Source organism: Glossina fuscipes, unplaced genomic scaffold (genome assembly GCF_014805625.2).
Source record: "Glossina fuscipes isolate IAEA_lab_2018 unplaced genomic scaffold, Yale_Gfus_2 1, whole genome shotgun sequence".
Taxonomy (NCBI): Eukaryota; Metazoa; Arthropoda; class Insecta; order Diptera; family Glossinidae; genus Glossina; species Glossina fuscipes.
In genome coordinates, this window is record NW_023998415.1 from 25,685,136 (window position 1) to 25,757,224 (window position 72,089).

The 72,089-nt window shown below is 33.7% G+C and overlaps 3 non-coding genes across 3 annotated transcripts; all 3 read right to left on the minus strand.

Moving 5' to 3' along the window:
* Nucleotides 1-32,789: 32,789 nt before the first annotated feature.
* Nucleotides 32,790-32,863, minus strand: Trnat-agu. The gene has a single exon. It is a non-coding gene; the product is annotated as a tRNA-Thr (tRNA).
* A 16,873-nt stretch (nucleotides 32,864-49,736) lies between these two features.
* Nucleotides 49,737-49,810, minus strand: Trnat-agu. Its single transcript has one exon. It is a non-coding gene; the product is annotated as a tRNA-Thr (tRNA).
* Nucleotides 49,811-52,456: 2,646 nt separating this feature from the next.
* Nucleotides 52,457-52,530, minus strand: Trnat-agu. Its single transcript has one exon. It is a non-coding gene; the product is annotated as a tRNA-Thr (tRNA).
* Nucleotides 52,531-72,089: the final 19,559 nt, after the last annotated feature.

Below are 72,089 nucleotides of genomic sequence, written 5' to 3' on the forward strand. Positions count from 1 at the left end.
ATGCAATGCAATGGTAGCAAATCCAACTTGCTTGTCCAGCTATCTAGGTGTCTTATCTTATGTACGTTGCAATCGTTGGCCGGACACACAGGCATACAACGCAAAGAACGAATATTAAAAAATTTACTAATTAAAATCAATTCATAATGACAAATATGATTAAGTTATAAATTATATGCAAATGCGTTTGTTTGTTTTTTTCTTTTTTTTCAATCATTTTCTCCTGGACAAATTAATGGCTAAAAGTAAGCTGATCATCCAACCTGATCATGCTATGATATCAGTTCCGATTTTTGCGGCCATATAAATATCTAGCTATAGATAGATCAAGCGATAAGCGATACCCGATAATCGGATATTGACACTCCATACGGGATCCGCGAGGGATATTTCTTGGCCTTACGGACCGGAACACATATCTAATTCATCCGCAACTTTCGATTGCGGGCGTGAAACAAAAAGTTACAGCAATGTTATGATGATGATCTCACGCAACAGACGTCGTTCGCAGTTATGGGGTAATTCAAACTACTTTTGCTACCAAGTTAGAAATCAGCACTTAAAACAAATCAGTGAACGTATTGTAGTAGGAATGACACGAAAAAGTGTTTACATCATAGACGAACTTTAATTCGTCCAGAAAGGAAAAAAAGTTGCGGTTATAGCCGACCTATAGGTCGTTGCTCTTAACATTAGATACATAGCACGGTATGCCTCAATTACATTTCTCTCGTTTGCGAATTGAAAAACCATAGACACTAAGTTCTTCTTTCCAGCAACAAAGTAAACTTAAAAAAAAAGAAACAAAAACAAAAACAAAAAACAGAAAATTATGAAAATCCGTTTTATCGGTATCTTTGATTAAATCCTGTTTTAATTAACTTCGATACACCTATTTTCATATATGCGACGTAACTTTTTTTCAAAAATTTATTACCATTGCCATCATAAATCTCCTTCTAACGTCTGTGGCTGCGTTTTGTAATGCGATAATTTTTTTTTTTTTTTTTGTATTCACAATTTTTGTACATATTTTAAGAATTACTTAATATATACAGGCGTCCCCCAATCTAACACGGAAACCGTGTTATACGAAACACTTTTATTTACACTAAACTATCATACAGAATAAGACAATTTAAGCTGAGATATTATGTAAATGACAAAAAAAAAAAATGTATCGAAACCTTATGCGCGTTATAATAGTTGCAAATTATGTACCGCGTTGCATAGAAAGCGGGCTTTATGAGCACCGTGTTAAGCGGAGGACACCTGTTTATATTTAATGTATAATATACGCGATATATATGTATATATGCGCGCGCGCACGTATGTATGCGTGTAAGTTTTCCACTGCCTTTGTATGTGGCTTTAAGTTTCTATATTATGTATTGTATGTGCGCAAGTATTTGTTTGTAAAATATTAATAGCACATTAAATATTTCATATAAACACATTATAAAAATTACCAATAAACATGCAACACTACAAACTGTATAATATATCAGCAAATATAAGTAACAAGTATATATATATATATATACGTATACACAAGTTCGTAGACGTTTAACTTATAAAATAACATTTTAGCAGAAAAATCAAAATAAATAAATTAAAAATTTTTCCTATACATGTGCTATACACATGCACACTGAAATATTGAATATCGTTTACCAATGATTTTTTACGTATTTTGTGGCATATATGCTGAGTAGTAGACAATAAATATTGCTTACCCTCTAGGGGTGCATAGCATATAAAATGCTAAATGAGTTATATATATATATAAATATATATATATATATATTTATCGCACATAAGCGCTACGTATAGATAGGTGTGTAGTTAATGAACCAAAGATAACATTAATATGAAAATAGATAGTTATTGACTTATAATTTTTATAATAGAAAACTTAAAAAACCCACCATTTCAATATTAGAACATATCGCGAGTCTAATTAATTTTTTTTTTTCTTCTTTTTTGCATTCGAATGCTTTTCTTTAAATATTGGTCTTGACATTGCGATAATTATGTATTGACATCCCCACAACATAGATATTCTACCTAGAGATGTTTCAATAATCTAAGGATTTCTTGTTGTTGTTGTTGTTGTGCAAATATTTACAAAAATGAAAGCAAAAACTAAAGCGTAACTATACCATAGCCTAACAAGTTCTTCATCTAAGCACCTACCTAACCAATGTCACTTAATGCCCATACATAAATATATATATATATATATATGTATATATATGTATATCCGCCGTATGTACACTCTCCTGATGGTATTCTTGGAGTATGGATTTTATCGGCCTATATTTTAAAATTAAAACTTTTGGAGATAAAACTCGCCGTGATCTACCATCCGTTTGGAGGTGTTTCAGCAGCCAAACCGCAGTTATGCTTTAGATACAGAAACAAAAATTATTTATTAATTTCCACTTGAAATGAAACGATTTCGGCTAAAGTTTGACAAGTGCAGGGATTTTGCAAGACCTCACTTTTAAATCGTTTCACTGTGGATTTGAAATTCTTGCCGCAAACTTAATGCTTTACTGATTCAATTGTACGACAATTAGTCATACGCACAATAAGCGCTTCGGCGAATGTTTTTATATATATAGGTTAAAGTTAAAAGAAAGATCGCATAATCGTTCTCGCCAAAATAACTCACGAACTCAATTGTTCGCGAGACCTGTGGTGGAAAAGAGAAACAACAGTTTTCCACATTTAACATGCTGCCACTCCTAGTTATATTCCAAATGTCGTGACTGCCACTGACCGTCATTTCATGATCACAATAAGCGACCATAATCTCAAGATTGACTGAGCCCATATTTTGAGATTTTTACTAGAGCTTGTCATATGAATGTGTATTACACTTTTTTCACAATTTACCCGATTGTCATTACGGGCTGTTACAGACGCTTCATATCGGACTGAAATGTTCTGATGGAAGGTCTGTATAAGACTGGCGGGAAACTGCTCCCGCATTTTAAATAGAACGTATGAATTTGAAGATAATTGATATGTTCCTCCGTAACTGAGTGGTGGATAAACGCGTACATAAACTGCAAGATCTCATTATCGACGACTTTCTTGCAGACTGATATCTTTGGAAAGAAAATTGACAAGCCATCTTTAGCAGGACCAAATGAGTAACAAATGCGTTGCATTCTTCCTGCAACCCATACTAAATTGCTCTGCGCTCTGTACTCAAAGTGATCTTGTTATATCTTATGACCGGTACGCATTCTATCTGAATTTGGAATTGGCCTAAACTTATTAAAGGACACGCCTACAATGCCCGCATGCCTATCGCCGCGCCCATTTCATATCATAGAACATGAAAATTCAGTTCATTTGCTGTCTTTGTCCTTTTGTAGGATAACGGCGATGGGTACAAAAGATTCGGTCAATACCGAATATAGTTTTCTCACTTGTTGTAATTCGCGAAATTCATATAAAAATTTATAAAGAAATTATTTAAAATACTTTTTCAAATTCTCCATTCATTTTTCTCAACAGTTGTTTAGCTTACCACAGCTTAAGCAAGGCTGACCGGATGTTTAAACTTGGTTTAACCTTTCGCTCATTTGCGATATTGTGAAGACAAATAACTGGCTTTCCTCATTATCATTGACTAAATAAATTGTTTTTAGTTTATATCGAATAAAAATTAACGGCTTTTTTTTTATGTTTTCCATTTCTGTTTCTCTTGTTGATTTACTTGCCTTAAATATGCATATATATAATAATATGACTGAAACTGGGCATAATAATAATATAGCCTTTTGATTAACTCCTTTTTTTGGTTTATAAGTATTAAGACGTACCGAAAAGTAATTTAAGCACACTACCCACGCATACATGAATATTGTGTGCGCTTGAAAAAATATTGATATGTTTTCCGTGAACGTTGAACGCGTATACAAGTAAAATGTCTCTGTACTCTGAAGGCTTGTTTTTTCATCTTTCTTTCAAACAATTTAGTGCAAGGTGCGATCTCCACAAAAAATAAATGCTGTAATGAAGACATCAAAGTTAAGTGAGCCTACGTTAGGTTTGTCAAGGAATCGCCGCTCATTGAAATGTATATCGAAGATGTCGATCGATATCTGTATGGTGCATAAATATTTCACCAAAAACAGTAGAATTCAAAAAATTTGAATTTTCGTTGATTTCACGTTGATTTCATTCGACGGATTGGTTTACTTTGTCTTTATCAGCTCTTACTTCGCTCCTCGCAGAACGTGATGCAAGAGCGGCGAGACGAAATTTTTGACACTGGCGTTTTGATCAATAATCGCCTTCATAATTCCATGCAATAGTTTTCTTTTTTCTTTTTTTTTTTTGGCTTAAAGATCAATTTCAGCTTTTCACTAGTAATAGAAGTAAAGTACGCCGAAAATTCCGATTTCGAAATTCCGTACTTGATAATGCACTAAACGAATGCTTTTGCCCAGAGTTAATAGATCAAGGCAGAACGCCTTAAAAAAAAAAGGAATGAGTTTCCGAACAACGTAGCAGATCGATTCAAGGATTATTAGTAACCCTTTCGCTGAATACAGTTTTCCAACACATCTTTGGCCGTTTTTTTCCATTTTGTTAATTATCCTAAATACTGAAAATGGATTAACTTATTGTACGCTGAAGTAGAGCTCGGTAAGTTTTAGTAACATTTTCCTTGAGAGAAAAAAATTTGATTTCAAGTTCAAGCAATGCTCATCTAATACTTCTCAGCGAATATCATAGCTTAGATTTGACATAAGTCACAAATTCACAAAAATGTGCATCGGAAACTATAATACTTCAAATCTAAGATATTCCTGAATACCGCAATTAGTTTAGCCGTCGATATCTTTCTGTTCGTCGTCGGAAAAATTTGCGTTGAGAGGTTTTCAAAAAAAAAAGGAAAAGGAAAAAATAATTTACTTGTTCATCAATATCTCTTGGGTTTCATGCTAAGTAATCCTTCTAAAGTCATTTGCGCCAGCGCTTGCTCTCATTCTCGAAGCATTTCTGGTATGGGCTTTCTGCTTCCTTGAGCTCTTTCACCGAAAACGGCGCAGGAAGGTAAGTCCGGTGAACAAAATGGTTGAAGTATGCGACGGTTCTTTTGAAATAAATTTCGCTGACACCTACTTCATGCTCATGGTTAGCATAAGCCAACCGATAAGGCGATCTGCTTAGCAACTGCACAACAATTTTGTGCACAGCACTAGCATCGAAGGCTATCGGCTTTGTTCAAAACTCTACCGCACTTGAGAGTTGAACACACGACAATTGAATAGGCTAACGGAGAACCTTTGCCTACTCGGCCACTTAGGCGAATGCGATGTAGTAGTAAGCCGTTGATGTGGAAAAGAAAAGCCAAAAAGGTAAAATAAGTTTATTTTTCTAAAGAAAAGATTTCATATAGCTTTACAAGATCCCTGACGGCTATTTTTGCATGCTCTAGACATTTCACAAACCTAATTTATAATCGAATCTGGATGAATTGTATAATGATTTGCTTGACTTTCGAAAATTCCCATTTATTTTCTTCACTTAATTAGAGATTTTTTTAATATAATATATATAAAATCACCTCATTTTTTGATCACAATAGCGTGGCATGCGTAGCTTGGAGAGCTTTTCTAATTCTATTTATTTATTTATTTATTTATGTTAAATATTAACAACATTTTGTCCTTGATGTTAAACTTCTCTTAACAACTTGTTACCACTGATGTAATATTTATTATGCACATTTTTTTTATGCAATACACACTCGGACGGACTGCACAAATAAGTCATAAAATGTAGTTAATTTTTGTACAAATTTTAGCCTAAAGGTAATTCGCTGACCAACAACTGGTTATTAAATTATTTTTATAAAAATTAATTGCAAGCAAGGGTTTATTTGTTACGCACAAGTGCTTTCTTTTCTCTTTTACGTAAAGTATTCGCACTGGAATTTATGGCGGGGTCGTAGCATCAGGAAGATTATAAAGCTGATTAGGGCATAAGCCCCTCAGTCCTTCGCTTCAGCGGTTTTCCTTTGCTTTTTTACATTATTTTATTTACTTAGCTTTAGCTTTGCATATTGTGTAATGTTTCCTCTTATAGTTAGTTCTACATATTTCTAAGAGCCCGATGTATACATTATTTCAATTTAATGTTACATGTTGACTGTTGGGCGTAAGAAATATATATGGCAAAGGGAAGAGACATGACGTCTGGGATTTTTTGAGTACGGTAAAGTTTATCTCAATTGTTGTGAGTCTAAGAGCTTCAACATTTAATAGACGGAGACAGTTTGTTAAACCTTGTTCCGGTCACATACACAGACTCGTATATATACTTTCAGACACAGACTTCCCAGGGGAATAAGAAATTGTATTTATATTCTCTCAAATAACTCAAAAAAATTTGAATAATAGGGGAGAGATGTTTGCTCGCTCTTTCGGTGTCATCTTCTGTGGTCATTTTGCCCGAATACGAAGTAAAATCTTTATGCATTATAAGCGCATATGTAACGCAGCACTCAATAAGTCCCGGCCTGTAACATATATGGCAACAGTATTAACAGACCCATAGGATTTTAAGACAGTAGCAACCTTGAAAAAGTATGAGTTGAAATTTCATAACATTCTGAGGTTACAGTAACTTTCAAAACAATTTCATGGGGAGAAATACTGTTGAAGCCAAAGAGTGGCTTGTGATAAGTCTTACGAAGACTGCATCAAGGTAAATGTGGCCGCACAAACAATTATGATGCTGACCTCTCTTGGTAGCCCAAAACCGGTTGTGGTTTATTAAAGCCTAAAAGAAGACGCACAAAATGCATTGCGTGATATAGTTCAAACCTTAATGATATCAAACGGCAGTATTACTCATTGCGATCGAAGCGACTTGTCGACTGATTCGGAGGGCTTCTCGCCACTGTTTAGTTAAGATGCAAAGGATTTTTCCATACGATATGTGGCAATGAATGAAACACGGATTCATTAATGCACTCCAGAGTCAAATTAATCGTCAGCCGAATTGACAGCAAGCGATGATAGCCTTCCAAAAGAATCGAAAATGTAGTGTGACTAAAACACTTGTAACTTGTCACGAAATTTTCTCATTTATCGTTCGAAGGCTAGTAGTATGCAGAAACCGCGTGGGTCTGTCAACAATGTCTCAGACATTGAAAAGTTGATCAATGATAGAACAAGAGGCCACAATTAGTATTAAGAGACTAAATTATTAATAAATATTAGAAAATAGTTTCCCGATTAAGTAAATAATTTTAATAATAATGGTTGAGAGCGTGCATTAGCCTGTTCGTTAGCGGTAAGCTATTTAAAGAGACATTAATGTAGAAAAAAATTTCCTTATTTGACTTAAAGGTTATTTTTAACATGCTTAACATTTGCAAATATTTTAACTTGTCGTTGGTGTATATAAGAAAATTATGGTTTCTTGCATATTTTCTTGATGCTAGATGCAAAGCAAGCAAATATGGTCATTGAACACATGTAAATATTTATGATTGTGTCTTATGTTTCGTATCATTGTAGATATTGACATTTGCGTGCTATGGAATAATTGTTTAGAAAATATTTGAAAACTTCTCTGAAGTTCTTTAATATTATTGACATGAACAGTTTGTGTCTTAAGTCTATTTTAACTATTTTAACCTATCACAGGATGATGATTAAAGCTTATAAATAAGAAAAATTTTAAAAAAATTTAAAAAAACAAAAAGCATAAAACTTTAATACGTGCGAGGTGTTAATGCTATGAGATTTTTCTCATAGAATGCCAAGACTAGTGCATAATGTCTCTTCTGATCGCTCTGAGCGGAACTAAACAATCGATTACACAAGTTGTCTGAAAAGGTTTTCGACCTCAACATGGAAAAGGGCGCTGCTCTTGCGCAAAACTTACGGGATATATTTATGCATGCACTGATTCTTAAAAAACTTCACTTTGAACCCGCTATTGCTCTGTGAAAAGAGAGAGTATTGAGAAGCCGACGAGAGTGCCTTTGTGAAAATTGCAATAATTGAGTATCGAAATGAATTCAAGATGCCGCCTATGGCGACTCTGGACAATCATTGGACAAACAAGTAAAAATATTATAACGGTCTACAGCCCGTCATTCAATACCCTACAGTTATTTATATGAAGACTATTCAAGAGAAAACGTATCATGGGAAATAGTCGAGAAAGAGGTCCGATCTGAACCATTTCCTGTAGCATCCGTCCCTGGACAGAAACACACCAGTGTATTAAATTTCATCAATCAATATCTGGAAAATTGTGGCAAAGGAACAGACCAGCTTAGATGTGTTGATGAAATCACAAAACTAAACCTTAAACAAAACTAAACAGCAACTTAACAATACAACTACACTAAGCTATATATAAAGTATATACATATTACACCTTTATACACGAATGAAATTCTTCGATGAAATAAATCAATTGATTACTACAACAACTCCATTTTTAGTCGATTTAACTGTTCTTGTTGTTGTTTCTCTCATCAAAAAATTATATATATATTTTTTTTTTTTTTGATTATTTTCTGTTTTGAGTCGCGTTTTATTCTTTGTTTATACTTCATTGTTCGCCGTCATATGTCATAGTGACAAGAAAAAATATGATTTGTTTCTTTACCGGATTTAATTTGGAAAAAAAATTTTTTTAACTCTAAACGATCGCTAAGTAAAGCATTTAAAAATCGCAGGCCTAAAAAAAAAAAAAAGCAGAGAATTGAATTCTTACTCTGCTTTGACAACGATGCTAGCACGATAAGTACCCAAAATTATTTTCTTCATAGCCAGGGTCTCGATCCGTCGAACGATTAACGCCCCACCCGATTTTCGTTTTTGGTTAAAATGTAATGAATTTCTGTGTACCTCTTGGCTGGCTTATGCCATTCAACCTACGCTACACCGTACATCTGACAAATGTGCGAAGGGAAAAATGAACTATGCTAGAATTCTATCACAATTTTCACTGAGCATTCAGTCATTCATTAACCCAACACATTATTAAATTTTCAATTATATCTGAAAGGAGAAACCAATGCAGATGCTGGAGGGCCATGTTCTTTCGACGTTTATTTTACTCTTTAAATTTTCTTATCCGAAGTATCTTAATCTACTTGCAGTGTAAGTGCGTATGCAACATGATGGCCTACTCGTGAAACGCACTTTTACAAATATAAATTTTTATACCCACTGCCCAAGAAAAGGTAAACAAATTTTACCATTTTTTTCGTAGCTGCCAGCATCGGCCAAGTTTTCAAGTGTACACATTCATCATTAGCACAACATTTTTCATTGTTTAGCCAGCATTTTGCTTAGATGAAAAATAATATAAATTATGATCGAAAATAAATAAGAAAATTACAGTCGGGCAAGGCCAACCATTAAATACATTCCATCACATTATCTAACACAATTTTTATTTTTATTCTAGAGCACAAAAATTATATAACTTGTTTCTATATGAAGTAGGACAAGTTTCATATTTACTTGGGGCAGGATCCAAAAGTAGGCGTAGATGGTTCAAATTATGTAGAGTTCATTTTTGTATGAAATTACTATTACGGACGAAATTTCATCAGCACATATTGAAACTTAGGCTTTTCTGCTCTACAAACGATTAATTCTCGTGAAAATCCTTGTTAGAGTATGATGCCAAAAATAGGCCAAGATGCTTCAAATTTGGTACAATTAATTTTTTTATTATGATATAATTTTCATCCTGAAGCATTAAAAATTATACCTTTTTGCCGTATACCTTTAGTTCTCGTTATATGAGAAGGGATTCAAAAATTGCCCCGGTCAGCCCAAACGATCTTAATTGCTGGGCATGATTTTACTTTGATAGAGCCTTTCAATTTGTGTTCATCAAAGACGTGGAAGAGGAAAGTTGGGCTCTTTATATGTCTTATCGTGCTTGTATTAATAAAACGTATTATTCAACAAGTTCGTAGAATGGCATAAAAATGTCGCCACTATTGACTACTTTTGTTATTGTGAAACGTCTCATCTCATTTTGATACATTTCGTTTGCACTACCTCGTCGGTACTATCTGAGTTCCATGAATTCCATGGATTCGCCAATCATCAGTTTAGATTTGTTTGCCATCCTTCGAGCATATTGAGTGAATGAATGGTAATGAATAACGTGCATTTATTTCCTTTATGATCAAGAAATAAAGGTGAACTCGTTTATTCTTCCAAATCAGTTTCATTGTCTTTATCGCCTTCATAACGCTCAATGATATTATTAATCCTGGTCGGAGGAATTTATAATCAGCAATAACACGATAATCGAAGAAAACTATCAACATGACCTTGATTTTTGAGCGATTTTGGCACGGATTTTGGCTTTGATTCATGGTAAGAAGCGTATAGTACAGGGCAGGGCACAAATTATATTCGACCGGAACTGGTCATACTAACAAACACATCATCAAGTCATGTACAAGATATTTGGTTGCCCGAGAGAGCGAAGGACATATCAGTCATATATTTTCAATATATTCCCAGACATATACAACCGTATGTCATATTCATTTTCAATCAAAGCTTCGCATAATGGGAAAACACTTTATATAAAATTTTATTAATATTCATTATACAAGTGCATATCATATATATATACCTCATGATCTATTCAAAATGCAAGTGTTTAAGTAGTTACAGACGGATTCGTATTATAATTGCAAAACAAATCTATGTAATTTAATTCGCACAAATACCGTTACAGTTACGCGATGTATGAACATTTACATTAAACTGTTAATGCAAAAATAATAAAAATATAATGAACGAAAGCATATCCACGTAAGTCGGTCAGACGCACAAAATAATTAACGTTCTTACCAGCAACTAGTTTTTTATTCCCATTAATTTTGAAATTTCTCATCCTGTTATTTGCTGCTAACTGCTTACTCTAAAAACCTCTAACACAGTGACCTGTACACACAGAGACTCGCTCGCTCGCTTATAGTAGCTAGGCTATAAAGTGCATATTACCAAAGAGATGCTGAAAACTATATCTTAGATGTCTTATTTTTTGTATATTGCTTGCTGCTCACGACGACGTGGTGCACTTACAATAAATAGTCAGGCAATTTTCAATTTCATTTGAAAACGTGAGCTCACACTTTTACGAATCCGCACAGTATTATCTCCGTTTTTAATGAGAGATAAGTAAAGATATTCTATCCGCGGCTTGTGCTGAGTCTTGTAATGCCGATCTTGCGCTATCGCATGTCGATTGATCGCAAAATATATAATAGAGTTAAGATGCATGCTGCATAATGATCGTAAATTATATCAAATACACATTTCCTTTCTTGCATAAGCAATAATCACAGAATATATAACTTTTTTCAAATTTTCATTTTAAACGATTGGTGCCTCCCCCGACACCTTAAAATACTCTTCAGTTTACGCAAAGTGTTCATCAAATCAATTCATGCATTTTCACCATTGTGGCCGTCGATTTGTCAAAGAACGCCCCTGTGTCATTGTCAATAAACGCGGAGAGCAGCTGTCATAAGACCTTTCAAGTCAATGTCGATCTTAAACTATATTTTTTCCCCACTAAGGAGAAAAACATTTAATCAGCACAAAAAACTCGCCTTTTTCCATTCTTTTGAAAGTAACGAGTGAAGCGTCACTACGTCCTCGCAAACTTGTGAACAAACAATTGCAATGACTTGAATATTGATTGGAGAGGCTGGATTTTTTGCTACAGTCGAATATTAGTCCATATCGGTGCTATTCTAGATAACTGTTCTTATCCGTAGTTAATCGTTAGCCCAATTAGGCAGCTAGCTCCCGGAAAAACCAACCATCAAAACTTAAGAGTAAACTTTCGTGATTTTGATAAACGCGAACTTAATGCAATCTCAGGAAATGAAATTACTTCACGCCCAGATTCACGGTAAAAATTTTGTGTGACTTCTAAACTTATCCTCATGGAAATAAAAAAAAAAAAAAAAAAAAAAAGTTTAATATCAGATTAGGTGAAGCTCGTGCTTGCACAAAAAATGCACAGCTACGCAGGGTAATCTTAAAAAACTGCAACTCCCAACCTAACGGTCGGAATGACATATGAATTCGTCGCTCAATAGTGGTAAGATATATACAAATTTATCGATCGATTTGTTATATAAAATTTGATAATAATATCTCTCTAATCGATCCGAAAGGCCAGAGCGAAATTACGTTCGAAATGATCGACATAAGTGATCTGACCTAGTGGTGTATTATACCAGTTTACGACTTTTACGTTATTCAAATCATAATTTTTACAAACTACCGAAATTTAGAGAGAGAAAAAACAAAAAAAAAACAAAAAAAAAAAAATAGAGTAAACCGTTAGCAACTAAAATTGCCATTAGTATGTAGTTTACACACACATATATAGGCAGTTTGTGAAAGCACTTGAAATTCTTGTGAATGATCTTTAAAAGAGACGTATTCACGTGTTGCGCATGCTTATGCGATCATTTACGTGATTTTCCAAAACAAGTGCATTTCATTTAATTTTTATAATGCATCGATGTATGAATGTTTTTTGCTATGTTATTATTATTATGACTACTATCAACTTTATTATAGTTAATTGATGTTCGTTGGTAATGTTGCTGCCGTTATAGTAAGCGATTGCATTTTTCATTTGTTGTTACTTTTTTCTCTCTTTTTTTTATTATAATATTTGCTTTTTTCTTATATTCAAATAAAATTTTATTGGTACGTGTTTGTTGTAAAATATTCACTTGCTGTACATGCGTTGGCTGGTTGAATTGAAATTTATGTTTATTACTGATTTTTATTTATGTAAGCAATTGATATTTGTAATGAAGACTAAGGAAAGAAACGAAAAAAGAAGAAAAAAAAACAAAAAACAACATATTTTTATACGAGTTGCGAAAGTGCGTTCTCACACATATGCAGGTGTAGGTAGTTAAATAATTTTTAAATAATTGTTATTAGTTTACATATAATATAATTTTTATTTATATATTCAGTTTTGCTTTTCTTTATAAAACACTCAGAGCTTTACGATGCGAATAAGAAATTGAAATAAACCTCTTGTTTTGCGCACACACACACACACACACACACACACACACACACACACAGGGCTAAGCCCATGACTGGCTATGAATGCTTACGGAAATACCTGCACAGATTCGGAAAAGGCAGCTCGCCGGTGTGCCCGACCTGCGTCGAGGTAGAAGAGGACGCTCAACATGCAATATTTCGCTGTACAGGCTTCGAGCGAGAACGGCCCCAAAGTTTGGATGGATTAGCAGTAGGGAGATGTGAAGAGCCGTAAATGCTCTTGTAACAAAAGTGTTGCGAGAAAAGCGACGCGTAGCAAGGCAGCGGATGGAGAGGTAAGGTAGAGGAAACCAATAAGGGAATCCACTAACGCCACACCAAAAAAAGCGAAACAATGGCAACCATACTGTGGTGGAGTGCTTGAGGAAGTATATATTGGGGGATAGTTTTAAATTTCTGACTCACACACACATACATGTAGCGATAGACACATAGATCAACCTCAACTTTAATTTGTTAGGCTCTCCTCGCCTTTTGTAAAGACCTTCATCAAATCTTTTGTGAGCGACCTGTCTAGACGCTACCTTCTTCCCCTTTCTTCGCCGCTACATATAAGTTTCATCTCAAAAAAACAGAAACCTCTTTAAATACTACCACCAGAATTAGCCAGTTTTTCAATGAAACGAATTGCCCGGCTTGATAATCAGTCAGGAAGAAATTGGTAGGAGGAAAATACGACGAGCACGGTTGAGTTCATTTCTACATATCTAAAATTATGTTTTCATTTTTGTTTTTCTCCTTTTTTTACGATTTAGAAGCTCAAGCAATTGACCTAAAATTATGGATGGACAGGCTACTGGGAGGGCTAAATGCCTTTGAATGTGTATGCGTTTTCTGGTTTGTACTGCTAAGTTTATAATAAATGGCTTAAAAAGAAAGCCTCGTTAATATTTATCTTTCGGTAATGAATACAAAGACATCATAAAAATATGGTAAACACTTTGAAAAAACTTCGTCATGAAGTATTTTTAAAAGATTTTTTTTTTTTCTTTTCAAGTTTGTAGCGCAAATCTATTATAGAATGCATCTCTTAAACTAAACGACCGCAAAACACAAATATTAGTTATGCTCGAAGCATATATACACAAAAGAATACATGCAAATGAACATACGGCAGCCGCCAAGTGGAACTAAGTAAACAATTCTTCGCTGCGCTTGTTACATATACGTGAATATGTATTCGAATCTAGTAAAAATATCTTCATCTTGTATTACATCAACGATGGCTGCAGTATTGATGTTAAGCGATTTTCACTCTTTATTTGCAATCATATCTTGAAATGAATCATAGAAAATGGCAAAAAAAAAAAAAGAAAAAAACCTCCAATTGTTTGCATATACATATATATATATATATATATATATATATATACATATATATGCTTAAAAACAAATATAAATAAAATGTCAGTTCATTTTTCAAAGTCTCATTTTACATAAAGCTCTCCGACGGGAGTTTAAAAATGAATAAATAAAAATTTTGAAACATTTGTCTCGCATTTCTGTCGCATTTGTGACGCGAAATATTTGAAGAATGTCGTGCATTCATTAGACATGCGATGAGCTAGAATATGAAACTATATTCTTACATTTTGTCGACACTTCGAGTATCATAACACGAAGTGGTTCGCTCTAGTTGTTCTATATTGATGTATATATATAGCAAAGCTAAATCCTAAAGTCAGGAGGAAACTCGCGCGAGATGCCGTATGCTGTCAGCCGACGAAATAGTTAGTCGGCAGAAAAGTGCGAGTTAAGAATATTGTCAAAGTAAAAGTAAACTGTAAATAATTCTATCCTTAAAGAAATTGATTGTAAACGAAACCACGTTCTGGTAATACGAAGCTGAGAAATGAAATTACGTGAGATAGCTGACATCCTAATGCTATCAGAAGGGTATATATTTAACATTTCACCTGAATATTTGTCTATGAGAAAGCTCTGTTCGAGGCATGCGCCGCGTTTGCTTACCACTTTTGACGATACCTGTTGATGATGCAGAGCTGTGTTTGCTTTTACTTAGGCGAAATGAGAAGGATTTTCTAATTGTTGCAATAAGTGGAACATGGATGATGCTCCATTACATTCCAAAGTCAAATCGGAAACGAGCCGAATAGAAAAGCTAAAAATCGACTGAAAAGTATAAGGAATGCTCATGATATAATATTTATTCATCACAATATTCATTATTGTGAGAAGAAACAAAGAATCAATAGCAAATATGATGAAACATTATTGTTGCGCTTGAATGATGGAATTGTAATAAAAACGGCCCCAAATGAAGAATAGGAAAATGCTCGTTGAAAATGCAATGCCGGGTCGCCAGCCCACTTCAATAATGGGATAACTGCACGAATTGCATTTCGAATTCCTTCCACATACAACATATTTTCCACATTTAGCCTGCTGTGTCTATTAATTGCTTGTGGATCGCAAAAAAATTCTCCCCAATGAAGAGGTGACAGTCGATGTTCAAGCGTATTTCAAACAGTTAGATAAACCGCTCTACACGAAAGGTATGGCAATTTTGTAGAAGCCTCGAAAGTAGAAATTCCTCTTAAAGTTGTCATTTTATTAGCGATCCGTTAGCTGCTTAGCTCTATAGCGTTCCAGATAGCATTAAATATTCATAATAATATAATATGTATGTGCTTATGTCATAATAACTTCATTGGAGAATTGTTTTTGTAAATGAGTGCCATTACCAGCAACAATCTCCTATTTATCTTGAATGGGTTGTCTGTCTTTTTGGTATGCATAACTGCCTCTGTCCGCTAATTATGCACGTTGCAGTTAGTATACGCATTCGATTTTTTTTTTTTTTTCTTGTTTTCTTTTTATGGTTTTTTCTTTATTACCGACTTTTTTGTTACCAAAATTGGTATTTTAAGTTTGTCAGAAGTACTTCAAGTATCTATCGACCAAACCTGTATACAATCTGCTTGTACTAACGATATCACAGCTTCACAAGGTGAAGCGTTTGAAAGTATTTCGGATAACAAATTGCATTCACTGATAAGGCTTGTACAGATACTGACGATTGTTATAAAACTACCGCTCAATACCAATCTAGGAACCAAAAATAAGCTCATACGCTATGCACTATAGGCAGTACACACTATCCTCATCCTATCTATGAGTACTTTGGCCACAGAGACGGGGAAGGGGAAAGGGTAAAAGGAGAAAATTTGCCTTCAATCTCATGCATGTTATAATATTTTGCGATATGGAGCTTGTTGCAACCACAGTCGTGTAAACACCGACAGTTAATAGTAAATTTTGTACAATGGCTACGAATGCCAAAGAATATGCCCAACATCAAAAGGCAACTGCATGAAAATCTTGTTATGAATCTTAACAAGTTAAATACAAAAATGAATCTTTGTTTTAAAACTGATATTGCAAACAATACTATGCATGAGTTAGAGATTGAGTGGGCGTAATCGAACAAATATGATATCCAGATGACGTATCTCTATGTGGACTTTTACTTTTTCAAAGCAAAAATTTTCACCCGCGAGCAAAACACTTTAAGTCAACTAAGGACGTCAACGACAATTCACTGAAATAGCTCAGGGTCGTGTTTCAATCAATCTAAATTTTGTATGCACTGTAGTTGTATCACGGAACTCCATGCCTTGCTAGGGGACAATTGAATTTTGACAAATAAATTTGACTAGTGTTCGTCCTTAGGTCAAAACATGCCACTGCACCAAATCTCATCAAAACACCGCAAGAATTGTGAACTGCAGCTTGAACACAAGTCTACATGGACAGACATCAGACGGACAGACCCGCTTAGATCAATTCAAGCTGTGTCCGCCTTAAGCCCTTCTGCGTGTTGCATATGTCCGCACTAATTTATGATACCCTGTACCACAAGCAGGGTAAGGTATAAAGGCAAAAATTGTTAAGATTTTCTAATAAAATTCATAAGTGTAACGGGAAACAATCGTTAATTCTGGATATATGAAAGAATTAATGGACTCCGTTGTAGTGCGAATAAAACAAATAAACACTGAAGACATTGTTTAATAAAAAATATCTCTGTAAAAAATCGCATAAAATAAATTTAGTTTGGTTACAAATAGAAATTTAATATAACCATTAAAAAGAAGCAAGTTTCGAGAATAGAGACTAAGGAATTCAAATGTTCTCTCTATTCCTGCAAATTTTTACACATATATGGAGTGCTATGAAAAATACTTTCCATAAGACAAAAAAACAAAAAAAATGTTTTTCTGAATAACTGAACAATTAAAGTTTTTTACTTATGCAAATTTAGAAAAATCTCTTTTTATTACAACTGTCTAACAATAAATATTAAGCTAACGTATACCTGCGTTTGATTGTATATACGTCAGACAAAAAAATACAAAAAAATACAAACAAAAAGAAAAAAGTTCACCAGCAATCACCACCAGCAACAATTTGCATAACTAAAGCAATGACTGGATTTGTTTTTATGTTCTTCTACAATTCGGATAAACTTAAACGTTGACAGCATTATTGAGAATGCTTACCAGCACTACCACCATCACCACGAACAATAACAGAATTATGTGACTTGAACTGTGATATTTTTTAAAGCATGAATCATGCAAATAATATTATTGCCAGCTTAGAGAACACGTACACGTACTTATATGTAGATTTGCAAAAATAACATCAACATTGTCTACATTTATATATACATATACATACTTATATTCACATATATACATACCACATATACAGGTATAGTTAAGTGGCCGCCAAATCTATCTGTCGGTTTATCTGTCGTTGCATACGTTTAGTTAAGAAGTTGGCGTGTTGTTAACAATTAACATTTCTCTATGTACATACTCTAAATACATAGGTAAACATATACATACATCTAAACAGCTCAGATGTTTAACAAACAGCTTTTATACGCAACACTCATGAATAAATATATCTTAAATTTTTCATTACGTTTGTAACAGTCAAAATAAAAAAAATAAATAAATAAAAAAACAAACAACCAAGCAAAACTCGCACAGCATACATAGATGATGAGCTTGATTAAAATACAAATTAGTCAGACTTTAGCCTTGGCCGGCCTTTGCGCTTATTTTTTCAACTTTCAAAAATAGCAAAAACATTAAAAACTGTCACGTCGCAGTTTCAATATATTTTTATTAGCCATCAATAATAGCGATCAAGAATTGATCAAAGCGAAAACGATCTGCAGAGTGACAGATTATCTTAATGATGGGTATTCAGAATTCGATTTAAGCCGAACATTAATTCTTAAGTTGTCATGTCTTATGTTTTAAGTCCATTTTTCTTTAGTCCATGCAAAAGCATAAAATACTATGTGTGTGGCATTATTCTCAACATAAACATATTGTAGCTGTTATTCCAATGCCTATTCGCTTCACTTGTCTCTCATAATTCGTTATTACTAATAAAATATAATTAACGCCTTTTTACCTTCAGCTTTTGTTATCGCCCTCCAAAATCTTACAAAAGGAGCGAGTTTTACTTAACTGGAAAAATCACACATTACTCTAAATGTATGAAAAAAAGAAAAAAAACAAAAAAACAAATTCGTGTACATTGTACATTGTAAGATCTCTTTTCCTTTAATTTACATTCTGTGTAAAAAATATCCAGTGTTGTTAAGTAAAAAACCAAAAGGTAATAATTATTAATTCTCAAAATTATAACAAAATAAGTCCCAGCGCCTGATAGCGCCCAGGGCCTAACGCAGGCCATAATGGACTCTTCATATATATTGCCTGCATTGGGGAATTTTCTCTTATACTTTCTCTGCTCTAAAGTCTTACGTATCATGAAATCGGTTGCGGGAATAGACTTGATTTTGGCCGTAGTTACAGTGAGTGCCCAATCGATAGAGGCATAATAATTAACCTACTAGGCCGTGAACAATGCTTCCATACTTCTTTCTTTTCCTTCTCTTCGCTCTGATCGCCATCGTGACATTGATTTGCTCATATTACGAAAAAAGGAGAAAAAAAACTCAGTTCAGAATTTCATACCAAGATCAAGAATATATTTGCTTACTATGCGTACGAAACGGAAGCATACATTTTTCCAGATTGGACCTATCACAACGATTTGCGACAAGCATAATATAGGAATAGTATATAGGTACGCAAGGTTCACCATCAAAACGAAACAGGTTCTGAGTATTTTTTCATTTGCGATGATCAAGTATTATATCAATCTCGGTGGCATAATTTCATATCCTGTGCGACTGGTTTGGTTTTTATATATAAAAAAAAAAAGATTTTTTTTTTTTTTATTATTATCGTACTTTAATAAATAAAAAACAATGTATGGTTTATGCACATATTACAGCCGAAGAGGAAAAGAGTTCGTCAACTTACTTACAAATTTGTTGAATGACGTGCATTTAACAATTTATGTTGTTCGCCGTAATTATTATGTATTGTTTCAGTCAATGAAAACAAGTCATAAATTAACATACTTTGTAACTGCGTATAGTACGAGTTTTTATGCAAAAAGGTTCGCTTATGAAATTTTCGATATTCATACCTGAATCGAAAAGAAAGAATAATAAAAAATAGATTTTTTTTTTAATAGGCGTGTGGACAAGGTCAAAATGGCTTGTACCCAAGTACTTAAGAGAAGACAAGAAAATATATATAAGTCGATGAACCATGCCTTAGCATAAGCAAGTCCACCGCGGTCTTTATTGCACAAGTGCAGTAGCTAGTGGTAGTAGATCCATTTGTCGATTTAGTTAAATCAAGTTATCGCTATGGTTTGCAAATAAAGCTCCTCTGGTACCAACCGACTGAATTTTCATTATAATCAAAAACTTGATGGATTTTTGAAATCATCGGGACTTTCTTTTCCTTATTTATTTTGTTAAGGTTTCACATTGCCAATAACACTTGTCCTTTCCCGCGACAGATATACCCATTTACATTCAGTTTCACTTGTTGCCCCCTGTTCATCCAGACGATCCCTCAAATCCTGCTTTACATATTTCGCTAAATCCACACCATTATAAAAATAATCAGCATAAGTATTATGCCATTTGTTGTGACATGGATCCACTTATAATATTCTGCAAATTACCGGATTTTCCGGAATATAACTTGAAGTTAAGGATATAACCCGCCTTCGATTCTGTTTAGAATTCCATATTTAACCAGTTTCATGGGATTATATGCTTCGGCCGAGCGATAAAATCTTTGCCTGTGACGAAAGGAAAATTAATAGCTATCATCACACACAAGTCTATGCACAGTAGTATTGCGAGAAGTTGAACGAATTGAAAAAATATATACACGCGCGGTAGGTAATGTGTTAACGGAACTGCAGCTCCTAAAACATGCTACCGATCGGAGTCGTTCCGCCAATGTGAACGATGAAATTATAGTCGAAATGGACCCAATTAATAACAGATATATATAATCCACTCGAATTGAATTTTCTACAATCCCACGATAATCGCAGGGAAAAATCAAATTGTGTTTGTTCAATGAGTGCATTCTTACCTACGACAATTGAATCGAGAAGAGGCCATTTTTATATTAGCCCCTACGACAGGTATGCGTAAATACATATAAGATCTATATCAAAGAATTATTTGACAATAAAAAAATTTCAAGATACTTGAATGCTTCACGCTCCGCATTAGCTATGGACCCTTGGGAGCCTTTGAATTGCGGTTAGAACATCGCTAAATTTAAGAAAAGAAAAAACAAAAAATACTTTTGTATAGCAATCTAAACCAATGTATAAACCACTCCTTTTTTAATTGGTAAACAAACGGGATGAAGGTAGCGCGGCAGGAAAAACTCATATTACACTAACCAGTTTTCACGATTCATCGAGATAATAATACGGAATAAAAAATATTGAACTTCTTATGCTTTTTAAAAAATCGTAAGTGGCTGTAAGTGTTCACGTATTAGGAAAAATTTTGATCAGCGATTTCTCCAGGCAAAAATGATGAAGAAATGGGAAATGGCAGTGCATATAACGGTTTAATTCCATGGTTTTGATCTTCCTCTACATAAAATAACAATTTGCTATTTACCATGATGACTAGCCGACGCTAGTCATGGAGCGCTCAAAATTCTTCTTCTTCCAAATTCATTACTCTTCTCGTGTATTTCAAGAAACAGGCTGCCGAAGCCCATCAAGCACTTTCAGAGGCTTATGGTGATGCCGCTGCATCATACCCGAATTGTCGACTTTAAGTGCAACGGTTGTCATGCTATTTTTTGGCCACTTGTTGCGAGAGTTGTCCAAGATGCACTGTTGCAGTTCTGCTACATCCAGCGTACTCACCAGACAAGGAAACTCCTGGTTACCTCTTGTTTTTTTTTTTTATTTTTCTTATTCCATATTTATTTCAGCATCTAGCCAAATCTATCCAAACAGTCAATAAGTAAATGTGATGACAAGATGAGGTAGAATAAGAGAGGTTATTGTTTCTGGATGAGACATGAAGCTTAAATAAATAATGAGAAACTAAAAAAGTTTAGAAAATATTCTAAAATAGTTCAAGAAATTAGAAAAAATTAACTTGTAAATGAAAGATCCTGTATATGATGCTTCTTCAATCCTCTTATATATATATATATATAAATATATGTGTATATATATATGTTTCTGTCTAATTTAAAGGAATTCGTCTAGAAGAGGTAGTGTGAAAATCCGGGCCATCGTGAACAAGACACAAGGTATATTAACAATAAGATGAGCAGTCAATCTTGGATTGATATTTTTTAAGTATTTCCATACTAGAGTTATTGCCTGTTTCTTGTACTTACTCTAGAGGATAATTTTGTGAAAATAGCATTTATTTCTTAGATTAAGTTATGTTGATTCTAGACGAATCAGCTAATAGCGTCTGCTGCCTATTAAGTCAAATGGTTAGCATTCAACTTTTATATGATTTTTCCATATTAACCTTTGATCCCATATGTAAGCGAGGATATTATCCAAAATTGATGCTCGGGATGTCAACAACCATTATTTGACGTAAACGTAGCATGCTTATGTTTTTCAGCACTTATTTTAACATTACATTTGCTTAGTCAAAGCGAAATTCTATTGAGATAAATTTGTAACTCTTAGGATACATTCTTGGGATTACTAGAAGAGAATGTGGTCAGCGAATCGGAAAATCTAAAGTGAAAATTGTTAAGAGTATTGGACTTAAAACACCTCCCCGAGTCATTCCACTTTCAGTTCCATATATTGAATTGAAAGAAGTCTCTTTAGTTTGAAAATGGAAAGTCCATCATGTCCAGCAATGCACCAGGCCAGTAGTTTTTAAATTTCAACGCCTTCTTTGGTGTACGCAATGACTGTGCTTGTTCTTGTTCTAGATCATTAATTTGAGAAGCGAATTTAAAAAATTCTTTTTATATATAGTTTGTTTCTACGGCACTTACGTATTAACGCCACTGCAGCCAATATATTATTATTAAAATATTATTATTATTATTATTTTATTATATTATTATTATTATTATTATATTATCATTAAATTATTGTCATTTTTAGAAGCCAAAAAAGAATTTTTTTTAAAAGTTTTAAAGGTTGCTTTTTATTAGTTTTTTAATGGAACTTTTGCCGCGGCGGCGTTAATACGTAAGTACCGTTTGTACATTATCTATGCTTGAATGCCTTCGAACTCACAATTAAAAACCTAAGATGCCAGGTCGACGTTATTATTTATTCAATCGCCTGTCTTACTTACTTGTAGTTTTACTAATGACAATTCTCGATGAATGTGTGCGTGTTTGTGTGTATGTGTTTTTTTTTTTTTTTTTTTTTTTGTCTTCTTTGACCCAAAGAGTTTCTTAAACCCAGCAAATTTCTTGACCAGAATTCTTGCTGACTCATTATTTAACAGTTTCAAGAGCTCGACTTATATATAACTTTTTCTTATTTGTCTGCATACACTTTTAACGAACTTGTCCTTACTGTGTCACACAAACGATAACCGATGCTTTTTTTAAATGTTGTTCTGGCTTTTACTTGTTGGACAAGTAAAGTTTCTTTGTTTTTTTTTGTTTTTGTTCTTCATAATTAATGATCATGAAAATGCAAAAACTATGTAAAAACGAGAGAAAAAGAGAAAAACTATAGCCCTAAAAACATATACAACACGCAAAACTGTCTGCCTACGCAATTTAGCGACAGGAATAAATAAGGAGGGGTAGGAGGATTGAAGTATCCAACAGTAGGTAAAGCAACACGACTCTTAGTTGTTCTTTGTTACACCAGCAGCTGCCACTGCTAACTTGCCGACGACATTAACTTATGCTTTGTGTAACTATAAAAAGTAAAAAATGGTGTCTATCGTGTCTATGCAAAAACAAATCAATGCAACAACTGTTGCTGAAGAATTCTCATATGGTCTTCTCATTTCTATAAGGTCAAGATGTTTGACCGAAGATTTGCAACTAAATAGCTTAAGCAATAATAAACAGCGTCGTATATTAGTAAGATGGATGCCTACGTTGTTAAAAGGCAAGTGATAATTAAAATAAGACGTAAATTATTAAAAGCTCGAGAGAGAGAGAGAGAGAGAGAGACTGACTCTTGAAAGTTATTTATACGAAATTCATTGTATTATAGCGATCACCAATGCCGGCAGAGTCAATAACAAAGAAATCAATATTGAAATTTCCTCTTTTCGGCAAAGTTTTCATACCCAATGTGAAAAGTGTTGCATAAACACACAAATAAATATATAAATAAAGAATTCAAACAGATTTTGAATGGAATGAAAAGACAGTTAAGGTTAAATCGAAACTAAATTCGAACAGAATCATTACGATATAGAGAGAGAAAAGAAGCAAAGTCAACCACAGATTCCATCATCTCTATGGTTACAATTCCTTGCAGATGTCTCCATAAAAACCCTGTGGGTATTTAGAGAAAAATCGCATCTCTAATACGTTATGGGTCCCAAGCTTTTACTTACCGGATATGTACGTAGCAGGTATAAAGAGATAATGTCGGCAAATTATTGCTTGGAAATAATAAAAAAATAATTTATTCGAAATATTAGCCATCGTCCGCGAGACATTCTTCGCATATGAACGAAAAATTTTGGATGCCACGCCAAACTGGATGCCAAAAACCGATCAGCGCGCTCTTTTTCTACATTTACATCAGAAGTGAACCGCTACTCAGCTAGCTCCAGCGGTAACCGGTACCGCTGCTGTCAATGTTTACAACGAATCGAGAACTATGTTTTACTGAATATAGGAAGGGACGGGTGTCATGTGAATAAACGACCTTCCCTTGCCTTTTCCAATATTTCGCTTGTTTCTTGAAAACCAAACCATTGTTCCTTGGTATTGGCAGATTCAACGAACTTTGACAGTTAACAAGAGACCACACCCTTCTGATCCGACCAAACATAAAATAGCTGGCTCCTATCAAAGTGATTTGATCTCATAGTCGATTGAAATGGTACGCCTTGAACTATCCCCGTTAAAAACGCTGCACGCAAGACCACTTTTTGTATAGTTCGGGCGAACAAAGAATGATATCGCCAAAAATGATCGCGTAATATAAGTGTGTATAACAAAGTTATTTAAATGAAAATACATAGCAGTAGAATAGAATCACATAACAGTAAAACTACTGTATATAGAGCTACTACGAATCGAATGTAACTACTCAAGAATCAGAATTGAATCCAAGTAATAGAAAAAAGGAAAAAAAAAAAAAAATCAAAAATCGAAATAAGAAAAGAGTGAAATCCATATATTTCCGAACCGAAACAGTATCAGAATAGAATAAAAATCAAGCCGGATGGGAAAGAGAAGAAAATGCAAAACAAACGTAGAAAGAAACTATAAGTTTCCTAACCGCCATATAAATGAATTCAAAGGCTAAAAAGGTGTGATTTAATGCAAAACCGATTACCGTACGCATAAAAAAAAGACAAAAAACAATTCATTACAAAACAATAAAAGATATTTTTGCTTTCTTTCTCTGCCGTCATTAATATAACTATGGTCGTGACGTCTTTAACAGAATAATCAAGCATTCGTTACAATACGGAGAAGTCACTGGAGAGAGTAAAGAAAACAAAAAAGAGGGTAAGAGGGAAAGAACTCAATTAACGAATAAAATTAACAAAACGAAATTGAGCTCAATACTTGTTAGATTAATTTATATATTCCGAGGGAAAATTTATATCATATGGATATTGATAGACATTTTATTTTTCATTTTCCTTTGGAGGCAAATTTTTGCAAATTTTGCTTGATTGCTGATTTATCTGTGCTGTAGCGAAACTCAATATTTAGACGTACTAATGGAAGTTATTGCCCACTTCTTTGTGGGGAGCAATGAAAGAGGCGAAAACAAAATATAAAAGTATGTATTTATGTATGTATGTATGTATGTGGGTACCGTGCAAAAGATTTATTTATTCAGGAATTGAATTTCTTATCTAATTGTATCTAATTTGCTGTTTAATGTAATCATTTCAAAAACTTTTAGATTTTACAACAGCCGCTGTAGGCACGTAATTTTTCATTTTCTTGCTGTTGTTAAGTTTTCATTTTTTATTTTTATTTTTATTTTTATTTTTTGTCTTTTTGCTTATATCAAGATTGTCTATCACATTTCATATGTTAATGCTACCGGCAATAACAAGCCATTCGAGCATATATGCATAAATTCACTCCAAAGTTGCTTTAGCTTGACAACTTTTTTGTAATAGAGAGTTGATGAAAAGATTAATCTCTTAAATTGGGCCAATAAATTTAATTAGAATTCGCAGCGTGAAAACGCTAAAATAATATTTAAAAAAAAAAAAAAAAAAATTAGAAAAGAAAAACATGAGAAAATATGTTAAACTGTGTGGATGCATCTGGATGCATCAATTTTATTATCTCTTGCGGAGCCATTGAATGGAATAATTTTCTTCAATTTAAATCTACTAGAAATGCGAGGACGGTTCGAATGATGTTATCAGTTCTTTCATTCAAAGCTTTATCGGTTATTAGTTAAAGGAATCTACTCGATTAAGCCCGTAGTCGTACAATATCCTTTAAACAAGCTGCCGTTATTAGTGAACTGATCTCTCTAAGCATAAGAAGTGAAGAAGCATACAAAGTGTAGGAATAGTTATGTTACATTTAACAATTTATACACACTCAATGCCAGCAGTATTTTGTTCTTTTAACTTTAGCACCAAAATATCAAAGAAAGAGAAACAGATTTAAGTACACACATCTAAGAGGTGCTTGCATGTATTTTGATCGTCGAGATCTATTGGTGAAAATCATAAGGTATTAATGTACAAAACAGTAAAGCTGACCAGAAGCTCGAGCCTTCAAATGACTTTCAAACCGGTTAGAAGTTGATGAATCAAACCTTTCATGATCTCTACATGCAATGGGAAAGATCCAAAAGGAGGGACAATAGCTACCATTCGAACTGACTGCAAATGCCATTTCAAACCGTTTCAATATCGCCCTTTCATTGCTTGCCAGGCAAAAAAGGGAGAGTTCTCTGCGGCGAAAGTGAATCTATTACGACAATCCTAAGCGCAAAAAGTCTACGCTAGTCCAGGAAAGTCATCCACATCGACACTCAAGCAGAATATTCAGGCTTATAAAGTCCTGCTGCGCAAAGTGTAGTATATTACGAGCTGCTAAAACCGAATGAAACGTTTACTGCAGATGTCTAGCGACGTCAATTGATCATATTGAACAATGTATTATTTGCAAAAAAAAAAAAAAAAAACAGCAATAGCGGCTAACAGACGCAAAGTCATACCCTTACGTGACACCGCTCGGCTATACATTGCAGCAGGTTGAAACTCGAATGCAAAGGTCTCCCGCACCTAGCGCATATGACGCCCTCTAATTATCATTCGTTTAGATCGGTACGGCATCGCTTCGCTAGCAAGTGATTTCGAAATGCTGAGGAAATGCAAAAATGCCAATGCCAATGTCAATGATCAATGCTGTTCTTCCGACAGGGTATCGCCATTTTATCAAAAAAATAGGAAAAAGTTGTAGAAAGTTTTGGAAAATAAATTGATTAACATATAATGTACCAAGTTTTCACTATAAAGGCGTTTTTCAAATGGAAAAATCGATCAAAATACATGCAAGCACCCAATACTTAAGCCGAGCAAACGAAGAGTAAAGGCGATAGCAGACAATATAAATTTTAGATGTTTGAAAGAATAATGAATAAGTGATACGAAAGCAAACTTTCACAATCACATATTGCTCTATACAGATGTTGACGATTCGGGGAAAATAACAATGTAGTCGCATACAAAAATTTATAGTGAAGTTGAACTTTTCAATGTTGTAAATTAGATTTTCCCTTAGACGTGTGTGTGTTTGTCCAGCTTAGTATTCAACGGGGCTGATATATACACATTGTACACTTTCTCTTAAGAAACGAACATCTTACACAGTACCAATTGCCGACGATACGATTATCATAAGCGTTGGTGTGTCAGCGAGAATGCTGTAATGTAGAGAATACACTTTAGGCTAAAACGTCTATCTGCAGTTATCCTTAGGAAAAAAGATCAGCGACATGTAGTGTTTTTCGAGTACAGGTAAAAGAGATAATAATCACTTAAGTTCTATAGGTTAGTTGCTAACAAGCAACATGTTACCTTATTAAAATACGATCGAACAAATGAATATTTCTATTTTTATATGCATACATATACGTGTGTGTATACGTGTAGGCGAAAGTAAAAGGATATGAAATCGCCATCATCAATATCAGAAGCAATACCAATAAGAGCACAAAGTAAACAACAAACGAGCAGACATTGTCATCGTCATCGTCATCGTCATCGTTATCATCATCGACAAACCATCAAATATATGATTGTATGATAAAACTTTGAAATGGTTAATAATAAGAGAATCTCTCCACTTTAGAGTAAGAAGACTTTTTTCTGTTTACTTTTGCCTTTTCCCCCATTTGAGTGCATTCTTATCTGTTTCGGATTTACTTGAATTATATATATGTATGTACATATATATGTATTTATGTATATATATATATATATACATGCATGTACGCAAGCCTCTAGAAATGGATGGATATGCTATTAGGTGCATGGATTGTGGTATTATCGATAAAATAGTCATTGTCTCTATTATAGAGTTTTGTCTTCAATTTAAAGTGTATGTTCATCTAAGAATGTAGGTCTCCTTATGTGCGCGTAATTGTATTCACATTGAAGCATCGGAAAATTTGTGAATTGCATTAACGCTTATCAAAAGCAAACACTCTTGATTATTTATATATAAATTCAAAGAATTGAAAGGCAAGCATTATCGGAAAGCTTTGTTCAGCTCGAATACCCATTACTTGAAGCAAATATTTGAAAAACGCGCCATCCATTAATTAAGCATAAGTCAATGCAACTGATTGAAAATATATTTAGAGGAAATGTTTATTTATTTCGGATAAGTTTTCAGTGTGCATCTATTTTAGATATAAAAGACATAACTGCAAAATGAACGCATGGATAACCATATCACTGAGCTCCAATTGCCACTATTATATTGTATTTCATCAAACAGAAAGCTCAGCAAAGATACAAACTGGTAGAGTCTTGAGCAAAGTTAACTCGCAAAGGAACATTTCAACACAAAACAAATCTATTTTCAACTTTGTTTGCCCACCAGCATCAAACATTGTTGTTTCTTTCTTGCGAGTTAATTAGAAAGACCATTACGATCATTCTTCGGTACAGCTTTAAAATCTAATCTTATTAAGAATTGCAGGCAAATTTTAGATTATTACGTCATATATTTATCGTATAAATCTTTTCATACAATGTATTAAGCAAATTTCTATAAATATCTCTTAACTGCATGCGAATGAATATTGAGGTTATGTCGGATTCTTGCAGTTGTCGAATCCCTGTCGGAGAGGACGACAAAAGCCAACAATATCTCGAGAAGAAGAAATTTCAAGCGATACTATCGGCAACTCAACCCTAAAGTTTACAATTTCTCTGATAATTTATGGGCATTTTTAATCCTTAAAACAGACACTTAAGACTTGAAAAAGCCCATTTTCGGATTAATGTGACATGCATAAGCGTTTAAGGGAACGAAAATAGTGCGCTTTAACTGAGCTGCACCAATCTTCGATGCAGAGAGCCTTACATTCAATACAAAAGACTTGCTTCTATAATACGTGTATATGTATGTATATCTGTATATATATATATATATATATATATATATATATGTATTGTAATTAGACGTGCTGTTCGCCATCAAATTAATTGCTTAACAAATGCAATTTAAAATTAACTCGAATCAATGATGTTTCTCTTAATCGCAGACAAACAAACGCAAACGGCAAAAAGAGATAAAATATATGAAAATATAAAATTGTGTACCGTCGAAATGCACACATAAGAGCAACTATTGCTTAAAGCACAACCTACGCCTAATGGTCTTCTTAACTTATAAGATTTAATGTGTTATGGCTGCTAGTTTATTATTTGATTTTCTCGGTTGTTTAGTTGGCTGTTAAATGGCTATAAATGTTTGTCTTGTAAACTCCACTGACAGACGAGCAACCACCCACACATTTACATATAGAAGTTGTAAGTAGAGGAGAAAAATCGAACAACAAATGCATTACAACTTGCATTAAGTTGGATCGACGTTTATAAAAACAAAAAATTAACGAGAATACAAACGAAAATTATATTTACCTCAGACTAGTGAAGCTTCGACGCCCAATATACTTACAGTATATTGTATATGAAATGCTTATATAATTATTGATTTGATCTTGCAATAGCATGTCTTCGCAAGATCTTTTAAATCAAATTTTGATATTCAGCGGCTCCAAGCTTTTCTTACGTTTGCTCATTTGTCAGAGAAATGAAAATCACTTATGCGGGGCAGGGGGGAATAAAGGGATAACTTCACTGTTTTTTTCCACCTTTCGGAAAATATATGGAATATGTGGAAATAATATCAAATCAAAACAAGTTAAGAAATTTTTTGGTTGGAATTTCGGGTTTGCGTTCTCGTAATTCGAAAAGGATGTCGGTACTGCTTACGGCTTACTGCTTAACGTCCAATCAGCCAACAGATATATTTATGGTCTCTTAAAAGCATTTCCGAACCAAAATACATTAGTATAAGTTCGTTGCGATGGGCGCTGAGTAGATATTAGGCTGAGGCCGGTTCGAAAACTTTCGATGCTTCTCCGAATATATTAAAAGTTTAGGATGACGGTTTTGTTGTTAATCACAAAATTCGACTTGCTTGCCGCTTTCTCCTTAATTACTCCACATGGAAATTGCAAAACGTAGGAATCTGTCTGCGGCAACTACAACAAAGGCGGTGCTTTTGCGCACAAATATAACGTTCAAGAAAGAGCAGGAAGGATAATATTTGAAAGCAGAAGGACATTTTTATGGTCCCGTGTGTTTGTGTATATCAGTAAAACAGCCGATGCACCCATTGCTGGTATTTTTCCTTTTTTAATAAATTGATTTGCGACTTTATAAAGCCGGAAGCCAATGTACGTACTTGCATTAGTTATAAATCATGTGAAGAGAAAGAACTAAAGACTATTCGCTCTATCATTAAACATTGTAATCGTCAAGTGTCAGCATCGGGCGAACGAGACCTAATTTTTCTTAAAATTATTCAGGGAATCATGAAAGAATTGCAAAGTATGCAGTGGCGCACTCCAGCATCGAACTGAGCGGACAATAAATATGAAAGAGGTAAACACACGCGGTATAAATATAAAATTTTTTCCAAAATACTGAAGAAAAATAAATCTTGTACTTAACACAAGTAACACAATAACTTCCAAGAAACAACGATAAAAGAAAATGACAGGGTACTTAAATCCCAGGAATTTCATAAAAGCACGAACCAATTGAAGAAGACAATAAAACAAAAGATCTAGATAATCTCAGACATGATAGGGATATATGAGATTCTCTGGTAGCAGCCGAATGAATACGAAGAACTTGCAGACTGAAGGTAGTTTTAAGAGATATCGTGGGTTTTGATAAAAATTCTTAGGAGGGAACGGGATAGCAAGTGAAGTTAATTTAATGCTTGATCTATTGACCAAGGGATGAGTTAGTCTGAAAAAAACCAAAAAATAAATTAAAAAAAAAGCGAATCAATAATAATGTCTCTTAAAGAGCAGAAAATCGAGGCTTATTGCATTAAGAGAATTGTGATCGACATGTTATTGCATCATATGATCTCCTGACAATACTAGCCCTAGTCCTACGAGTCTCATTCAATATTTAATTCACAGCATCATATCTGTTTACTTATTTCCATTCTTTCCTAATATTACTTACTGTAAAGGATCGCTATTATTATTATGACCATAGAGAAGAATGCTTTTCTCCTGGTCGGTTTCCTCTCTTATTTTCGGCGGACGAAGGACGGCTTGATACCCTGCTTCTGCTTTCATCTTATCATTGTTAGATGTACAGTCTATACAAAATTGATTATCAGTTTTATTTGGTTAGTTACGGAGTCTATCAGTTTGCAGTTAGTGAGAGGACAACGAGATTTTTACATTTTTATGGTAAAAACTTTCTTAAAAAGGTTTTAATAGGGTTTATAAATTTTCTAAATGTGTGTGTGTGTGATATTAAATACATTTATTCTAAAGTTATTTTAGAAGAAATTTGTTTTGTGTAAACCATCTGTTACTTTTTAAGCAAACGCCATGTTAAAAAATGGTTGCATGTAAAACAAACGTTGAAAAAAGTAAAAAAAATTTAATTATCGATAACAACGCTTCTCTCATTACAAGAGGCAACAGAAAAAACAACAATGAAATAGAAAATAGGATAAAATCGAAAGAGATGAAAGTGGTTAACTGGGGCCTTAATTGAAGACAAACAAAACGACATGCATATGCCATAGGGAGAAACCTCCTTCGTTTCCCTGTGTTAGAAGCTCGCAAAGAATGTGTATGACACAATCGGGCAGAATGACCCATAAGTGAATGATTGATTTGATATGATCTCTAGTCTTTCTAGGTTGAATGTGAACTACAACGACAAGTGACATGAAGTGCGGTTTACCAACTTACGAAATTTCCTCATGAAATTTTCCTTCATGTTGTTCATATGGTGGTGGTCTTTATCATGTTATGTATTCTCTTTGAAACCTATTGAGAGTTAGCTGTCCTTGAAATTAATATAATTCCACATGAAATGGATTATCAGCCAACTACTAAGTGTGAAAAATTTATAGGAAAGCATTACTATCTACGATAAATTTAAATATTTGAAGTGAAATTTGCTTTTCATATATTTATAAGAACGAGAGAGTTGTGTTCTCTGAGAAGCCTTAGTCGTAAACAAAAAAAAAATATTGGCAGGAAAGTTATATTCGGCATAAATATCAGAAGTAAACCGAAGGGACATACATACAAATTATTACTTGTGTCGATCATAACTGAAACAAGACAATAAATAATACTTATTCTAAGACATTTCGAAGATAATAACTTATAGTATATATGTATGTTCATATGCACGAATCACTTCATTTTTTTACTAAATTTCAGAAAAAAGAAAAGTACAAAATAAATAAATTGCTCAAAAAAAAAAAAAAAAAAAGAAAAGGAAAGCAACGCATCGACTAAAGGCCCCGGCGAGATTCGAACTCACGATCTCCTGTTTACTAGACAGGCGCTTTAACCAACTAAGCCACGGCGCCCGATAACCTCTGACCTCCTTCATAGAATAAATACTTCAGATTTTATGCATTTATCAGTAAGAAGGAAAAGAAAAAAAAGTAATTTTCTTTTTCGAATAATCACACACACACACACGTAAACAAATATAGTAAAAATAACATTCTATTCGCCTAGAATTGATTTTTTGTACTTATCACTGTTATCAGAACAATAAAAAAAGAACAAGTAAGAAAATTAAATTCGGTCAGGACCGAATCTTTTATACCCAACACCGGTTAATCACAAAATAGACAAAAGAAGTAAAAAAACAACATTCTCATGGAGTGGACGCAGTTGATTTCCTCTATTTTCAGAATGAACGTTTTCGTTGTAAAGGCGTGTGGGAATTGTAGGCGTGTCCTTTAAAAAGTTTAGGTCAATTAGAAGGGATGTTTACTACAAATACTACACTATACTACTACTACAAAGTTGCGCAAATAGACAGATGGACAGACGAACAGACGGATATGAAGGTTTAAAAGCTTTTTGTAGCTTGTTTTTGCGCATTACAAAGGCATTGAAAACACATTAAAATTTTGATACACTATTATATAGAGTAGGCGTGGTCAATTTCGTCAATTCTTTTACACAAATGCTACAGCAACACCCATGGAATATACGATCAAATTTTTGTACATTTATTTGCTATTTGGTTTATGAGTAATGAGCGAATTTTCAATAGCAAGCTACCTGCAAGAACTTAGAACGTTTCCGTCAAATTTGAAGTCAATAGCTTCATTTTTGCGGCCAGAAGAATGTTTACACTAGGCATTACACAGACGGACAGAGGGACATACTTAAATCAATTGAAGATTTTATGCTGGTTAAGAATATACATAAACTTCGTGGGCGTTTTGCCCTTTCTTCATTGATGGGTACAATCAAAAATTTAGTGGGAAAATTTTGAAAAAAAAGGAGAAAAGCGATTACTGATGCGAATAAATTAATGTACTTTAGGTAGTACACACAATGCTAAACGGTCACAAGCACAAATAGACGTTTATTGATTTATTCAACTTATATGCTATATTATAAGTTTAGCGCGAAATATGCTTAACCCCCACACACGTACTGCAAGAGCGAACGCGCAAAAATAATCTCACACAATATATTAATAGACATTAATAAATTACTGAACAAATATAAAAATGTTTAAATTTTTCATTAACATTTATTTAATCAGGGGAACAATTCAAACAAACGGCTTAAGACACAAATCCACTGAGAGCATAAACTCTGTATTTAAACTGTAAGACCTTCCCGCGCAACTTTGCCAAAATTTTATATAAATCATGTGGTTAATTATTTTACATTATGAGTAATATTGTTGTTTTTGCCGCTGTTAGCGTTTTCTGGTTTCTGTTTTTTTCGGTTTTGTATTTTTAAAATCTATAAATATACAGTGAGGCGCATAAGTGTACATTTATCCCTTTGCCGGTATAAAAAGAAGAAAAAAAATCGTATTTACATAAAATTTCGCCTATTTATTAGAAAGCAAAACCCCTAGGCTCGAAAGAAAAAGGTTAAAAAAAGCTTAGAAAGCGAAAAGTAACGATTAACGTTTTGTGCATTACTTCTCAACGTCATGCGAGCATGTTGCAAATGCTTTCAGAAGAGTGAAGAGATTCCAAAAATCGAATTAGAAATTTAGGAATTCAACCAAGAAAGTCGCAATGTCAGACAGGGAAATATTAAAGTATTATTACTGAAACGATCCGTGGCTTAAAAGTATAACAAAAAATTCAAAAAAAAAAAAAAGCTAAAAGTAACAAAGATTAATTAGAGCCGTTAAGTTCACATTCCAGATCAAGTGAGGCATAGCATATTGCTTAAACAATCAATAGGTCTATTTATCGGAAGACCAGCCAAAAGGATTATTGTCTGCATGTATGTATATATATGTAATATATAGATTAATAGATGAGGATTTAAATGATTTTGCCATTTCACGTCGTCTTTTGCGTTATATTGAAAAGTTCATGAGTGTCTGTGAACTTCCATCTTTGACTGTACAACGACAAAAGCTCGTTAGCAGCGTTTCAATTATGCGCCGATTATAAAACCTTATTAGGCAAACTATCATAACTGTAGCCGAAACTTATGCAAGTAAGCCACACCATAAATTTTCACACTTCCTAACATCCAAACATAATGCAAAGCATAATTATATATACATATAAAACGTATATATATATATATTTGTATATATGCACATAAGTAAATAACTTGAAAAGCAGTCAGCATAACAATTATGCGTAGGTGTTGAAACATTTTAACGGTATATTCAATGTCTAATGTAAAATGTCTAATGCCGTAGTTTGTCGTAGACACCATTTTACGCTCGCACACATACAAACATACATCCCTCACCATCATCATCTTGCTGCCAAACAAATGCAATTGCACCTCTCAACCATGGAAATCTATTTAAGATTTATTTATGATTATTTTCAATAATGCTGCACAGACTATAAATAAAAAACTTAGCATTCATCATAACTCAGACTATGTACTGTTTTTATATTTATTTTTCTATCTCTCGCTCTCTCTCTCTCTCTCTCGCTATCACCTTCTATTCAACGTTTTCACACTAATATGGAAAACTATAATTATCAATTAGATTAGATTCCCACCATTATTGGCGCACAAAGAAATCACGTCTAACATGGCAGCACATTTGAAGGCAGAATTTGATGTTTTCTTGCTATTTATCGACAAAACAATCAAATAGTTGAAAACAATTGAATTCATTGTATTTTATAGATAAAGATTTATTGAATTGATTTATATTCAAAAGTCTTAAGACCAAAGCTTAAGTTATAACTATTAACAAAGTTATAGACGGTTTGCGTATTCAAAGTTTTCACACTTACGACAGCAAGTATTTTAGTTTAGATTAGATTAGATTAGATTACATATTCGGAATGCCTTGATCGAAGATCCGATAAGATACATTATATATATTCTTGACCGATATGAATAACGGAACAAATGCTTTCAGAATGCCTTCAAATCGTTTCTTATTACTTTAGACCTATTCGAACTAAATCGGCCGACACTTGAAAAATAACTGCATAGTTTTTTAGTTTACGAGCTTAAAGTTTGTGTTATTCTTAGTTTAGTGTTTTAACGCTGGCCTATACATTTTTTTGTAGTTAAAGTCAACATTTGAGTGAACAAGTCCAATGGCACATCAAACGAAACGTTTCCGAAATGAGAATAAAGGCCTGAGAGTTTAGAAAAATCAATGTATTTCACTCAAAGTAGTAGCCTGTCGGGCCTGTACAAGAATTGGCAGAGAGATTCTCAAGAAACACGTCGAAAGAGCGTTATTCACGCGTACAGAGGTATCGCCAATCTTTCAGGAGACTCACGGCTCACGGCAACATCACGTTTTTCCTTAGCCCGCTTACGTGTCAGTTGTCGTTGATCGTTGATCACTGATTGTAATTTTTTCAGGTTTTCACTTTTTCTTATCGTTGCATACACATCAGTGAAAAGGTGTGTCCGCACGAAGCTGCGCGAATTATAGGCGTTTATAAATCATCTGGTATTTGATTGCTTCAGACATGGAATTTAGTCGGCAATTTCACCAATCAACTATTTTCAAATTTTTCGAGCATTTTGAAATGTATTCACAGTTTAGTCGAGCTTTGAACCTAGAAACATTCAACCTACGACGATGATTTCCGAAATTTTTCCAACGAATGAAACTTGATGTCACGTATTTTCCATCTTTCATATTAGGATACGTGCAAAAAATGAGGAAAATCGGTAAATGGGTTCAAGTCCATCATCGCAAGAAAACTCAAAAAGTAAGTCCAAGGTCGAGAACAAACACATGTCATCTCGAACTATACAATACTGTACAATTGTCTGCAACATGCTGTAAAAATATGTGGAAAATTAAAAAAAGTCTACGGCGACAATATGTGAGAAACGATAGAAGATCGATATGTTGACTGCATGAATCGTCTTACATCTTGATATCAAGCAAAGCGTATAAAAATTGATGATAGCAATAGCTAGAGATTCCTTTAAGGCCAAATATAACGGTTATCTTGTGTTGTGTGCTTTGTATGTTGTCTTGTAAAGAAACGCTAGGGATGAGATATAATTTTATATTTAGACATAAGCTGTGTATATAATTTTTTTTTTGTTTTCTATTCAATACGTCTTTTTTCACTTTTTTTTCTCTATTTCAGCAATCGAAACTTAAAAAAGCAAATTCGTGTTAAACTGCTGTCAACAACATTCAGCCTTCAAAGATAATAAATTTATGTTTTTGTATTGTGTTTAACAAGAGTCAAGGTTATGCATTTTGATTTAATAATTCTATCATGCCTTAATGTAGGTGAAAACAATTTGCTGTATTTTTGGGGCCAGTAGCTGTTAATATTGTTTATATAACCTGCGGCAAGAGGCAAGAGGCAAGAGGCAAGAGAGGAGTTAATGGAATATGTAAACCCTCTTAACATAATACTCTGATGATTTTAATGTTTATTCTTTTCACTATGGCGATCATGACATCAAGTTAAACTTTGTTATTGTTGCTATTATTATATCATTTAATAAAATTTTAAATGCATGTATTTATGCCCCGTACAAAGATTATATAATAGAAAAATAAAACTTGATTTCATAAAAAATCGTGATGTCTATAGTACTTAATTAGATGTTTTTTTCTAACTAAATGAAACTTAATTTTTGATAAACCTGCAACTCTTGCGATTCAATCGAGTTCGATTTAATTAAAAACATTTGCTTAACATTGAGGTCGCACATAAACATTATAGATATTTATAGATATTGTTAATGACGTATAAACAAAAAATTGTTCAACTTTTCTTGTACAACGTTAAGTGAAAAGTTCCGGTACTCGCAACCCGAATTCAAATGGCCGCACACATGATGTTCCACATTCCACTCATTTCGTGTCGAAAATCATTGAATATTCTCGCTACTGAAGAGACAAACGAATCTAATTGAGGTAAGCCTAACAACAACAAGACAACGTTAATAGAGTCGACAGCACCTTCAATAGCGAATAGATCATCTGTCGAAACTCAGAAACTCTTCTTCTTGTCTGGAAGCATCCAACGGTTGACACGAAACACTTGTATATTATAAATAATACTAAGACGCTTGGGTTGATTAAACTGATTCTGCCTATATTCAGCTGAAGGAGGAACAATATTTTATGGATAGTTAGACTTTTGAGGGCGTCAAGCTGGTTGTTTTGTCCAATCCCCCCAATTCTCATTAAACGAAGAAAGTATCTTTGCTAAAACTTTTTCTTTTAAATTTACTTGCACTCTATTGCAGAACTGGCTACGAATTCTTTTACTATTTGCGACTCGTAGCATTGCCTCAGAATCTCTTTAAATTAATTAGGAAAACAATAGCAACAGCAAAAACAAAAAAGGCAAACAAAGATGCTTGCGTAGAGCTGCTTTCTTAAAATTCTTTTTACCATTTTTGGTCGATAGATTTAGAATTTTTTACAACTAAATTCACTCCATGTGAAAAATGATGCGTATTCTCTTGTTAAATTCGCGAACGCGTTATTCATCTACTCGTTACAAACTTCTCTATTTAAAATGCTCTTGTGATGGCATCCCCTTACTTTGGACTTGAGTCTTTTCGCTTCAACGCTACTTACGGTTTCGACTTATTTTTAATCTCTACAGTTGTCCGGTTCAACGCTTCAAGCTATCATAGTATTTCTTCCCCAAAGTTTATTTATTGAATTTTTTTTCATCTCTGCTTCATTTTAAATTCTCTCTAAACTCTCTCCGTTACCTTAAGAGCTTCTTTAAATATATATATATATATTTCTTCTTCAGATCTAATTTTTCCAATTTGTTGCACTCTACAAATAATCGCTACTTAAGTTTATGTTCTTTTTAACCGTCTCACCGTCTACGTAATTTTAAATCATGTCACTAAAAAAAGAAATGATATCACGCGAGCTATTAGTTATTAGCGAATCTTTTCTTCATTTCTCCTTTTCATTTCAGAGTTTCTTGTTTCTCTTTACTCTCTTTTTGCGCCCGTTAACATACTTCATTTAAACTTTTATTAAATTTCTTCGCTCTTCCTCATTCTTCTAGATAAAATCTGCTTCGGATCGTACGTAATAATAATTAGGATTGTCTATCCACGTTTTCTTAAGCTTTTCGATTTCTCCGTTGTTCTTTCTTCGATGGGCAGCTATCTTTGAGGACCTATTGTGTGTTTGAATAGAGCGCCTTCATTCAAAGATCAATTTACTCCATGCTGTTGAGATAATGCAGGGACGTGTTTGCGATTTCGAAAAAGGAGAAAACTGAATGATTCCCACTTTTTATTTTTGGTATCTCTGAATGACTACGCGCCAGCCACAATATTGAATTGTACGTGTTAATGGCCTGACCGTGAGATCTTCACTTCACCTCCACCTCACTCCAAGTCATAGAAACTTAAGTAAGTGTTCCTAATTATATTTCTAGAAAAGTATTCCTATAGCTCTAGAATTGTCATTTGATTTGTCTCAGACTATCTGGTGGGCGTTGGCGTCAGTTCAGTCTGCTGGACTAGCAGTATAGGCCAACAATCCTCATGAGTATCTCTGCCTCCGATGGAGAGTAAGCGGGGGTTTTGACTACGCGTCGATCTCCATTGGGGCATGGTATCCCAGTCCAAACCGCCATCAATTCCCCCAAGTATAATCTATGAAAATGGGCAGGCGATTATATCATCGCCAGTAAGCGTTAAAAATTGAAACCAACTTATGGATCTTGTTGCGCGGGTGAAAGCTAAATGCAGACTCTCGTTTTTGAATCTCAGAGAACTTCGGAAAGATGAAACGCAGCGGTAGCTTTAGCATGATGGAGATGGATTTCGATGTACCTGAAGGCGCCTATTGTCTTTGCTAAGATCTCTCAGAGGATCGAACCTAATCTTTCGACATTCGAGCACCGCTGGTTGCTACGGGATATCGCTTACATCGTTCGTGCTTGCTTTACCTCTCCCTGGGTGCCGTCACTCCCTGACTTTACGGGGCCATTAAGAATCCGGGCGTTCCTTGATGATTCGACCCGTCGCACCATATTCATTACACTTGAGACGGTATTAGAGTGCATCACAAATTGTTTCATTTTTTACCGTCCACAGTTAAGGAGAAACTAATCTTCGTCTATATGGAGCAATATATCCATATATTAATTAATTGTGAGGCAATAAGTCTAAGAGCAACAAATTCCCGTGACGAAATTTCACAAGAGCTTAGGAGTATGCAGCCACTGCCTGCAATTATTTATTGTCACTATATGTAAACTTTAATGTAATCTTATCAACGCAAAGAGACTTTACAGGTGAAGACCTTCAAGCTATTGAACCAGAGTTTTACTTGTGTTTCTCGGCTCATGTGCCGATCAATTGAAATGAATGTGTATAACGTATATACGAATAGAAGAAAAAGTTCTTAGTTCTTAGGCGAAAACTTTTTTTTTTTAATAGAACAAATGCAAGCAGATCCCGTTACTTTTCAACAAATCTATTATTATTAAAAATAAAAGGAAAACATTATGAGGAAATATCTTAAAATAATTCTATTGTATCTGGTCGTTTCATTTGTTAAATAATTTAAGATTATCGCTGCGGTAGAAATCTAACAATTACCGTAAAGCCCCAATAGTGGGAGAAGTAAAAGATGCCTGATGACAAAATGTGAACGCAATAAAAACAACAAGACAAAACAAAAAAAAACAATGAATTAAGCAAACTTTAATGATTCCTTTTCTTATTTTTGCTTAGCAGACTGCGAGAGATAAGATATCTTCCTAGAAAAAGAGTAGTGGTTGCTTTGTGTTTGTAGTTAAAAGGTTTACTTACATCATGCTCAGGGCATTTTAAATGAAACTGTATTATGACCATAACTAAAAGCTGCAATAACACGTCGTTTTCAAACGTTTTTAATAGTGAATGTGGAGGAGAATTTGTATACGAATGTGAAAATAAAACAAATATGGCAAAATTATCAGATATATATCAACTGAGCACATAACAAATTTTATTTACATCATGATCGCATGCACGGTGAACACAAACGAATAATTGGGAACGAATTGTGAACGTTATTAAGTTAAAAAAAAAAAAAAAAAAAACAGAAAAAGAAAGAAAAGCAAATGTCTCTTAATCGCTTTCATAATATGAAAGATTGGAAATAAGAGAAAATATTAAATGAAAAATTATATGCAAACAGAGTTAGAGTGAATTAATTACAGATGAGTGCAAGGATTTGCCACACATTTCCATTCAATATTCCGATTAGAAGAAGTTTAACCTTCTGTGGTAAGGGTTTTCATTAGGATTTACAATTTTCGTGGCCCACAGTAAGATTTAACTATTATAGGCTATATAAATATATATATATATATATATATATATATATATATATATATATATATAATATATAGATGAAATACATAAAAGATCGCGATATTTTCGTTGATAATCAAGTTAATACCGGCAAAAATTATATTCTTAATAACTATTATGTAGGAAAGAAGAAGAGAGCGCAATACTTGATAGCAATATATATATATATATATATAAACGAGCCACGAATAGCAAATACAAAAATACAGGTAAATAAATGCATTTATAAGTGCAGCTTAAAGTATACAAGAACGGCATCCCAATGTAATGACAAGAGTTGAAAGATACAGAAAAAGAAAGTAACTCGACTATAGAGGACTAAAGGAACGCATCACTAGAGTATAAGCGTATATTAGATTGGTCATCCCCTTTGTAACGCTCCGAGTTAATTATGCTTAAATCATTTTTCATTTCAAATAGAATGCGGACAAAGCTACTCTTATTAACTTGAATATGATATATGATATATCGTGCCTCAGATATATAGATAAATTTCTAACGAATATTGTAAACATAAAATATTTAACCAAATTTCACTTATATACAGTTACTGGCTGCATTTAAGATTACAGACGTCAGTTGAAACAACAACAGACAGTAAAAAATTGCTCCATTCGATGTAATTTCATAAGAAAAATTCAAAAGTTGACCTTACCCAAGGGGGGGGGGGGGGGGGTAAGAAACAAGAGTTTGCCACAAATGTGCAACAATAACTTCATAATTATGCAATGATAGGCGCAATTTTAAAGCAGACTGAGCAAGATGAGTATTCACGATTCGCCTTAAGACTATGTAACGATAATTGTTTTCCTGTTTTTATTATTATTCTTTCAAATGATTCAAGAGATTTCCAAGTATCTGATAAGAAAAGCTTAGTGAACATCGTTGACAGTAAATATAAAGGATTAACAATGTTCTTGGCACTAATAACAACCCACACAAGCGCACACACATCAAAAACACATTTATACATATGATCACCTCTTATTATAACGGATTATTTAAAACTTATCGAAATTTTCCTTTTAAATTCCTTTAATTGGGCATTGTTTGTCAATTAACTGACAGCTATTTAATTCCAATTTTTTCTTTGTTGCTTTGTGTCTTTTTTATTTTATTTTTATTTTTTTTTTTGTTGGTTTAAATATAACTTTTGGTTACTTCAGCGTAATAGGCTCTCTCTCTCTCTCTCTCTCTCTCTCTCTCTCTCTGTCTCTCTCTCTCTCTGTCTCTCTCTCTCTCTCTCTCTCTTATGGACACACATGTAAGTCGTTAATGTAATCTATGAAAGGAAGAAAAAAAAGCATTCGTGATAAATGTATTAATTAATTGGTTTCTGGATAAAAAAACAAAACCCATAAGATACGATATGAAGCGTTAAACTGCCATGATTTTCGCACGCATATAACATGTTTACATAACATGTTGAAGGCATGTGGGTCGGTAACAATAAAGAGTTTTTCGAGAAAAATTCCAAACAAATAGTTCACACTTCATTAGCGTAGTTGGACTTTGGTTGCTCTTTTCTTTTTCTTCTTTTTTTTTTCAATTTAGCAGAGAATGTCAAAACTTGTTTTAACTACGATATTGCAAAGGCTTTAAAGCCTGGTCTGGCATCAGATGTACTGTCGTTGTTTGCCCATTGTGAACTAACAAAAGCCAAATAGCTAATGAAACCGCATTGCCGATCAAGCCCCTAGGAAGATTTTGCAATAAATAGTGCATGCAAAACTTACATACTTGCTATTAATATATGTGTATTTCATACATGGTTTTTCAACAACAAATGTGATGTTAAAAAAATCTATATATCTTACGGTTGGATGACTGCTTCACAGGCGGCATCATTCCGATGAATAGTTAACGCCAACCACGTACAAGGCATTAAGTTTACGTCAACCAGAAAGAAAAAGAAAAGGATTCGTTACACCGTCAGTCCAAAAAAGCGGCGAAAACTGCTGCTCGTTATGGTTAAAGAGTTTATTCGCCCATTCCTCCTCCATACAGGCTGAGCAGACGAGGCAGATTGTCTTCTTCTTCGCATACCGTCAGCGTGTAAAAATCATTACCAATACTCAGAAAAACTTTGTTTAAAAATTCATGATCTTTTCCATGCACTTTCGTGATTCAATCCGTGCATGTATCGGAAAATCGATCTCACAGTGTTGATTTGTCAAATGTCATCGCAACGATCCTCGTACATCGACAGTTCAGAAATGGTTCGAAGGCAATTTTTCAATTCTTAAAATTAATGAAAAGATTTAACGGAAAACCTACAACAATAAAAGTTTTTCCAATAACGCAAATCGGCTCAAAAAATTGCAAAAAAATTGTTAACGCTTCATTGTCCAAAGTGGGCGTTTTTTGTTCAATATAAGCTGTTTAAAAAAAGGGAAGGGGGAACATGTCGAAACGCATTTCCGACGATGAGCGCACCAGTTATCTGTTACTCAAATATAGTGAACGGACAATTGGAGACATTGCCAAAACCAGGCACAATTCGTTTAAGGTCTTATAATATTGAGTATATGCTCGAACGCGGTTCGGTGGTGCTGGTCCTTCGAAAAACACCAAGGAATGCACTTTAAATCGGTCCAAACACGTCATATTTGATTGAGTTTTGACTATTTTCGAAAGTGAAAAAATTGCTCTGGAGTTATGATTTCATAGAAGCGATAAGACCCTATCGGAAAATGGAGTTTTTTTAAATGAAAGTAAACAAGCATAACCCATTAACTATTTAGGATATTTGCATGAAATTCGCACACCTGTCAAACCAAGTTGCTGCCGAGGTAAGAAGAAATAAAACCTACTCGTTTGGATATAACCGGGCCATTTAAATTAAAAAAGCCTTACCTTACAGTAGTACATATATTTTACATATTATACGTTTAATTGTTTTTTACGGTTTGATCGCTTAGAACGAATAAATAAACAGTTGAATGCATTCGCTTAACGCGAAACAACACAAGCGCATATAGAGATTTGAAACTTATATATACATATATATATATATATATATATATTGTGTCATGTTGCAAGCAATATTGACAAAGGAAATGTTTCACAATAAATTCAAGTGTCTTTCAATTAATGTAGGCTTGAAAGCTGACTCATGACATAAGCAGAAATAGAGAACTTTTGTAGACAAACTAACATATTACGTGTAGACGTCTGTAAATAATACGAAAAATATAAACGAAAGAAAAAAGAAAAAGCAAATTAATAAAACTTCATATAATGTAATTTTTGTTCGACACAAAACATTTGTTTCTTTTTCTGACTTAATTTTTCCTCGCAGGTGTTTGCATAAAAAAAATGTTCGCAGCCATTGAGGTATATTCATCTTGTCACAATTTTTGCAACAAACAACGGGACGCCTCAGCTATATAGAGCCTCAAGTTCCCTATTATATGTAATTTTGATCGCTACCAAATCCCAAATTGATTTAAGCATAACCATCCGTTCGACTGCGCGCACTTTCGCGAAAGTGCAAAACTCATGATATCGGCTTTAACTTGGGGCAAGAACATAGCACACGCAAGCTTTTACATGCAGATTCGTAACCAAAGTAAATCAAATCGATGATAGGGCATTACCATCACACAACATAAGCTTAAAAACACTTTGCTTTTAAAACAAAAAAATGGCTTTTATTCCGATTGCTCTTACATCAATTTCATTTTCTATTTTACGTACAGTTATAATCAGTGCAGTAATGATTAAGATCGCGAAAGCATTATTTTTTCGAAATGGCGCCAAAGGAATTGCGTTTCAAAGGAAACTACCCACGATTAAGATATTCACGGAAGACATACATGTTAAGAAAGGGAAAATTTTTCAAGAAACGAAACTGATGGCGACGCCTTAAGAAAGAATTGGCCCAGATCGGCGACACATTCCGAGTTTAATTATAGCATTTAAACATTTGGTTTCCTTGTTCCTTAAAGGGTAAAAGTAAGTCGCAATTTTCGGAAATCATACGCACGAATATTTCCAAGAATCGGCTATAACCTTAATCTTAGGAATATAATTTCTATTACGAATATTTGAAATATATTCATAAACACCTGGATATGAGTAGAAAGCTTTACTTTCAAGACAATTATTTCAAAACTTTTCAATCATCTCGAGTTATTTGCCTCGACAATGCACTGAATTTTTGTACATGAACGTAATGTATTTGAATTCACATGATAAATAGAAACAATAGCAATCACTTAGCACTTACTTCCATACTGAATTGCGTCATTTTGATATAATTTATCGTTTTCTACATAGTTCTATTGTATATAAAACAGAAACCGTTTTATATAACTCATCCAGTTCTCTAAAGCTAAAGAATAACAAAACACAAGGAAAAACACTATAGTGGAGCACGTCCCTTCAATAAATGCTCAAAATAAAGCCTTTTATGTGAGGTAATCTAAAAACCTTTCCAATCCAAAAATCTCCGAAATCGTGAATACAAGAACAAAAAATGATATGAATTTTTCCACACCCTACTTCAAACTCAAACCGCATCGTCATTGCATATTTCAACAGGTGATATAGCAAGACTTGATTTCGAAAAATTTTGATTAATTCCGCGGGATAGAAAATGACAGTTGGAATTGATGAAGACAAAATAAAATATGATCATATTAGAAAATCGTCTCTCATTTTGATCAAGAAAATTGGGAGGATTACTATCTTAAAATTCAGCAGTTCTGTATAAAGTCTATAGCGTTTCTGTTGAATTCTTAACGAAGCTGTACGTAGAACGCGATTAAACAGCGCACCGCTACTATCATCAGACAAAAGCAAAAAGGTATAATTATCGCGGTACTATTTTAATAGCACTACTGCATAGTAATTCGTAATATTTTCACATGCAATAGTCAGACTACCTTGGTAATCAAATAAGGCTGCTATGAATTTATGCATAACAATGTTTTCAACTCTTCGCTTTTTTCGAAGTTTCTCTTATCTTTTGTAAAAGTTTTTCAAGGCACGGAACGCAGAACATTTTCTTCGAAATTCCAAAAAAAATTTCTCAACTTTTACCTAAGAAAATAACAGAGAGAGAACGCCAGTACTGAGATACGGATGGACGGACGCGACTAAATCAACAATAAAAAATGTTCATATCGTGTGTGACGATAATATCAACGCACACTTTAACTGTTTTGCAAACGAAAAAAAGAAATTTGATATACAATCTCTGTCTGAATGGTTATGAGAGGAGGAGAGGTTTTTGTTATATTGTACAGCCCTTGTAATAAGGATGCATTCATTTTCTTTGCGTGAAAAGCGGGAAGAAATGAGCAGCATATGTTTGCGTAGTGCACGATTTTAAAGTAAAAACATTTGAAACGGAGAGAAAGATCGTTTCTTATAAGTCGTTCCGAAGGTGGAAAGAGCGATTAAAGAACGATCAGTCGCACGGTGTGTGAACACTGCCAGGACGAATGGATGACAAAGCTGAGAAAGTCCATTAGTTCTTTTAAAGGATTTGATTGACGGACAAACTGGGAAACAATTGCTCTATATATACTTGCACATAAGCGGTAAGACTAATGTATTTAACAGCATTAAAAATTCGGCTACAGCCGAATATAAGTTGCGTACTTCTTAATTTATTTACTTAACATCAATGCCCATTCGTCTTGAAATTAACAAAACTGTTACAGACTTGATGCTTAAGGTTTTAAATGCATGCTTATGCTTATATGTGTGCGCATAAATTAAAAAATACTAAACTATCGTTGTAATCGTTTCCTGAAGGCCCAATTGTAAATATAGTTAATTAATAATAATTGCATCACACGCTGTACTGAATTTATTTGCTACCACCTACAGCGCTCGAACAGGTAGGAGTACCATATCATTTACGTGCATGTATACACACAAATGATAATTCATTCAGATTCGCTTACTCTTGTCCAAATTTGTTGTGGCATTCTTGCATGCATGTACTTTGCATAGAGTGTTATGAAGAGTAACAAGATTTAATTACCCCATACGTGATTTGTTCATTCACTTAGTTACGTCATCGTTTATATCTAACATACAAGTGTTGATTTAAGACTTACTTAAGCTTGCTATCTTGTAATGCATGCTTTTAAACGTCAACGTTAGAAATACTCAGTTTTGTCCAGTAAACGGAACGAAAATGTTTCGGTCTTCACTTAAAATACATTTCCCGTAAGAAAATACAAAGCGGATTCATCTTTGGACAAATCTCTTCTAATTTTCATTAAAAGCCTTTGTTGCGATTATTTTCACGCTCCCGCGTCATTTTTCTTTCCCTTTTTTGCGAAAAAATCATTAGAACTAATACTGCGATATTCTTTTATTTGATTCATAAATTGCAGATGAGAAGTACAAGAAAACCGTACGAGAATTATTTTGCTGTTGACAACTAAATTTATCGAATCTTAATAAATCTCTATTTTAATGTAACAACAAAAAATGCTAATAAGAAAAAAAAGAGATATTAAATTGTCTGGAAGGCTCGTCAACATACTATCTAGAAAAACCGAAAAGTTTGCGCGGGTTTGCCAATCCGGAGTTCCTTTCGAACTGTCGACACCTATCATGGACAGCTAATTTGTTCGGAAGCGAAGTGGAGTTAATCACGTTCGTCAGCCATATCGCAAACAGTTACAGATGAGAAAAATTATACCTCATCGAAGAAAAGGACGGATGCATAGTCAAAGCTGACCTAACTAACCGTCCGGGCGTGACGTTATGGGCAAGACTCTTGTATTTCCTACACTATTTACAGTCCACCTTCCGCTACATTTGTATCTATACCTCTCAAATTTAGGACCTCACACCTCTAAACCAACTTTCCTCCCAAAAGTAAAGATTCTGGCACAAATTTGAATATTAAAGGATAGATGTTTATTGACAATATTAATAAAAAAAAGTAAAAATAAAAATTCCTATATAAATATTATTCATACAGAGATATATTTATAAAACAACTTTTAAAAATAGGTAGAGTAAATACTGCTAATGTGTATATATTTGTGTACAAAGACTTACGATAAATTACGAACTAATGGAATATTAACGAGTAAGAAAATTAAATTTGGTCGGAAATGAATCTTTTTTTATACCCAACACCGTTTACCTCCAAAAAAGACAAAAGAAGTAAAAGAACAAAATTTTCATGCTCTCTAATACGGAGTGGGCGCAGTTAATCTCTTCTATTCTTAAAATAAAAGTTTTTGTACGCTTAAATCGATTTAGAATTTAATGATGATCAGGAACATATATATTTTGTGGGGTCTGTGATGCCTTCTTCTAGACGTTGCAAATGTTTTCACAAAATGAATATATACCTCTTGTCCTTCGGTGATGGATATAAAAATATGACGAGTGCAGAGTGCTCTTTACTCGGCTGTCGCTGGCAAAAACGACGACGATGATAATTATGATGATCGTCATAACGATGTCAATGTTTACAGTAAGAATGATGTTTGCTCATAGACAAGGTGGCGTTTGCTTATAAAGATAATGACGATGAATGCTGCCTCGGTGGGCCTTTGCGTTCGCAACAACATAGCAGACGTTCATAATTCTTGTAACTTCTCTCTGCTTTATCGTACAGTTAAATTAATGTTGTTGTAGTTAATTATAGGTACGTACGTACGTACGACGTGTGCGTCCCAATATCATTTTCTGTTGAGAATCGCACTTTTGCATTTTTGTTTTCCTACAATAAAATGTTCTCGTCTTCATTTTAATTACAACTGAAATCTTTTTTTGTATCCTCTACCGCAAATTATAATCGATGACAAATTGTATCTTACAAATCTTGGCGTCTTTTCGCAAAAGAAAACCAAAAAAAACAAAAACCAATTGTCTAAATCAACTTAAATAACAAAGCATATTTATAACGTTGTATGTCAAAGACAGCATTTCACAGTAAGGAAACTTTTAAGTTCGCTTTGTTCAATATCTGTCTGTATTTATAATAGAAACATTCTTCCTCTTCAGCAGCTGTTCTTAACACTATTTTATACCCCAGTTTATTTTTTTAACACAAAGTTACAAATTACTTCTGGTATTACCCCAAACTTGCAGCGCACTGTGCAGGAGCACTACCTCTATCGCATTAAGAACTTTTTCGGAACGCAATGTCACATACACCACACTTATATCAAAACCCAACAGAGGGGACGTATTAGTGATTGATTGCAATCATCATATGTTAGCAAAGTGAAGCAATGTGCGAAGAAAAGGATTAGCAATTTTGAGAAGCTGAAACAAGACAATAATACCCCACGTATTCTAAGACGTTTTCAAGACAATAATTTGTACTATGCGTTGAATTCCTACATATTCTGCTGGTATTATTAGTGAATTCCAAAAAAAAAAGAAATGCTCAGAGGAACTAAATCATTGCTAGAAAAAAAACATGTTCTTGAACACTCAGAACAAAGGCCCCGGCGAGATTCGAACTCACGATCTCCTGTTTACTAGACAGGCGCTTTAACCAACTAAGCCACGGCGCCCATTGATTTCTCACCTCATTCTTACAACAAATACTTTACATTTTATGCTTATATATAAACTAAGAAGAAGAAAACACTGCAATTTTATTTTTAATACTCATATATGCATAAACAAAAATAGAAAAATTCTATTCGACTGCGGCCAATTTTTTTGTATTCATCACTGTTATCAAACGAATAAAAAAAAGGGGGAAACTAAACTTGCATACTCTGCAATATTATGCGCACGCAGTTGATTTTTATGCCTATCGGCGGAGGATGAGGGATATATTCATTTTGTCAAAACGTTTGCAATGGCCAAAAGGAAGTACCGGAGACTGCCCAAGGTATATATCTTCTTGATCACCATCAAATTCTTAATCCTCCAGGGGAGCATGGATCATCACTATAAGTAGAAAAAAACCCTATATTTAAATGAAGAGTAGGATTGACGGGAACCCATAACTGTAACGACGACATTTCTCGTAGCGGATTCGGTTCGCTTATAAATATATGCATCGTTGATCTCTATGTCGAATAAGTGTTGTCAAACTGGCACGCCATTGATCTTTTAAAGAAACGTATTTGTGGGATAGGAGCACATCGGCGGTCAAATCAACTGCTATGGAGTCGGCCATTTTATCTAAAAATGATTTATTCAGACATAAGCTACTAACACTTTCCAGGTCTTCGGAGTGTACGGTGGACGACTCATAAGGCATCGCGTCTTAATACCTTTTCGATGCTTCGTTGAAAACTTGAAACCCTATAATTTCAATGATTATATGGCCAAACGATCGGGCAAATCTTTTTGAGATATCAACCATTTAAGAAGAGCGTGGCGTGTGATTACTTCAAATACATATACTCATGCCATGTCAAGCACTGAACAATTTAATTGTAAGGTGAGCTACTAAGCTTTCTTGTTCTGAGATGGAATAATTTTTTTGAGCGCTATTGGTCTTATGTGACATAAAAGCAATTGGAACTTCTTCTCAGTTTTCATGCCTTTGAGCCTACCAGTTTTCATGCCGTTACCTACACCGAACCGACTTGAGCCACATTGAACTGAAAAGTGGCAAATGGAATCCAGGTTAAATAACAGAGTCGAAGAGTGTAACTATTCTTTAAGCTCTTCAAACGGGAGTTTAGCGTTACATAATCTAAACGGTCTTGTCACAAATTTATATAATAGGCAACCAGGCACTGTGAAGACTGCCTTTTACATCAAAGCCCGCGATAAATCTTGCCTCTAGTATTAGCGGCGAAATGCTTAATACGTTTATTATTATGTGTTTGCTTATCAATGGCATAAGAAGTTAGGGAAGTCTTTGTTTGTGAAGAAAGATATTCTTTTACAAAAAAAATCTTAGAAGATATCAAAGAATCGAGCAAAATCAGTTCCTAGATACAAATTATGTTGCGGAGTGGGAAATATCGAAAGAGTAATGATGTTGACTTTGGCGCTAACTGTCAGGTCAGTGTTTATACAGCCTGCTGCAGCTGTTTCCAAAGATTCATGAAACTTTTCCCAAGAATATTTGTTTTCTTGAAGGAACGTTTTCATCTAATCTAGAGCAAATCACGAAGTGAACACACTGGTGTCTAGCACACCTACTACATCTTGCGAAACTGTCTTAATAATTATCTTAATAGTGGTCAAATATGATTTTAATGAACATCGAAAAGAACTACAGAACAAAATTGTCCACTGTCGGGTGTTGGATCTTTTAGGCGTTTGTAAATTAAAGGAGGAGATCAATATTATTGAAAAGTCTGGGTGACTTGCAAAACCGCGTTTTGTTCCCTAAATAGTATTCTGAAACGTCGCGGCAAGCCTCGTGATCACCTGAGTTCGGCAAAGAACATTATTACCCGACAGCCGTTCGCATAAATTTCCACTTCAAATGCCGACCATAGATGACGTTGAATACTTGGTATGGGTTCATATCGTTATGTGTCTGACTGAAGGTGGTCTACACTGTATCTGAGAAGAAGCGGCGTGAACATGCAAATTATAAGAATTGGGATGATGTCAAGATGTATTTATTTTCATAATGACCAATTGAGGTCTAATAATTTCGCTAATGAGCGACTGTAGCATTGATAAAGGTACGCTGCCAACAGATAATTGCAATTGCGGAGCGGTTGGTTTTGTTTTAAGTTAATCATTTAAATCAGATTTTTGCATAAGCACTGTAAGGCACCCGTTAAGAAATACATGATTGCATGAAGTAGAAGCAAGTACTTCATGGCCTTGGTACTCCCCTAAACATAAGGCGCACTGTGTAGTACAACTGTTAACTATATCATTAACTATAGCATTAAGAACTTTTTCGGAACGCGATGTCATATAGGCCACACTATCTTTTGTAACGCAGTAATATCAAAACGAAACAGAGGGGACGTATAAGTGATTGGTTGTATCCATCATATGTTAGCAAAGTGAAGCAATGTGCGAAGAACAGGATTAGCAATTTTGAAAAGCTAAAACAGGACAATAATACCCCACGTATTCTAAGACGTTTTCAAGACAATAATTTGTAATATGTGTTGTATTCCTACATGTTCTGTTGGTATTATTAGTGAATTCCAAAAAAAAAAGAAATGCTCAAAGGAACTAAATCATTGCTAGAAAAAAAACATATTCTTGAACAATCAGAACAAAGGCCCCGGCGAGATTCGAACTCACGATCTCCTGTTTACTAGACAGGCGCTTTAACCAACTAAGCCACGGCGCCCGTTGGTTCATCACCTCATTCTTACAACAAATACTTTACAATTTATGCTTATATATAAACCAAGAAGAAGAAAACACTGCAATTTTATTTTTAATAGTCATATACGCATAAACAAAAATAGAAAAATTCTAATCGACTGCGGCCAATTTTTTTGTATTCATCACTGTTATCAAACGAATAAAAAAAAGGAGGAAACTAAACTTGCATACTCTACAATATTATGCGAACGCAGTTGATTTTTTCTCTTTTTTAAGAATAAAAGCAACCATTATCATGTGACTTGCAGTTGGTGCGTAATAGTTTGAATATCCAAGAAGCCGAGATGTTTTCAATTTATGTTGTACGGTTGACGTGTTCTTTTGCCGACTTGGTCCATGTTCAATATTAACCTGGGTTCGAGATATTTTTGTGATATTTGAAGCAGATATTTCCGGGACCATGCTTACAACAGCAATTAACAGATAGATCGGTTTAGAGTTTAATGCTATTCGAGGACATATATTCTTTATGGAACCTCTGACGCTTCCATCTAAATGATGTAAACATTATGATAAAAGGAATATGCTCCTCACCCTTCGCTGATTGGTACAAAAGAAGGAAACAATAATTATACTACGCCATTGCGAAATGCTTCACGCATATGTAAAGGAATCGCCAAATACGGATGTCTGATTTTTTTAAAAGGTCATCGACTGATTTTGAAATAAATAAATTTTTTTTTTAACTTTTACGAGCTTTTAACAGCAGTCGGTAGACAGACGTATGATAGAATCGAGCGACATAGCTAAATCGAACTAAGCACCTTACGCTTACATTTTCTGAGATCACAATGACATATTTTTAGATCTAGGAAAAGACGTATCTAGTCTACTCATACCTAGAAGAATGGAAGTGTGCCTAACCATCAGGTAATAGAAAAAGCATAAAACTTTTGCTTACGAGATAGTGTCAATGTTGCCGATGTCAATTTGCAAGGGCAGTCCTTTGTATATTTGGGACAAAGTCTTTGCTTTTCGGAAATAATTTGAAAAAATTTCTTTTTTCTATAGATCCCAAGTCGTCACAATTAATATTTTTGTAAAACACCGGAACTAATTTCGATTTTCATTGAATAAACGGCATTTTATATACTTCAAACGCATGGGAGCGGAAAAGGGAAGATAGACGATAACGGTTGGCGTTTTCCTATAATACTGTGAGTGGGCATCACAAAATGGCCAAATGGATAAGGGTAAGAGTATGTCTCTTGAAATCATTGAAAAGACTTTAAGAAAAATTTCATTCTTTTTTACTTTGCTAACAGATATAAAGTATATCAGAAATATATATATATATATATATATATCTAACAATCGTTTAAAACATGACATCAATATTTTTAAAAACAACATTTTCTAGTGTCGTTGACAAGTTTTTCATTGACAAGCTTTTATTCTTGTTGTTGTTTTTGTGGTTGTTTAAGAATTGTGTTTCTTACACGTGCTTAATTGCCGAGGCTATAAATCATTTTAGTTTTTGTGTGGTTTGCTCTTACTTTATACTGATCACAATCGGCATCACGCGCACGTTGTATTTTTAGCCAAAAGAAAAAAAAAATAAAAGAAACAAAGAGACAAGGTTTTATATAAAATATGGAGCAAGTGCGTTACGACTTCATTAAAACTTTGCTTATATATGAAATGCCGAAAAAAACGTATTTTGAGAAAGATTAACTGTAAAAACAACAACAGTTAAAACAAGAAAAAAAGCCAAGTTCGAACCAAACAGTTGAAAACGCTGCTCTAATAAAAACGCTAAGATCGACTGATAAGAGTTTAAATTAAAATTTATTAATAAAAATGAAATTTGTATGAAAACAAGTTAAAACGTTGTACTCGAGCCTGGCTGCCACACTACGTCCAATAGTGGTCTTTAAATAGTTTTGTCATAAGAACCTAAAAATTACATTTTGATGTCATATATAGAGGCCATGGTAAGACTTGTTTGGGTAGAAGTAGGAAACATAGGTGTATGTAGTCCAGACCTTTTGACTGCTTTCTACTGATTTTTATCGCAAAATACTGTGGCTTAGATAAAAAAAGACCTCATGGACATGAGGCAAGGACATTTATAAGGAAGTGAGTACGAGCAACTATGATTCCATCAAAATATCCCAAATTCAAGAGGTTTAAGCGAATGTTGTCTCAAGAAATATTAAAAATTAAAAACGTCCTTTACACAGGGAATTTTTGAAAATTAGGTGCTGTATGGAGAGCCGCCATAAAGAGGATCCAATCTAATCAATTTCGAATGGGTTGCATCTTGGAGCCAAGCTATGCCAGCATCTTAAATTGCGTTAAAATTTTTTGATAGCTGCAACCTGTGCACCGAACGACAACATAAGTGGATAGTCGTCAGACGGAGCCATCGAGTGATAAGGTTGCAAGTGCAGCCGAACCATCCAAACCAAGGTATCTCGAAAATTTCATCGAAAAATCCAAGATGGACTAAGATCAATTCAGAAAGTGTTTCTGAGTTACTGGCGTAATGAAAATTAAATCTATCTCAATCATCTCTCTAAGTGTTCCATATAGCCATACAAGCTTAATATTCGCTTACCAGAATTACTGTAGGGTACAATAAACGAATAGATATTGAGATATGCGTATATATATGAGTGCAGGTAACAATGTGAATGTGATTATATGTTTTTGAAAAATTATTATTGAAATTTTACGATAAGAATAGATATACATATGTATGAATTGTATAAGCCGTTAATCATATTTGATAGCGTTTGCATGTATTGACAGATCTATCAGAGATGTAATTTATCAATTAATCATATTTCCTCTCCTCATCTACAAGCACCTAATTGCACATACAGTATAGAAATATTTTTGCATATATTTTTAATGTCAAACAATATTCGATAAATTGAGATTTTTTTGAAATTCTAAAGTGATATCGGAATAAACTGTTCACGTTTTATTACTTTATTAGCGTAGTTTTCTATATACAACACCCTAAAACTTAAATGACGGCAAGCGTTTGCTATGTGGATGCTTGCATTTATTTTGATCAGCGATATGTATTTGCGAAAATAATAGAGTAATGTGAAGTATCGGTATACATAACGATTAGATTCGATGATTTGGAACGCTCTCTATACAAAATAACATTTTCCCAGTTAGTATTATTGAGTTATTCAGTGTATATAGGCGCTAATCATGGAGCGCTCAAAATTGCATTGTCTAGCTTGAAGAAGTCTACAAACAGTTTCAGAAGCTTAAGTGCTCTGTCATACTCGAATTTGTCGGTTGCGGTTTCAACAGTTTTGAAAGTGGTGGTGGAAAGTGGTTAAATCTCAATGACAAAGAATGCCCTAGACGATCATAAAAGTTGGAAGACAAACTCTGAAAGAACTTTTAAACAGCTGAGCACTTGGCGAATCAACTATTTCTAGATGTTTACATGCGATGTGAAAGATTCAAAGGAAGGAACGGGAAGGGGAGTACGATGCAAATTGACTGAAAATTTCATTTCGGTCACACATTGCAAGACTTGTCAAGGATACGTTGTTGCAACTCGAATGGAAAGTTCAGCCGCCCCCAGCGTACTAACCAGACATAGCACTTAATCAGACCGGTGCTGCATGACTTGGCTGGCACGTGGTCTCGAAATGCTGAGCAACGGCGAAAATGCGTCGACGGATGGATCGCTGCCAAATCAATATCGTTCCCATCGTAACAGATGGGAAAAAGTTGTAGAAAATGACGGCATATATTTTGACAAACATATATGCTGCCGATTTGTTTTCAAAAATGCCTTTTTCAAGTGAAAAAATAGCTAATATTTATGCAAGCGCCTAATATGTACATGTATTTGTACATATGCCGTGAGTCTCATTAATATTGGCTTTTTTTCGGTGAAAAAAGAAATAAACGCTTATTGAATCTAGCCCGTTGTCCAAATATAATAATTTATTTTACTATTTTGTACTACTAGGGAATCAATGCATATTAAAATACAAAATAGAAAAAAGAAGAAACAAATCATTATTGCAGTAGACACGAAAACGAAAGATATTGAACACCTCAAAAAAAAAAAAATAATAATAATAAATAGCATCATTAATATAAGGTTTTTATGCCCGCCACTGTAAGAGGGGAATATACTCATTTTGCGTTTTGTGTTCATAGTGAATGTAACCCCTAAACGAAAGCGTCCGAGACCCTTTCAAATATACATAATCTTGATCAGCGTGGTCAGCGTCTGAATTGATTAAGCGATGTCTATCCGTCCCTGTATCTGTGTGGTGTTTATTTTTGGCGCTCTCCTGGTAAGACATCGACTTCAAGTTTGGCAGAAACATTGGAACTTTCTGCTCGCATGTTGGTTAGAGCAGAATCTCGTTGTTGGTTTTTGTTCGTTACTCTGAAATTATAAAAGTTAGAAGGCTAAAATTTTCCATATTTCCTTAACGAAGCACTCTACCCTTTACGTGCAAAAATGAAAAAAGTCGGCCATGTCCACACACATTTACAAATGCTAAATTTAATTTTCTTTTGCACCTTTTTGCGGTTTTATGCTTGTTTATCATAACCCAAACAAAACAGAATGTTTACAACCATTTTGTGCATTCCTCCAGCGAAAATATACTATCTGACTAAAAATGGGTCCATTCTGAAATGAATATGGTAGACACTACGATTAATTTTTTCTTAATAATACCAGTGATATGGCGGCTACCAAATGAAATAACTTGGGCAATGGAATGCGGAAAGCATAGTGGTGGGCATGCGAGTTTCGACCCCCGCCGAACATAATTTTCTTACTTGTTTTTATAAAACGAAGAATAGTAGGTCATGAATAGGAAAGACTGCTTTGCAATTTTTTACTTGTGAACTCATTGTTTACTTTGTTCGTTGAAAAATATTCTAATCGACTTAATTGTCAAACATTGCTTAGAAAATCAAAGTATGTTATAGAAAATCGGTTATTCAAGCGCTTTTATGTCATGTACGGGAAAAACTACTTTGCAAGAAAAACACTCAACAATTTGTTGCTTAGCTTAATCATTTGAAAATATTATCATTGCTTTATTTGTCAAACATCGTTTATAAAATGGGAATATTTCGTAGAAAAATCAGTTATTCAATATTGTTCGTATAAGATTGATTGTGTGTGGAAAAGTGCGTGAAACATTACTTTTTCTTTTTAATTTCGCTTAAGCATATACTTCCCGAATTAGTTTTCAGCAAACATTTATTTTATTCATATTGTCAGGTAAATCAGGCGAGGCTACTGAGAGCATCCTGCATCTGGAAACAAAAAAAGCATTAATTTATTGTCTTTAGTCCTTGGTTTTTCTCGATGACTACAATCTGAATCATTCGAGTCCGATGTCCCTATTGTTTTCATTAAATCGAAATTTTAACGCATGCCTTCGATTAAATACGTTTAAAGGTCTCGTGTAAGTTGAAAAATTTCGTGATTGCTGCAATTCCATTTTTCAATTTATTTTACAATCAACTTAGTGCGGTGTCAGCGGAGCAAGTCAACTAACTGTTCATGGAAGTGATTGCGGCTTAAAACCTGAATCTCCATTTAAATACATATCAGGTAAGACAAACACCACCATAAAAAGGGCAACGCTTTGCAAGGATTCAATTAAGGCGTAAAATGAACGTAAATCGATATGTGATAAAGTGTAAAACAGTCTAGAATATTCCAATGATGAAATAAGCCGAGTGCGAGAGTTCGCAAATACATACTACACAGAAGCATCTGAACGACAGAAACTTTATAAACAAAGCAACAACACTTCGTGAATTAAAGGTGTTATTTCTTCCCTCTCGCTATGGTGTGCGTTTATTCTTTACCATTGTCGACTAAGCTGTTCAAACAGACATTAACAAGCCGATAAATATTGGAGAAAATATGACATACGCCAGATAAAAAACTCACATCATTGAAAAACTTTGAAGTAGACCGATAAAGAGGGATTTCATAATCGATTAAATGGATGATATAGCATATGCAGTATTTAAAGAAAGTCAGGAGACTGTGCCTGCCTTCGGTTCACACCGATTAAAGCGTAGCTACGGGAAGCCGGGGATCACAAGGTCGGTTCAAGCTATGGCAGCCGAGCTCTATAGGTAAGGTGAGGACTCGGAAGTTGTCAAAGGAGTCGAAGCAAAAATAAGTTATACAACCTTTTCAATCGAACCCTATACAAAGAACACATCTCAAACGACTTCCGAGAAATGCAAATGAAGAACCGGTGAAGCAGTGAAACCCTAAACATCCCTTATGCATTATTGCCAGACGTTTATCGAGACGCGCGAAAAATAAAAATAACTTTAACAACTTTTAGAACAATTTCCGAGGTCTGGTGTGACTCTTTGCTATTAAAAATTCTGCAACAAATTCTGCTCTCTCCAACCCTTCGGAAAGCTGTGCCTAGTAAATAAGTGAATTATTTAGCTTCCATTTGAGAAAGTTGCACTTACTGTTTATGCTACTTTTCATTCCTTTTCAAAAATACCTTTAAACTTTTTTTTTTAAGATATTAAGTTTGGTTTTTGCGTCTCCGTTAATAATTTCCATTCCGGGGTTGCTCCCTGATTAATGGCAAGCCTTTCCTGAGAACAGTGTGGGCCATCTTGTTTTCTCCTTTACCGGTTGCGGAGGCGTCAGTACCGTTTTCTGCAAGTGGTTACCCTTCAACAACTTTGTCCCTCAATATAGGCTTTGATTATCTTGCAGATGCACTGTTGCTCTCTTCGATCAACGCGTCCAATACTACTGCTGCCAAATTTTCTTCACATTCTTCCACAATTCCTCTAAATGTATTTTTTGAATATTTTTTTTGTATTTAAAAAAGATTAAATTTCTTGCAACAGTTCGCTTGTTAAAACTTTACGCCCTCTTCGACTCAAACATCTATAGCGCTGCTCTGTTTTCATACTCAATTGCAAACATTCGTCGGCATTTATTGTATTGGTGTCAACTTCTTTTTAACTAATTAACTATGTATGACGAATATATGCGTCATAGTCCGTCCATCCGCGTTTGTCGGAATTCCTCATAAAATTTTACCATTATGAATGGTAATGTATCAATGTATGTATGTCAGTTTGTCACGTTATTTCATTACATTGCTCATATTACATGACGAGTATACTCGTCGTCGCAACTTAACTAGTTAATCTGAATGTGGCGAAAATTTGTACAATATAGGTTGTTGTAGGCGGATATTCAAATTCTGCCACCCCTTGGCAGGGAGCATGAAATCCATTTAGTTGATAGATAATTTTTTGCGTCGGATGAGCAATCGACCAATGAAATATATTCTTGTTGACAACTGCATCACATGAATGTAATAAGATTGCAATAATTCTTAGTTTTATTAAATATTAAAAATTGACCTATAGCCGATGTGATGACGAAATATATGCATGGGAGAACCGAGCGAAGACGCTGACCAGAGGAATCTGTAAAGAACAGGAATCACACGAAGTGGAATTGGTTTGCTAGAACAGATTAAAAAAAAAAAAAGAATTCTTCTACAACTTTAAAAAGGTTATCGCTAGCAGACCAGTGAGCATGAGTTTGAGATGCTACGGTCATTCCAAAACAAAATAGCAAACGAGCTTGAAACGAGTAAATAAAGCGTGACATCGTGAAAATATCGTTCCTGATGTGAAAGTGTCAAAATGGACGGCACCAACAAACACTTGTAAAAAATTTGAAACGTTTTAAAGAGCGTCGGAAAAGTTTTCAAAAAGTTTTTAGAGGGATTGCGGACATAGGTGAAGAGAATTGATATCACTAAAATATTGAGGGCTCATCGTGCAATGAAAAGTCGCATCAAGGGGGCGTCTATCTATAGAGTCTAGTAGTTTATATATAAAAACGCCTCGGCAACTGTAAAATCATAAAAATAACTATCTCGCCGTTATATCAAAGAAACGCAACTCACAAAAGCTTTATTTTCCTCTATCGCTTTTCCGTTTTTCCCTCTCCCATTTCCCACCTCATTGTCCCAGGCGCAGTTGGGTTGGAAACTTTATTAATTTATTTTGAAGGGAAAGCATCTTTATTCACGTCTTTAAAATTATCCTAAATTTGGTAAGGTAAACATTTTGCATGTTGCCTTTTTCTTATTTATTATAAAACATATTCTCAGCTGACTCTGTAAACATGTGTTAAAATGTGTGTGAAAGTAAGTTCGAAATCAACTAGTAAAAGACATTCACCAACTCCCTTAACAGAACTTTGTTAAGTAGTTACGAAGGAGATATCGTTGCTTGGCACAGCACTATTCGGTCCGAACTGGACCGAATAGAGGAATTGACAAGTTTGTTTCCCGAAACTATTTCGAACAATTTTGTGAAATTTGATACGACGCTACGATAAACCGGCAACAGAAAATTTACCAATTTTGAGTTTCTAACTTTGCGGCAAACTATAAGCTGCCCCCCATGTTTCCCAATATTACGTGCTTCTACACGAAAATACATTTCGAATAAGCAAAGGAAACTCGTACTCATCTTTCTGGAACTATTTCTGGCAAGCGCTTAACGTGTGCAAGTACAAAAGTACTTGCATATGTGCAAGTATGTATGCATGTGCCTTGGAATTTTTTGCTAAACTATATGAGAATTTAACATAGTTCTGAAAAGAGAAGTTTCGAGTTTCTTTAGATCGTTCCAAAGGTGTTTTCGTATATAATGGATTCACATGATATAGGGAAGTATGGGCGACAGCTTCTAGTTTGGGCGCGATATAGGACTTCAACTTTGACTATGTTTCAATAGCGGTTTTATGCTAACATATGATATTTCAGAAAAATTGCTAAGAAAGAAGTTTCGCAAGGTATTTTCATATCGATACATTCATGGAACGGATGTTCATCCTAACGAGGTAGGCTTCCAAATCCAACTATATTCTCGATCGCAATTACTTAACAGAGTTTTGTTAGGGCGATTACAGAACTACGTTAGGGAGTTGGTAAATTTCTTTACTAATTAAATTCGAATTTATCTTCACACTTTTTTCAAAATGTATGTTAGAAATATTACTTTTTAAGCAAAGAAAACTGTTAAAATTACAAATGTCTTCTCAAAGAAACATGAAACTATTTATAAATGCCTTATAGAAAATAGGTTGTGATTGTGATGTAGGTAGGATAAAGTGACACAAGCGAACTCTTAAGAATTTGCATAAACTAAAGATCAAGCGGAGCAAGCCGTTGGTGGTGATGGTGATGGTCAAAAATCCTAATCTACCGCAGAACTATGGAAATAATATTTAACTGGAGTGATGTAATAAACGCTCGCTACTTATTAAACGCACATATATATATATATATATATATATATTACTGTAGTGTTTGCAGTTGAAACCTATTTTCACATCACATAACATAACATTCGTGAATACAGCAAAACAAAGTGCAAGCAGAACAAAAATACTAAGAGAATTTTCACAACTATATTCAATAGTTGTTTGGACGATGGAGATCGTAAAGCACTTGTTGGTTAACTTTGTGTTTTTAGGCCAAAAGCAAATAATCGAGGATTTGCTCGACGAAAAGCATTAAAAGAATGTGTTGGCGACTTGTCAAATTTCAATTTTTAATACCATTTGCATTGTAAGGTGCTTTGTGTATTGAGAAGACAGGATTCGCTATAGCGGTCTCTGCCGTCCAAAGGCGTAGAAGAATCATATTTATACGAATACAAATAATAAATAATTGGTTCAAATATTCTCAAATATTTTGTTTCTTTTGAAGATTAAATTTATTCACAAGTCGACTGCATTTCAAATATATTTTAAAACGTTTGGTGGTCGCTCGGTCCGATTTACATGGACACTTCATGGTATTTACAAAAAGATCGAATCTGCTTACTGACCTAATCATCTAAATCTAAATCAGATTTTTACAGCATATTGCATTTGTAGCTTGCTGTGCTTAAAAAAAGAAGAAGAGTTGAAATTCAACGCGGCGCGATTTCTTTAATAGCTTATAAATAACATTGCGATTGAACACTGAGTGACTGAACAATCGCGGTATCATTTATATCGTACATTATACAGACATTACAGACGTTTGTCAAACAAGTAGGCGGTACTTTTTCACTTGTTGAACGATAAACGGAATTTGCATATTTCGCTTTAGTATCGTATGGGTTTTTGATCATCGTGATCGAACTTGGCACAAAGAAGAAACGAAAAATATTTAGAACACGTTTTAAAGCCAACTGTTGGCTAAAGTTATTACAAATTTGAAAGCCATTATTTATAAAAAAAAAGAGGGAAAATATCGTCGCAGAAGAATCAAGACGAACTTGACTGATTTGCCGAAGGCAATCTGACGAAAGTAACAAGCAATAGACCAGAACAGACTTATTTTCTAGAAGTGTAAACGAGACTTTAAGAGACGCGGCATTTAAAGAGATGTGGTGCGATCAAGAAAAGGTTTGCTTTACATGCAATGAGCGTTCTTCAATTCGTCTTCTTCTTCTTCTTTGTCAATTTTTGATATTCTTGTATCGCGTTGACTTAGACGATGTTAGGCGTATGGAATGGATCATGCAACATTTTCAGATACACTTGCACGTGTTAAGTCAGTCATGCGAATTTCTTATTTTTCTGTTTTTGGAAATTGCGAAGCTTAGGCATAGGCCAGCGCTGTTCTGCGATTTGGAAATAAAATTATCTTTAGAATATATTCAGCAAATACAATTTTTACAATGGTTAAATTTCTAGTGGATCGCGAGCCAACAATCATACATACTATGAACGTAACTAAATACGCTCACGGTTTTACTTTGATTACGTGCACTTTCTAAAGCTTACGAGGGGATATTTACGGGAATTATTAGTAAATGAGTAAAGAATTTTTTACCTTTCATATTACGGTTCTTGCCTGTCTCTTCAACGTCAATTTAGTTAAAACACTAAAATGTTGTTCAAATATTATGTTTATAACGTTTGCATTTTCAAGGTCTTGTCAGAAAATTTAACAAAAATTTTTTAGAATTTGGTTTAAATCAATTCTTGGCAAATACCTGTATGACACCAAGTGACCTTTCTTTTTTTACTTATTCGCTTCGGCTAAACATGATAAACGTGTTCAAGTAACAGCATTACAGCACTAGGAAACTTTTTGATGTCGTGAGTGTGCTCGAAATTCGTGTAGAATTCTATGCAATTAATTAAATTGATTTAAATATAATGCAACAACACAATATCAAATTAACTTTACGACCTTTTAAATAAATATTTTTACGTAGTTTTTATTTATTTATTTATTTTGTATTTATTTATTTTTTTTTGTTTGCTATCTTTGTAATAAAAAGAATTTAGAAATATTCAAAGTACTTTACTAAAAAATAATAGCTACAGTTCGCTATAGATTTAGCTCACGTTTCAGTTAATCTGTGCATAGCGTTTGGAAAGAATTTTTTGCTTCTCAGGTGAACAGTTCGTTGCGTCAGTTCATTAATTTTTTTTTTTTTTTCAATTTTCTTTTATTCTCTTCTTGCTTTACATATAGAAAAACACCTTTCGCATTGATTAGAACTAAAAGAACTGATGACGTAGAAGCTGAGACAAAAACGCCCGCAATAGGTGAAAGACATTAACTTGCGACCTTCAAATGAATGAGTTTAAGTAGGTTTCCAAACCATGTTCTTTACAACAACTACACGTTTGGTGGAACTAATCGATTCACGGTTTGTAAATGTTCTTCTTATTTTTATATAAAATACCTTTCAGCAGTGATTTAACTTACAATGCGTACAATATTCATTGCTATCTACTGCATTCCACCAGCGCATCATCGTTTATGCATTCTCTTACTTCTGATGCGTGTTCCGCACATGTGATGAAACGGAAGGAATAGCATAAGGAAGTTCCTATACTCACATAAAAGTTGGGTTAAGGAAATACTTATTTCTTCGTGGCTTGTCCCGTGTTTACGTTCACTAAGGCATTAGTGCATTTTTTTTACTTTTCCCAAGCCTGTGTCTCTTCGTCAGAAACCTATTGATAACTCATGAAGCATTGGGGCCTCTAATCGTAAATCAAATTTCATCCATTTTTTCTCGAATGTACTGTATTAAAAAACGACGTATTTACCGTCTACATCATTATCCGCACTCTATTCACACTAGTGTACTGTTAGTGAGTAAAACTTGTGCGTTACTTGACGCTTTAATAAATGGCTCTTTTTTTTTTTTTTTTGTTTTTCCTGTACGAAAAAAAAAAGAAGAAAATTATCAGCTATAACTCTTTGGGAAAGACTCAATAAGTCGCATTTTAAATGGTAGCAATCAATCAAAATTAACAATAACAAAAATCGGAGCCTTAAAAAACGATTCATTAGTCTGTGTTTGTATCTCCAAGGCTTTACATGTCACGAGTTTAAGATTAAGGAAAATTTTTTCTATTTTTATTATGTCGCAATAGGTAAATAGCAGCCGTTTACACACGTCGGGACGGCAAACAGAAGAAGTAGCTGTGAATAAGAAATTACTTTAATGAACTGTTACGTAGATAAATATGTGAGTGTTTATATGTCCTCTGGAGTGATCTAGGTTTTTTCGATTATCTTCTATCATATTAACTGATGAAGACTTGAAATAAAATTTAACTTGCCTCAGGGGAAAAAAATATAGACTCACTCTGGCTCCTATTGACTGGCTAACAAAAACAACAGACAATCATTTATAAGCCATATGCACATACGGCCATACGTCTACATAGTTATTTTAGTTGAATATGTATGTCAGAAATCATGTTTATGATTTTTGTTTTTTCTTTCTTCACTCCATTTTTAAAATTATGCTTTTGCTGACAGGTAGGCGTAACTTTCTACAAAAAAGAAGGTGTTAAAGTGAAATATGTTTGCCACAAATATAAACAATTTCTAACTAGTTTATTTACATTACGTTTTTTAATACTTATCGCACGCTTCCCGGCTGTTAGATGGGTCGAAGATGCGCTTTCATAACGTACAGAACGCCTTTCGTTTGGTATATGTCGTACGTCATATTAACTTTCAGAAGTGAGATCAAGAAAATTGATTTTTGATAATAATACAAGAAAATAAGTCAGTCAATTTTACTCGCTCATAACCGGAGTGAGCGCAACTGATTGTTTCTATATTTTTAAAATAAACGTTTCTATCGCATAGGTGTGTCCTTGGAAAAGTTTAAGTCACTTCCTCAATTCTTTTGCAAATTTATAGGCGATATCTTCATTTTCGCTAAAGAGAGAATGTTTACCACTTATACTATACAGATGGACAGATGGACGAACGGACATGCTTAGGTGCTTTTGAAATTGAAACTAACCGAGGATTTATGTGTCTTTATGGGGTTTCTGAAGTTTGCTACTGCGCGTTGTAAAGGTATTGGAAAAAAAAAACATTTTTCATATACCACAATATCGGGTAGCGGCGGGATTGTTATACATGTATTACGGCATCGTCCATTGAATACACTTTTAAATTTTTGTACATTTATCAACTATAGTTTATATATATATCAAAAGGCCAATTTTTTATTCCTTTTGAAAAACAGAGCCTTTCTCAGTTTCCTTACAGCTGTGAGAGTGTCCTTCGGCCAGGAGACTGCTTACAACAAACATTACACACTGAACAGACACACAGACGGACATGCTTAAATCGGTTTAGAACTTGATGATGATCATGTATATATATATAGTTTGTGGAGTCTCTAATGCTTCCTTCTACGCGTTGCAAACATTTTGACAAAACGAATGCATCCTTCATCCTTCGGTGATGGATACAAAGAAAACAAATAACTCAATAACTTTAAAGGAATTGATACTCGCATTAAATTTTATATATTCTTTTAATTGAAATTGATATTCGAATTAATTTAAAGAGATGTACATTGCAGTGTACACCAATGTAGAAAATTTCATCCAATGTCTTAAAAACTGACATTTGTAGAAACAAGACGGACAGACAAGCTTAGCATTACTTTTAATCGGTTAAATAAAAGGCAGGTGTAGCGCAAGTCTTTCGGGGTATTGCATATGTCCGCACAAATTCAATATAGCTACGTACAAAAGGTGGTGTGGGATATGCAATTTAAAAAAATTTATTGAAAATAGATTTAGCAAAAAATATTTAAATCTGTTTAGCACGTTCCGAAGGTATTTTCATATAGATTCACGCGATGTAGGTGAAAATAATTGGAATTTTTTAGTCTGATTTAGTTTTTCAGTTTAGACCACTTCCGATGGTCGACTACAGTCAACATTAAGACTTTGAAGCATTTACTAAACGAACTTTACGAAAGAAACATTTCACTTTTTTTACATCATTTCAAAGGTATCTTAAAATAGCTGCACGTGAAGTTTGCAGAACTATCTGAAATTTTTTGATGTGGATAGATTACATTTCTAATTACATATGTGCATATGACCTGATACTAAATATTTAGCAAAGTGAACACCGTTACAGAGCTCTGCTCTGCTGATAAATGTCTGTGTTAGTAATTTATGTATATCAAAGTTGCTAACATTTATCTGATACAAAGAATTCTGATAATAAGAGCATTATCGCAAATTGATTGTATTATTAATGTAATTTTTGCTACGAGGAAAAATTTTTTTAAAAGTGTCACTAAAATGATCATGTGTAGCCAAATGTTCGATTTCGCATTTAAAGTCGCTATTCCTAGCAAAAAAAGCATGCTTATCGACCAATAAAAAGCACGTTTGACTGAAGAAAAACTTCGAAAATCAATTAAATTTGGATCACCATTCATCAAGTATGTAAAGCATAAATTATTACAATCATTATTCATAGGTTTATTCCATTTAAAGTTTAACTACAGCTTCAATCATAAATATTAATCACTTACCTAGGTTTGACTCAGGGTTCAATAACAATAAACACAGTACTCGTATTTCGATCTGAGGTCATTTAACATCTAATATACAAACATTTCTGAAGCTTCTCAACACTTAACATTATCCACATATTCTAACAATTTTATTACCTTTTCATATTAACTGGCAAAGTAAAAAAAAAAAAAAAAAAAAAAAAAAAGGAAAGAGTGACCACTGCAAACTGACTTGCACTTAGTTATTTAATTGTGTATTCATGTGTATAGGCAAGGCAATTTTTTTTAAATTTATTTAATTCGATTTTATTCTTTAACACTTTTTATAATCCACGAAAATCAAATCAAATTCAATCACCGATTTTATAAAACCAATTATTGCAGCTCTTAGGAGCATAAAGCATGAAGATTAACTGAAATGAGATTAAGTTGAGCATGAGAGAAAGAGATAACTAACAGCCCTTCGATTATTGCGTAAAGTACAGTAGAAGAAATTTTAATGAGAACTTAAATTGTAAAGTAAAAGAACTGAAGAAAACAGATTATATTTGTAATTTACATAAGCTAAACTTAAAAAATGTCTTTATTTAGTATAAATAAGAATTAAATAATAAGTTTAAGTATATTAAAATGTCATTTGCATAAATGAGTAGAACATTTGAACTTCAAATGACAACAATGAGTTAAAAGAGCGTTAAGTAGTTATTTACTGTAATTGAGTTTGTCTATACGAAACTTGTCGAAACTTGCAATGCAATATAACTTTTTTTTTTTTGTACATTTACTACATTATAAAACACATGCAACGAAATCTATGTATGTATGTTTTTTGAAAATTGCTCAAGGTTATTCTTTCTATCTCCCACTCTCTCGCTCATCGCATCATTATTTTTAGCCCATTTCATAAGCAAAGCGATAATAGAAGAGGTCTTCATTTTGTAATAACGCATATTACTTATTAGTTCGATTTGGTTCGCGTAAAATATTGGTTAAAGTGTAGATTGTTATAATAACAAATGTATAAAAATAGATATCGATAAGAAAAATATGATTGGTGTTATGATAAAAGTATCTTTTATTAGTGCTAGGCGAAGCAAAGACTGTGCGTTATTACACCGTCCGATGTGAAATGTTTCAAAGATACTTTTTCCATATAAATGTAAATAACTTCATTACATATCCAAGTACTAATATGGATTTTTCCTCAACGGAAAATAAATCAATTGATTTTAGCCAGCTTTTCCAATCTATCCATGTACCTATTGATACCATGTAAGAGTTTTGTATGTGTTGTTTGTATATACCGCATATATGCAGGTGTTTTTCGTATTGTTCGTTTTCCCTTAAGTTAATTACATGAGACTATGGACAGGTGACGGCAAAGAGAAATAATTCAATAGCCCTTCGAAATTTTGGATTTTGTCAATAGGCGGCAAAACAAATTGTAACAGATCCGCATCTTAAAAATATTCTCATTATAAACACTTTGCATTGAAATGCCTCTACAAAAGAAGAAATACTACATATATACAATCTAAACAGGTGAATATTTACTAATTTTTCTTTCAAGTTCTAGGAACATACTTTCTTGTTTAACATAAAATGCTCCCGTTGCCCATCCACGGTTTTTAGAGCTGTGTAAGCCGTGTAGGGTAAAGCAGAAAGTTGGAAAAAAGACGTCACAAGGCGTACATTTCGTGATGTAAAATTCAGTGACCAAATTATTTGCATCTGTTCATCTCCATTCCTATAATCGCGAGGATTCCACTGTCATCTAAAGATCGCAAAAAAAAACATTTTTTAATTAAATAAGATTCGAATTTACAGAAACATAGAAATATAAAAATATATTAACAATTCGTTAGTAATACTCATAATTATATGTTAGAAATCCAAAAGCATATGTATATATGTGTACATATAAACAACCAGCATGAATTTCTGAAATAATGTAGCGATAATCAGTTGTCCGTTCGTATATTTTCTGCAAGAATTTTTTAATATCAAAAATTACAGAAAAAAATTGTAAGTTAAGTAGTTGCTTTAATTAAGCGAATCGCGACATGATAAGGAATCAGGAATTGTATTATAATTTATTCAGTAAGTTAGGATTTTTAGTATAGCAGACATAGGTACAAAATTCGACATATATCTCAGAGAGACTTCCAAATCTTGAAACACAAAAAAAAAAAAAAAACTTTTAAAGAGAAAATTCTTTAAGCTTTAAAAATAAATAAACATTTTGAAGTTTACAGTGCGCTTCAAACATGGCAGCTGCGTGCCGAAATGATGTAATATAATGAAAATTATTTTTTAATCCGCGATTTTTTTGCTTCCAGCTTGGCTTAAGAATTTTTTCAAGAAAATAATCGTTGGACATTAAAAGACCCTGAGCAATTTACTTATATCATAACAAATAGATCAATATCTGCTAATTGATTATGCATCTAGGTAAGTGTCTTACATATGCATAAATTTGTACAATATTACTTTTTCTGTTTATTAGACGTTAACTTTAATGCTTCAATCCCATATTAACGTTAATAAGTTATATACATATACATATATATATATATATATATATATATATATATATTTATATATATATTATATTTTTTTATTTACATTTAAATTTGTTCGAAATCTATTTAAAGCCGTAGTAAACGGTCATATATTTTAATGTTAACAATTTTTACAGAAATTTACGACAGATTCATTAAGATTATCATAAAACAAAATCATAAAATAATTATTGACCATAGTCGCTTATATGTATGCTCGTAATTATTATTCAACGATTGTGGCTAGATTGGATTCAAGCTTACGAAAAAAACGATGGAAAGGCACTAAGCAATCAAGCGATTGCTAATTCAAAGATAAAACTTTGCTTTTTAATACTTGGACATATATATTCTATTCATTGCAAACACTTGTATTATAAAAGATAATTAAAACATTTGTAGCGGTATTGATAACAAAAACAAGTAGGAAAGCTGCATTGGCACTTGCGACGAATATATACTACTCATCATATTTAATCAATATTTAAAAATTATTAAGTATTCTGTGGGTTTATCATAATTAGTCCATTTGAAAAAAAAATCCTTTTGGATAGCTTGACTTAATACTGAGGAGGAAGTTACAATTTTATGCTTATTATGAACTTATGAAAACTTTAGCTTCAAGTTGTCTATTGTAATTCCAGTCTGTTACTTAAAATGTGCGAACTTTGATCTTTAGTTCAGAATATATACCTTAAGTTTCAGCTATTTTGTTTTTTTTTTTTTTTTTCATCAAAAAAGTAAGCAGACGAAAACCCGGACAGATGGACATTGCCAAATTGACTTGAAAATTTAGATTAATGAAGAATTTACAAGTTTTGTGAGATGTATCTTGTAATTTACGAAGAGAAGGGAAGGTGCTTAAGCCTTTCATTGATAGACTTTTATTCAATCATCTTACCGTCATATCACAATTCCTTTGCTAAACAATTTTGCGCTTTAAGGCTGGTAATATTTTTCAATAAATTTTTTAAACCAATATATATATATATATATATTTTATATCAGCCGATAACTTTTTTTCTACATTATTAGTAATGTCAGTTATAGCTTTTCTACTTTTACTCTACAGTTACTTAATCGTTCAAGTTCATATGATTATTTATAAAATATATATATATATATATATATATATATATACATCTCATTTATACATCTGTGCAAGTACTATTTAAATTCGCCTTAGTTGGTGGGAAACGAATTATTAATTTCTTCTCTTATATCAGCGCTTTACTACCCAAGCATTTAATTCATGCAAAAATGAATAATTTTCATAAAAAAACAATTTGAATTATTTGTTTATAATAAAATAAAGTTATCAGATCAATTATCATTTTGTACCCTATTCCACTCGTAGTGAAAACGTATATTAAATTTGGGCAGATGTATGTAACATGGAAAGAGCAGAAGAAGTTGAGATAGGCCCACCTTTTATTATACTGATCGATTCAGAATCACATTCCATATCGATCTAAGCTTACGCTCCGTCTATCTGCCCACCTTGTTTTCTTGTGTTCAACTTGCAGGCTACAATATTTGTGAATATTCTAATGGAATTCGGTACACATATTTTCGGGCATATTTTTGCCCAAAGACGAATGCCATTCAAAATGATTCGGATCGGGTCACTATTTCGAGCACTTCTCATTTACCCCATTAATTTGAAAAGTCGTTATATGTAACAGAGTATATAATGGTGTGCCGTGATCCACTAAGCTGTTTTTCATTTTTATAATGAAACTTTTTATGATTCTCGTAAATGTATGTATATTACAGTTTGTAGAAATACTTCTCAACTACAGATTATAAATACATTTTTGAATGGTACAAGCAAAAGGACAGTTCTAGTGTGATGATCGTAGGTATAAGAAATAAATAGCGTACATCAGAAAATGCATTGTTAAAAAAAAAACTCACTTAACAGTGTAATCCGTGTATTGCACTGAAACGTTTCATTCTTGTTTGAGAATCTGTCTTAATTTCGATTTATCTCATTTCTTTCCTCTGAACATATTTATTAACGCTTGCAATCAGAATTAAAAATCTGTACAAAAAATAATGTGTAGCGCTTGTAATTAAAACACCTTTAGAGAAGACTCAACCGCTCTAATCGTATCTATCTTGT